Raw genomic sequence first — 72089 nt, forward strand, 5'->3', positions numbered from 1 at the left:
CTAAACAACTAAGTGCCATCTATGTTAATACCCGCGCCATCCAAAAACACTCAGTAGAGATATGGAGCCTTTTAGATCTAGTAGCCACGGACATTTATTTTGTCACGGAGACCTGGCTACATGAACATGCCTCACCTAATGTGCACATCACCTTTCCTTCTCAATATAAGGTAATTCTAATAGATAGGAAAGAGACAAGAGGTGGTGGTTTACTAATTGCCTCCACCCAGGACTTGAATATTACTGCCTTAGAAATTCTGACCCTAAGCCACCTAGAAATATGTATCTTTTAGATAAATGGCCTTTTCAACAGTTCCTGGAGAGGGGCTTTAATTTATCGACCCCACGACCCAAAGGAGATTTCTCTGATAAGCTATTAGAGATCATTGCACCAAATGTATTGGCCTCAGATAACTTCCTCCTAATCGGAGACTTCAACTACCATGCGGAAATGTTATCTAACCCAGATACCGACCAGCTGATTTAAAAAATGAATGCCCTTGGTCTCGCCCAGTTGGTCGTAGGCTCCACGCACAGTGCCGGTCACAACCTTGACCTTCTTTTTACTAATTCGCCTGGGATTATAGCAGAACCCCCAGTTCCATTTTATGGACTGATCACTATTTACTCAAATTTGCTATTCCCATTAATGTGACCAAAAATGATCGTGAAAACTACTCAATACTGTGAAGGCCATGGCACAAAGTTACCCTGCCTGTTTTCTCAAATTATCTCTGCCTAGACCATCTAGACTTAGAGGTGAGCGTAGATCAAGAGGCATATAACTTTGACAAAGTCATCTCGACTGCACTAGACAAAATTTCCCCTTTCAGTCATGTTAAAATCAAGACCAGAACCGCCCTTTGGTTTACAGACCAATTAAGAATAACAAAGTTCTTGTATAGAACCGCGGAGCGAAAATGGCGCAAAAGTAAAAATCTGGCCGACCGTGAAATATATAAAAAAGTACATCACGGCTACATGACTGAAATCAAGTTGGCAACAAAATCATTCCTTATAAACCGGATAAACAAGGCAGAAATATCTCTGCCTAGACCATCTAGACTTCGAGGTGAGCGTAAATCAAGCAGCATATAACTTTGACAAAGTCATCTCGACTGCACTAGACAAAATTGCCCCTCTCAGTCATGTTAAAATCAAGACCAGAACCACCTCTTGGTTTACAGACCAATTAAGAATAACAAAGTTCTCGTGTAGAACCGCGGAGCGAAAATGGCGCAAAAGTAAAATTCTGGCCGACCTTGAAATATAAAAAAAAGTAAAATCAAGTTGGCAACAAAATCATTCCTTATAAACTGGATAATCAAGGCAGAAAATTCCTCTAAGGAACTTTATCGAATTTTGAAGGAATTTACAACTCCTAGCAATCAGCTGTCAATCCCTAATTCTCAAGATTGGACCGACTCCCTCTCTAATTTTTTTAATGAAAAAATTACAGCCATTCATCACTCTTTCTCATCACAACATAATGACATTCATTCCAAAGATGTGCCTTACATGTCCTCTGACTCCCCACATTTTTTGAATGAATTTGTCAAATGTGGCACTTGGGGCTAGATGTAGGTAATTCTCATTTACCGACTCTAGAATACCGAATTTTACCGATTCGATATTCTAGATTCGGTAAATGAGATGCAGTTAAAAATTCGGTATTTTTTACCGATTCTGTAGGATACCGATTCGGTAATTGTCATTGATTCCTATGGGCTTTGAGGCCCATAGGAGTCAATGTTAATTACCGAATCGGTAAATATTGATTCGGTAAAAATACTGAATTCGCAAGGGGGACAGGGTGTCACTTGGACACCCTGTTGCACCCCTGATTCTGGCTTGTGTGCCAGGTGTACATGCACAGATGTGCATGTGCACAGGAATTCGTTATTTACCACCAAATAGTATTTGGTGGTAAATAACGAATCGGTAAGGGCCTGTGGCACTGATTACAGTGCCACCTATATGTAGATTTTCAGGTTCGGTAAATATACAGATTCGGTATTTTACCGAATCGTTAAATTTACAGATTCGGTAAATATACCGATTTGTTACATTTTCAGGCTCCTACATCTCCATCTGCAAATACCGGTCGGTAACGTCCGAATGCGGCCGTTACCGACCGGTATTTGCCGTCCTACATCTGGCCCTAAGTCAGTTACAACTGTCATGCAGAAGATAATTTCTGGCGCTCCCACTGACCCTGTACCTCCAAAACTCTTCTCCACTATTGCCCCAGTATTATTAGAAAGCTTAATTGGTCTATGTAATAAATCGCACTCAGAAGCGGACTTCCCTACAATGTGGAAAGCAGCCAGAGTGAGACCGATTTTAAAGAAACCTACTGCCGATCCAAAACTTCTTCTAAACTACCGTCCAATTTCCCTACTCCCTTACTTCAGGAAAATGTTAGAATCCCTCATCAACCAACATCACGTTGACCACCTTGAGAGCCATGGACTTTTAGACCCCTTACAGTCCGGTTTCAGGGCGGCGCACAGTATAGAGACAGCATTGGTCGAGGTTACTGATAACATCAGACTGGCCTTAGATAAACATCAGTCAGTCATCCTCATCCTGCTCGACCAGTCCGCCCCCTTTGAAAAATCTCACATAATATTTTAGAACATTGGCTCTGGGAGATAGGTGTCAGAGGAAATGCTCTCAAATGGTACAAAAGCTACCTATCTGAATGTGTAACAACTGGCCAGATGGGAAATAGCATTTCATGTGAGATACCTGTAGAGATGGGAGTGCCACAGGGCTCTAACCTGAGAGTGACACTTTTTAACCTGTACATTACTCCACTGGCTAAGGTGGATACTACTGAAATTAAGCAGCGTTTCAAAACTTGTACGTCTCTTGTTGACAGGTGGATGAGATCTAACCACCTCCAAATTAATGGTGGCAAGTCAGATATCATGCTTTTTGGCAAGGGTCTGGAACATTGGGCACATGACTGGTGGCCACCCAACCTTGGCCGCTGCCCAACCCCCAAGGAAATGGTTTGTAACCTTGGTTTCTACGTGGACTATCAATTGTCCATGAAAAGACAAATAAATCATGTCATTGGCACCTGCTTCGGTGTAATGTGCAGTTTGCGGACGGTTTTCAAATGGATTCCTAGTAAGGCAAGGAAACCATTAATCCAGGGATTAATTAGAAATAGAATGGACTACGGCAACGCCCTATTGCTCTCAATAAATGAAAACCTTCTAAACAGACTTCAAGTTTTGCAGAACACTGCTGCAAGGCTGGTCCTAGATCTTCCGTACAGATCTTCCTCTGCCCCCTGCTCTACACTGGCTCCAAGTGAGAAAACGAACTCTCTTTAAAACCCTTTGTCTGACACATAAGCAGATGTATGGAAATGGTCCGAGATACTGGTAAAAAAAGATATGTTAGTACCAGCCACGTAGGGCGCTCAGATCCAGTAATGAATCACTGCTTACTCCCCTCAGAATTCATACTGCAAGAAAAGGTGGTAGTTCCTTCTCCTTTCTTGCACCAGCATCCTGGAATACAATGCCCACAAACTTACGTACCATCCCTGATCATAGTTGCTTTCGCAAGAAGTTGAAGTAACGTCTATTAAATAACTAAGCCAGCATTTCTATCAGAACCGTCTGCAAGCGCTATGAGACTTTATGAATGATATGTTGAGCTATACAAATGTCCCTGATTTGATTTGATTTGATTATGTTTTTTTTCTCACAATTCAGAGTCAAAAGTGAGAAATTGGATTGTTGGTTCAGGGAGGGAATTCTACTCAAGCAACAACCACAATCTTCATTAGGGTGAACCACAAAAGTTACTAAGCTATCCTGTACTTACCCTCTGGTAGCTTGGCACAAAAGCAGCTAGGCTTAACTTAGAGGCAATGTGTAAAGTATTTATGCATGTATTTATAACAGTAATATACTGAAAACATGGCATACAAAAAATCCCACACCAATTTAGACAAATAGAGTAACATGTAATAAATTATTTGACACCAAACATCACAAAATTCCAATCAGTAGAACCGTAGAAATGCAATTTTAAAGATTTCAGGTAAGAATAGTGCCTAAAATCATGAAGCGCCACTAGTGGCTGTCTGGTATTGTGAGACCAGGCGAAAGTCACAAGTTTAGACTTACCATGATGGAGGGCAGAGCAGATACAGGGAACGGGTTAGTCCTGCTGAAAAAGTTACCTTAAACAGTCTAGATCAAAGTGTTCCATTTGCAGTGGAGGAGACCAGAAACAGCAGGGAGAGGGTCCTGGATGGGCATCGCTGTAGCACGAAGGGCAAGCTGGGTACCGCAAACGTTGTTTGTAAAGTGTGAAGATCGGGACAGGTGTCGCCAACAGTCATTGCTGGAGCTTCTCATTAGAGGTCACCACGGACTACCAATCCTGTACCGAAGAGCATAGCTCACTTTGCGGTCTTCACTGTAGTGTGAAGAGTCAGGGTCACAGGAGTTTTGCACTGGTGGTCGGCACGTGCAGCAAGATTATGGAGCGAACGGGCCCATTCATAAAGACCCCAAAATTTCAGGATTACCCCCGTTCTGTAAAGATGCCACACCTTGGATCAGGAACTCACTCCATCAGAAGCCTGCAGGGCTCAGGCTGGTCCAGTAGTTGCAGATTCAGTACTGGATGTCAGCTGGTCAGCCACCATAAGGCCTTTGAAACTTATTGTGTCCCTGTAGCTAAGAACATGAGTTCGGTCAGTTTACTCTTCAGGGAATAAGGGTGCAGGTCCAGTCTTCCTTCTCAGACAGCTGTGCATGCATCAAGCAGTAGAGCTGTCCTTCTTCTGTTGTAGCCACAGGTCCAAGAGTGTACTGAAGAGGAGGTCTGATGGTCCCCTTTTTTATGTCTGATGCCCATTATGAACTGAGGGAATTTTACTCCTACAGAGGTGTCTGGACTTTCCTGCCTCCCTGCCCTGGTCCTACTCTGTCAAGGGGCACAATAGGCTAGTGTGAATTCTTTTGTGTGTGAGTTGGTCCAGTGCCTTTGAAGTGCAAGTGTTATTGGTGACAGCTCTGCCCCTCCCCATCAAGCCATGATGGCCCATCCTCCCAACATCCTGGCAGTCTGATGTGATGCTGTCTGTGAAGACACCATCACAATTATGCTAAGTCATGTGACTCAGAGACAGGCTGCAGGCACCAAATGATTCAGACAAGTAAGTGCCAATTTTCTGAAAGTGGCATTTTTAGAATTGTTTAAAAAAAATAAACTTCACCATTAAAGAGGGATTTAAATTACAATGTCTCTGACACTAAGGGGCCATTACGATGTTGATCGGAAAGCCTCCGACCACTAGTTGGAGGCTTTCTGACTGCGCTTGTAGGCTTTCGGACCGACTCGGTCTGTTTGCGGTCTGACCCACCGATTATGATGTCAGCGGCCAGTACGTTAACCGGCTGGTCATTCCGACTCTGTTCTGACTGGCTCTCGGAGTCTTCCTGTCTGTCAGAACCCCACCATAATCCTGCATGGTCTGTGTTTCCGGGATCCGGGATTATGATGAGGGTTTCTCACAGCCTTTCTGTTTCAGCCTTTCCGACACAGGAAGACTGTCGGAAAGCATCATTGGGGGCCCCCAGTAGGGCCCCCTGGCCTCCACTGTCTACGGTTGGCAGTTGATGGGCACTTATGCTACCCCCCTGCAAAACCCTGCACTGTGTGGGAGGCACGATGTGGTGCCTGCCACAGGGGTGAAGTCTTTTACACCCCACTATTTCTCTATAGGAGCCTGTGTTATGTCCGGTTTATGGCTGTAACACAAGCTCACATAGAGATCAGTGGGATTCCAACCGAACAGCGTTCAGTCACATCGTAATCAGGCGGTCGGAACTGCTGACCTCAAGTCGGTCCGTTCCTGACTCCGAGACAATGTTGGTAGGAGGCAACTGCGACCGGCATCGCAATAAGCCCCTAAATGTGCCCTTCCTACCCGTTACCACATACAAGTTATCACTTATTAAATGTAAAGTGGAATCCCAATGTTATCCTACGAAAGAGGTTGGCATTGCGGTAGTGAAAAACGAATTTAAGTTTTTCACTATCAGGCTTGTAAACCTTAAAAGTACATATCCAACTTTTTTAATACAGCACATCCTGCCCTATGAGCTGTTAGGGGCTACTCTAGGAGTGACTTGAATGTAATAAAAAGGATGCAATTTAATAATAGTAACACCAATTGCTTAGAGCACTTAAAATGGCATCAGTGCAGTCTGAAATGCTATATAGAAACAAGTTATGAACTGTTCTATATCTATTTATATTACTATTTATTTATTAAGCTATCTCAGAAGCCAATTAAGGACATATGGAGGTTTTGACCTCACAGGCTAGTTCATAGCGTAAATGAAGCACCCCCTCAAGTGAGAACTTGGACAAAGAAGTTTGTTTTCAGTTGTCTTTGGAAAGCTGTTTTTTTTGTCCTCCTCTCTGTTTTGCCAGAAGCTTAATATGGATTGTTATTATTTAATCTTATTTTTAATCAATAGCGTGATGTGGTTGTTTCATAGGATATGGATAAAATCCTTGTAACGGAAATGACAAGTGTGCACAATGATCTGCATAGATATCTACCTTTTCATAAACGTCCACGCCTCTTATTTTCTTTTTGTCTTCACCTGGAAAATATTTGTATACAGGTGTGAGAAAAGAACAGTAAATTTTCTAACTGCTAGTTCATCTTTATTCGAGCTACGTTCACTAACTGCCTCCAGACCACTCACGTGAAGTTCACAAAATGTTTTTAACATTTAAAAGGAGACACTAATTCACGGGATTTAGCTTGTAAGTATTCCAAGGGTGTTATTTAAGTTACATTTAAGTGTGATTGAAGGTTTGGCATGGCCAATACTGGGATAATGGAAACATTTGCAGAATAATGTTCAGAACATTATTATAAGGTTCTGAATTATTTCTATTTTGGCAAGAAACGATTTATTTAGTACAAATTACTTTGTTTAAATTACTAAATGATTGCCTGTAATAAGGATTATAATAAACAATGTTCCACAAAGTGGGAAATCAGATACTGAGGAGTAACCTGAACCTGAGTGTCTTCTCTGTTGTCCCTTAGGAAACGTTTTGGTACATGTAAATATATCTGTAAACTATTGTAAGAAAAATGTTTTTATGAGCTGGCAGGTGATAAAGGATCTAGAAAGCGGGAGACAATGCGAAAAATAGAAAATAATACGGAAAGAGCTTAAAAGCCACATATATATCAGGTATGCACCATCTACACATAGTGCAAACGCCTATTTGCGTATATGTGCAGATCTCCTGTATACAAAAAAATCATATTTAATATAATCTCTGTTAGGAGCTAGGTCTAAAAACTCAGTTGCAGCAATCTATGTGTGATCTCCTGGACACGGGTTTGAATCCCAGCTAATCCTCTCAGCCTTATACCCTTTTCAGGTTAATACAATGAGTATCATAGAGTTGGCTAACAATAAACACCTTGTATTCAGCATCAGGGCTCTCCTCTGGGTGTACCCGTGATTTACATACACATTTGGTATGTTATGTTATGTATTGAACTATCAAGCAAATCTAGAAAAGCAGTGGCAAGGCAAAAAGAAACCTGTATGGGACTTGTCTACTCCACACATTTACAAATGTGGATCAGAGGGTAGAAGGCACATTCTAGCCTCAACTCCATACAAAGGCTGTGGTGAGATGCTGGTGAATTGACTCTCCTCTCTGCACACTTGATAGTGAAAATAATCAAATCCATGTCATCTGCACCTTCAATATTGAGGGAGCTAAAAACAGGTACCTCTGTTTAGCTTTTGCCTTATGTTTAATAAGTGAACAATACTTGCACCACAGATTAATTCCAGCTGTTCAAAATATCAATGCAATGTGCCCGGGTTAGGTCCATGTAGTGAAGTTGCTCATTTCTTATATTGTCCTCAATACTATTGCTGCTGTGACCTTTTGCACATATTCGTCTGTGTGGCAATGTTGGATTTATTTCTCTGAAACTACTTCTGTTTACACATCTGGTTTCGTATAACAATATCATGATGCCTCAAACACCAACTGGAAGGCCTTTACGCACAAATGTACAAATGCCGTTCTATCTTCATCTACGGGCGACAGGGCTATCTACATATCCTATTATTGCTAATCTATACGTACATCGCAAGGGGACTTTTTATTATAAATAATTAGAATCTCATAGGATTGGCAAAGGAGGCACTTCAGCTGACACCGAGGGTCCCTGCATGCTGAGACTTCACCACACAATGGTCTGATACCTCTGTGAGGGGTGTCCAGTCCATGACCAAGACAGTGACCTACATTCTCTCACACCAGGTAATGTGGTTGGAAAGTCCCTTGGGGGATTATTGCCTTCACACCTACACACACTCTAGGTACACACAGAGTAGGCTTTGCACAGTAGGAGTACCCCTGATTATTACGTTGTTTTATATGCCTGCATATGTACACTGTTTCAGCACCATGGTATAACTTTATCTACTATTTACTCTTTTGCCGCTTGTAATCACTTTCATCTGCGAATTACGTTGGTTGAATAACTATATTGAAAACGTCCCAGGGTGTATTCTCTGTATACTTCTCTGAGAACAAAAGAGCATGCGTGACTGAGCGAGGAAGTCTGATCTGTTACCTACATCCCTAAGGGGTCAGGGTTGTCATGTTCGGTGGTTGCCGGAAACTACTCACTCCCTGGTTGGATTAGGGGGCCTAACGTTGGCAATACGAGCTAGCTGGTCTCTAGGCCAGCATATGCTGATGGTCTCACTCCTCTTCTCTGACAGCCTGAGTCACGCTGGACTCACACTGTCGGAGAAGAGGAGTGAGACCATTGTGTCTCTACCTTCCACCCACCGCCGTTTCCATTGTGGAGTAAGCAATCGAGACCGAGGACCCAAGCGGTGACCCAACCCAAGGAGCAACGTACTCCTTTATCCAAGCCCCTACATTAAGGAAGACTTGTGGCCTCACGGCCTTACAACCGGACCGTCAAGGCACCTCTTACTCTGGGCACGGCAACACCCCTTATGCCCAACAGCGCCTGACCAAGCCACCCCCGGAAATTGGCAGGCGTTCGTATTGCAAACAGGCAGTGATTAAAACAGTCCTGATGATGATCCCGGTTCATTAGGAGCCTTGGGATCGAAACGTTGACGCTTGAAAACAGTGTTGCATGAAATTTATTTTGCATATTAATCTGTACACACTGTATGTCGAGACTTGCTGTGATTGATTATTAATTCGCAAGCGACAATTGGCTCCAAAACTCTTCTTGCCTGTTAAACTTTTTTCCTGACTCACTTTCTTTTCTTAACCTATGGTTTTTCCAATTTTTGGGATAGGTACAGGATTGTGCCCTATCTAAATGCTTATATGTGACCCTCTTTAGGTCAATCTAATTCATGTTAAATCTAAATTAAATATTCCTCGCCCGGCTGGGCATGGAAGCTGAACTATAGTACTTATTGTGGTCTATAGGTTTATTTGTTTGTCGATTGCAATTCCTGAGGACCCTTGTTCTCTCTAATAGGCATATTACCCATGGTCCAAAGATTTCCTCTGGGTTTCCTTGTTTATGTTAAAAAGCAGGCCCACTAGTAGCATTTGAGTTACAGGCCCTGGCACACTTTAGTGCACTTTACCAGAAACTTACTAGTAAATCATATATGCCAATCAGGGAGAACCAGTTGTAACAACAATTTACACAGAGAGCATATGCACTTTAGCACTGATTAGTAGTGGTAAAGTGCCCAGAGTCCTATAGCCAACAACCACAGGTCAGGAAAAAATAGGAGGAAGAAGCTAAAGGTTTGGGGGATAACCCTGCAAAAAGGGCCAAGTCCAGCAACTATCAAATTAAGAATTCATTTGACATCCCCCAAAAGCTACAGTCCTGCCCGTACTACCTGGACCTGGTAGTCCTCTCTGGAAACACATGACTACGGTCATGTACAACACAACCGACTGAACTCCCTGGCCTTGAATCACTTTGTCACTGCTACAAGAAGCATTGATGGTAGAGTTATCAAATTGGTGGATGTGGGAACAGTCCATGTTACTAGTCCCCTCCTTTTAAATATCATTTTAGCAAGTGACTGAAGACCTCATGTACTAAGGCCACGTCACAAATAAAGGATGGGCAGGAAAACTAATAGAGCTAGCCTAAGCCAGAGTTGACCTGTCATCTTGCTCTTACAGTACATGCTGAAGCCAAACCATGAAAGTTTTGAGTTGTATCTCCTGCAAGAAAAATAATGTAAATATATGAAAATATCACTTCAAAATTAAAAAAAAGTTTTTTTCTTTAACAAGCAGAAGCTGTTCCTCTTTGTACATCAGATTAAATAACTGCCTAGGAGACATTTATTTACAGTGATAGTTTTTAGAAACATTCACGGCTCGCCCCCCAACGAAAATACTAATAGTGAAGTGAGAGGCAAATCAGCAGTCATGTAAATCCTACACGTGACCTAAATTCTTTTAATAGATAGAGCAACGGTACAGTCTCTGAAATCAAGCATAAAAGGCACATCCTGAACTCAAGTATTTAGAAATGCGCTCACATGTTGTAATAAAGAAAAGGGAGGCTCTGAAATATATGTGCCTATGATCACACAATTTGGACAATTAGAGACATATTGAGTCCCAGTTATCCGATTCCACATTTTTAAATGTATCCACCAGATGGCTATCTCTGTCTCTCTCTACATTTATATCAAACTAGCAGCCCGTCCCGACGTTATCCGGGTATGAATTGCTGCCGGCCAGTAGTATATTGTTTTGTAGGATTTCGTTTTGATAGCATTTCTTATCTGTGACAGGCCTGTGAAACGCTCCGATTCACAATGCACTGCTGATGCACTTAAGAGTGCGCGTTCAGTATTGTGTGAACTCGAGTTTCCCTACTTTATTTTTCCTTGCAATATATATATATATATATAATAATATATAATAATATATATATAATAATATATAATATAATAATATATATATAATAATATAGCCCAAACTCGACAACATGGAATATATATATTGCAATATATATATATATATATATATATATATATATATATATATATATATATATATATATATATATATATATATATATATATATATAATAATGTATAATATAATATAATAATATATATATAATAATATAGTGCAAACCCGACAACATGGAATGAGCACAATTTACATTACAGAAGAACACATTCATTTTTGGTAGGCACGGGGAGACAAAGCGATTTGCCTGGAATCACAGGATGTTGAGCTGTTGCCGAGATTCGAAAGTAGATCCCCAGCTCTAAAGTTCGCAATTCCAGTACTTGTGGCGGGAGGTGTGGCTAAAAGTGTATGTCGGTGCTGGCCATCAATGAGAGAGACCTGTGCATTTTTGAAATGGGTGGTGAAAAAATATGAGTATGTTGTTGGAGATGTGGCCGCAGTGCCACCAATGTACTTACCGGGGGAGGGTACACACCCATTATTCCGCAACTTTCTTTCCGTATACCATCACTCCTCATACTTTCATTACGAAAGTACCATGATTCCGCAATGCCATTATAACACATGGCATTACATTTTATATGCTTTTACCCCGCATACATTTACAACAAAATTCGTTGTAAATGCATGAATGGTAAAAGCATGATTTTTTTTAAATGTTTGGATAAGGTAAGTATGGGTATAGGGGTATATGTTTTGGGGTACTGAGGAATATCTTTCGAGGTGTTTGGGTATTTTAAGGGTTCAGATATCGTTTTGGGTTATGGGGTACAGGGGTAGTTTTAGGGTTTATTTATTTATTTATTTATTGTATTTATAGAGCGCGACACTCATCCCATGGGATATCAAGGCGCTATAAGAAAAGGGGACTACTGAAACTGTGCGAAGGGAGTTCGTTTTTGGGGAAGAGGTGGGTTTTTAATTTTTGGCGGAATTGAAGGTAGTTTGTGGTGTGTCTAAGATCCATAGGTAACTCGTTCCATCTTTTAGCCGCCAGGTGTGAGAAGGCGCGTCCACCTGTCCTTGCCCTATAAATGCGCTTGGGTTTCGCCAGGGCTGAATTGTTGGATCTTAGATTCCTGTTGGGGATATAGAATTCGATTTTTCCTTGCAGGATGGTAGGGCCTGTTTTGTGGAGGGCTTTGTGCGCATGACAGGGCAGTTTGAAGGTGGCTCTCTGACGCATTGGTAGCCAGTGAAGTTTTTTTAGGCACGCGGATGCCGAATCTCGTTTGCCTTTGTTGCAGACCAGTTTGGCTGCCTGGTTTTGTAGGACCTGTAGGCGGGAGAACAGTAGCTCGTTCATCCCTTCAAATAAGGCATTGCCGTAATCCAGGCGGCTAACCAGGAGGGCCTGGGTGATTGTGCGGCGACAGTCCAGCGGTATCCAAGAGAAAACTTTGGCCAGGAGTTTGAGGATTGCAAATCCTTTGTCCCAGAGTATGCGTACGTGGTCCTTCATGGACAGTGCGTCGTCCATCATGATGCCAAGGTTTAGGGATAGATATGGGTTTTGGGGTACAGGGGTATTTTTAGGGTTCAGGGCTAGGTTTGGGTTTTGGGGTATAGGGGTATTTTTAGGGTTCAGGGGTAGGTTTGGGTTTTGGGGTACAGGGGTATTTAAAGGGTTCAGGGCTAGGTTTGAGTTTGGGGTACAGGGGTATTTTTAGGGTTCAAGGCTAGGTTTGGGTTTTGGGGTACAGGGGTATTTTAGGGTTCAGGGTTAGGTTTGGGTTTTGGGATACAGGGTTATTTTTAGGGTTCAAGGCTAGGTTTAGGTTTTGGGGTACAGGGGTACATTTAGGGGTAGGTTTGGGTTTCGGGGTACAGGGGTGTTTTAAGGGTTCAGGGCTAGGTTTGGGTTTTGGGTTACAGGTTTATTTTAGGGTTCAGTGGTAGGTTTGGGATTTGGGGTACAGTGGTATTTTTAGGGTTCAGGGCTAGGTTTGGGTTTTGGGGTACAGGTGTATTTTTAGGGTTCAGGTGTAGGTTTTGGTTTTGAGGTACAGGGGTATTTATAGGGTTCAGGGCTAGGTTTGGGTTTTGAGGGTCAGGGGTATATTTAGGGTTTAGGGATAGGTTTAGGTTTTGGGATATTGATAGGGTTAAGATGGGTTAGTGTGTAAGGGTGTTGGGGTATTTTAAGGAGTAAGGGCGGGTTATGATTATGGGGTGCAGGGGTATTTAAAGGGGGTCAGGTAGGATTAGCACACAATATGAGACATGGCATGAAGGGCAGAACGTACCACACGCCCCCAGCGTTTGTCACGCCCCCAGCACACGCCCACAGCACAATGCAGACACGCCCACAAGTGACTACTTGCTGGCACGGTTCTTTTACCTTTTAAATGTATATGGTGGGCGTCTGCATAGCCTATGTCCTTCTGCTGCAACTGCCGTTTCCAACGCTGTATTGGGTGTTGTGATTGGTGCTGTGGTTCCTGAGATTACCCGCTTCAACGGTTTGGGCTCTCTCTTTATTATATTAGTATAGATGTCACTATATTGTCTTTCATTCACAGAAGACGAGAAAAACGATGGAGAGATAGCAGATCTGACTCCAGGCCCCCAGGCACAACTACCACGCCAAAAAAGCATTTATTTGGGGGTGTCACAACACAAACACCCCCTCTGAAATTTCATCCCTGGCAAGATGGCACAGATGCAAATATGGTCATGGACCTTTATCCTTAGTTTGCACAGTCAAGTACTGTACCATTCCTCCCTCAGTTCTTGGTAGTTGGTTCTAAATAGTTTGCTTACATTTCTGTATACAGCAGAACAGACAACTTATATATGACATCCCTCATGATCAGAAGGTGCACTTTTAGATATTGTACACGGTAGTGGCTGGCAGGGAAGGAGAGTGGAGGAGTGCGGGGTAGAGGGGAGGGTCAAAATAAAAAAAACACTTACCTCCTCGCCGTGTCTTGATTCGCCAGTTGTCTCTCCTCCGCAATCCCTCGCTGTCTCTCTGTGGCTGGAACTAAGAAGCACACAGGCACCATCTCATCTCCTAAGCCAATCCCAACACTGCAATGCAGCATTGTCATTGGTCTGAGCACCGTGGCTCGGCACTCAGACGGGGAATGGGAATCTGGGCATGTTCCTCACCAGGCTGTGTATTGCAGCCTGGTGAGGAACATGCAAAGTATGCAGGACTGTTTTGGCCAAGGAGTCATGCGCACTTCGGAGTGCAGCAACCACTCCACCTCCTGGATACACGGCGGTGGAGCCTACCCCGCCCAACCTGGCTGACACTAAAAATAAAATGATAATAATAGAAATAATTTCTGTAAATTATCATTTTATTTTTCCTTTTGCACTGCTCCAAGAGCAGCGGGAAGGCAGTTCTCTGCCTTAGCGGATGAGCCGCCACTGATTGTACAGAGTGTAGTGGCAACAGTTTGTCTACAATGCATTATGGTAAATGCAATTATAATAGAGCAAGTGGGTGGTTCATGCATTGGGAAAAATACATCAGTAGTCAGAGGCTGGTACTTGAAGCTGAAACAAATACTGTGAATGCCTCTCACACCAGCGTCTGATATTGCAAGTGTCTGAATGACATTAAAACATAAAGACATACTGAACATTTTTTATGCATTTTAAGCTGGCTGCAATGATCTATTATGTGAAGTCTTCTTTTAAATTGAAATTAAGGTTGTTATTAGCAGCGGATGCAGAAATTGAATGAAAAGTTAATGAGTTAAAGTTTCAGCGTAGGCAATTGATGAAAGACATTGGGATAAAGCAAGATTTCATTACTGAAATGACTAAACAATGAGTGGGATTAATGAAAAGATTCTTGGTATAAATAGCGATCTTCAGAACAAAATTGTTAAAAGATTAATTAACAACGCCCAAAAACTGAAATATAAGGAGAAACTGAAGGAGTGACTGTATTTTTTTTTTCTTAACTAGGAGAGATTTTGAGCTGTATTTAAGGCCTGGCCAAAAATAGAGGCTGCGGCCAGCACCATTGGCTCTATTCAACAAAACATTTTCGATTAAACTAAATAGTTGTCAAGTTTAAAATCCTTTAAAGTTGTCATAATGCAGCCCCCAAAAGCAGGCGTTTGTTTTTGAGCGGTGTTGTTGTTTGTTTTTTTCTACCCGCTACTACCATTATGTGCATGGCAGCCACAGTCAGGACAGGTTGCCATGGCAATCAGTTTGAACGCTATGTCTGCCTGCCTGTCTAGCACCAGTGTTTTGGACCAGACAGTCGGGCAGAAATACAGTGCTTCGTGGCCCCTATATCAATCCAGGGAAGCAAGATGTTGGAAAACAGGACATCCATCCACATTCAACGGATGTCCATCTTCTAAACGAAGCAATTAGTATTAAATGATTGTGTGAGTGCTTGGATGTGAGTGAGTGAGCCAAAATGCAAGTGCATGAGTTAGTGAATTAGTGTTTGTAGTTCACTATCTGAACATAAATACCTGTAAGCGATAAAGCTGGTGCACTAGCACCTCTCCCACACTGTGTGCTGTCCACTCCAACCTCTTCTCCACCACCTCCTATATGCGAATGGAGGGTTTCAGGTCACAACATGTCCTGTCCATTGGACATCCTGTGGCAGGAAACCCTCCCTTGCTGCAGGCCAGGCTACTTTCATTTTGCTCACCATTGTCAAGCGGAGGTTTCCTGACTACACCTGACTTCATGGGCCTAGGAGAAAACTTTGCTGACCTAATAGGAATGGCTAAAGATTCAAAATATGATGCTTATAGTCCACATTTGCCCCAGAGAGAAAGATCAGTCAGAAAGTAAAATTAAATTCAGGTCAGCAAGCTGCATGCCCCCTACTGAAGTGCTGTGGAATTTACGGTGACCATGACACAAGCCTAGGTGATTGAAAGTACAACACTGAATGCTGATTGGCAGAGGTGTTTGGTGGGAGCATTTGAATAAAGGCAGTGCAGAGGGGGCAATTGTCTGGCTGAAATTGGATCAATAGTGGGTGAAGCTGCAGTGAGGTAGTAGTGAGCCTGTATGCAGGCAGCTCTAAGGAGTGGATACAGATGTCTCTAATGTGGTGTAGTGGAAGGAGCTCTGTGCTGGCTTGGTACATTCCTGGAGATGACAAGGAAATGCTGCTATTGAGGGCCAATGTGGGAAATTCTATGGAAGCACAATGAAGTCATGAGGGATGCAAATAAAAAAAGCCATATTAACAAGGTAACGGTGCAGCGCAGCGTTGTTTAAAATTTGGCAGTGTTGTGCTGCTCCATTTCCAAAATGCAGGATGAGCTGTATTTACAGGGATACAGTGTTAAGCCACTTTTATGATTTGGCACGAATTATGCAAATCTGACAGGCTGTAGCCCTGCCTCCTCCACATATTCCATAATTTGGGCATTTACCACCTTCTCAGCCACTTTAGACATAAAAGGCAGGAGAGAGATGGGCCGCAGATTTTCTAACACCTCAAAACTCATATGAGGTTTCTTCCGAAGGGGGAGCACCACTGCCTGTTTCCATCCCCTAGGTAACATGCCAGTCTTAAAAGAGACATCCAGGACATGCCTTATGTAGGGTTCCAGGACCTCCAGGCTGTCCCCCAAACGTTTAGGGGACACCGGATCAAGAGGGGAGCCAGATTTTACAGAAAGACATATCCTGATTAGCTCTTCAGGAGGGGGGGTGATGAAATTTGTAAGAGGCCCCAGGCTCTCCGTGCCCCCTGATGTTACATCAAGCTCTACCCCTGTAGAAGGAGGGTTCGGGAAGGTCGAGTAGATCTTTGCAACCTTAATAGAGAAGTAGTCGGCGATACGATCGCATGATTCCACCGAACAGTTCTCCGGGTCTGCAGATGATTCTATAGTTGTCAAGGACTTATAAATGCAGAAGAGCTCCTTAGCCGAGTTCTTTGCCCCTAGGATTTTTCCTGCATAAAAGGCCTTCGATTTCTTAATCAGCCTGTGATGTATCCGCCTCTTTTCTAAAAACAGTTCCCTCGCCTGACTGTCATACGCTACCCTCCATGATCTTTCCACCCGTTTATATTCCGCCTTGGTCAGCCGCAGCTCTCCATTAAACCATGGGGCTGTTCTCTTCTTGCGGCCACCCGCAGATGACCGGCTGAGTGGCGCAGTGTGATCTAGCGCCTCTGTAATGCGCCTATTCAGGTCAGCCGATTCTATGTCCTCTCCACCTGGCAGGCCTCCGCGTGTCAGCGCTTCATTAAATTCCCCTAAGGAGAATTTAGCCCACTTCCTCCTCGGATAATTCAGGGGTGCCTGAATATGTTTTATAAAAAACAACAAAGGGCTGGCTCTAATCAGTAAGGCTGAGCCTGACACTAAACCAACAAAATGAAAATGCCAGTACTGATATGCATAATAACACAACAACTAATGACTACCACAGATCTGAACAGACGATCAGAAGAGGGGAATGACTAATTAATAGTATTTTTTTCAAGATATTTACAACATTTATCTTCACTTTTAGTTTTTTTTATATATATACAAGAGAGTTTACAAAAGGACATATAGGACAAAAAAATATGTATAGGATTACCTTACAAACATTCATTCAAAATTCAGGCATATCACAAGCAACCACAATTATACGACACTTTCGGGAAAAAAGGGAGGGGAAAGATTCGTGAGAGCATTAAGAACAAAATTGAATACCAGAATCTACAAATATTTACAAAACCATTTGAATTGACTGTTTTGTATGTACATTCTTATATTTACAAACACATTCCGAACTTTCATGAAGATCTTATATAGTAATGTACAGTGATGTGCACTGGGCTCAATCAATCAGATGCCCAGGAGTTAATGTAGATTGGTAAAGTAAGGCCTTACTTTACCAATCTACATTAACTCCTGGGCACAAATGACAGTTTGTAAGGTAATCCTATACATATTTTTTTGTCCTATATGTCCTTTTGTAAACTCTCTTGTATATATATAAAAAACTAAAAGTGAAGATAAATGTTGTAAATATCTTGAATAAAATACTATTAATTAGTCATTCCCCTCTTCTGATCGTCTGTTCAGATCTGTGGTAGTCATTAGTTGTTGTGTTATTATGCATATCAGTACTGGCATTTTCATTTTGTTGGTTTTGAATATGTTTTATGGCCTTAGTGCTGTTTATGGAAAATACCACCAGGAAGTGGTCTGTCCAGGGGATCGGCTCAGCTGCGGAGACTTCGACCCCTCCCCAGTTTGCAAAAATCGGGTCCAAAAGATGGCCTTGACGATGAGTGGGGCTTGAGATCTTCAGTTCTAACTGAAGGGCTTGAATGTCTCTGCAGAACTCCTCCACTCCTTTATCCCCTGGGCTATTCAGGTGTAGGTTTAAGCCTCCCAGTAATAAGAATTTGTCCCTTCGTAACGCTGCCTCCGTCACGTTATCTAGCAGACTCTCCCTAAACTTGGTACAAGGCCCCGGAGGTCTATATATAAGGAAGCCTTTGATCGTCATTCCCCCATTGATTTTTATGGTGAAGGCTCCAGCCTCGCTATCTGCGACTGGGGCCATCTCCATTAGACATCCAAGATGTTTTTTAAAAATAATCGCAATCCCCCCTCCTCTCCCCACTGGCCTGTCCTGCCTAACCATTGAGTAGTTTTCCGGCATAGCCTCAATAATATCCGAATCAGAGAACTGGTCCAGCCACGTTTCCATAAGAAACAGCAGGTCAAACTGTCTTTCCGTGAGTTGATCGAATATATCAAGCCTGTGCTTCCGCAGTGACCTCACATTAAGTAGGCCACACGCTAGCGCAGTTTGCTCACCAGTAGCCTGCAATGCAGTGACGAAGCGGAACCGACAATGTGCACATTCCGCATCCTCAGCTGTCATACTATGTCTGCACGAGTAAGTGGTCTCCAGACGCAGGCTGAGGAGCAGCTCCCTGTCCCAATAGATTTTGCCGTCTGGAGCAGGGGTTGTCGCCCTAGCCCGCGCTCGGCCGCGGACGGGCGCAGACGGGCTCGACTTTGGCGACACTTCGGCGCACCTAGGTCGCGCCCGCTGCGCTCGTCCGCTGTGCTTCCGAGGGGACATCCGCCTTTGGTAGCCCTCAGCCCGTCTGCCTCCCAGCCACTAGACCGCTAACCGGCCCCCTCGCGCACCGGAAGTGACTGTCTCTCACCTCCACGCCCTCCTCTCAACGGTGCTAGCCACCCTGTCGGAACGAGGCGTGAAGGAAGGAAAGACAAGACAGCCGCCCCGTATGCGTCCTAAGGTAAGTCTGGGGAGTGCGGGGGGGGATGGGAAGCCTCAGCCGCTATTAACTTGGCACCACCAGAGTCTAAATTAAAATACAATGCCAAACTTAAAAGTCAACAGATTTCGAAATTCAAATGCACACATATCTATATATATCTATATATATACATATATATATATATACATAATTATTGCCAAGTGATGATCAAGTACAACAAAAAAAACAATTAACAAGGTATTTGACCAATATTTTATTGAACCTTAAATATGTGTTTGTAAATGTGATTAACAATATACAAATCGTTAGATGGTTTTTTAAAAGAATGGTTGTACAAGATAGTTTTAACTAGTTTATTTATGGTATGGCTGAACAAATGTTGAATGCAATGAACATTGTTCCAAAAGTGTAACAACAAAGTATGTCTTCCAGGTTCATTACAAAGATGCAACATGAGATGAGTTAATCAGGGAGCACTGTCACTTTAAATATTGCAATGTTTTACCTTGCCACTGTCTTGTGATCAAGGCTCAAGCTAGTCGAATTGCGAAATGGCGACACGGGACGTGCAATAAAATTCTTTGCGCACCATTCCTTGGGTCTGTGTCCGTCAATAGAGGCAAGCCTGTGAAAAAACGGAAGATTGCGATACATATATATATATATATATATATATATATATATATATATATATATATCCACGCTCCCTGTCCCACTGGGAATCAAGGCACTCGCAGGCGGGTGCGGTATGCGGTAATAGTTGCCCGCAATAACACTACGCTCGGCTTCAGAACTTGTTTTTTTCCAAAGAACCGCACTCGTGGAACCAAAGTTTTGCAGTGCTCACACCATCAAAGATTTATTCACAAAGTTTAACAGACGCGTTTCAGCATCAAGCCTTCATCAGTGTCCTGAGTGCGGTTCTTTGGAAAAAAACAAGTTCTGAAGCCGAGCGTAATATATATATATAGTTTGCTGGCCAACCTCAGGAGCACGCTGGACAACAGCTGCTGCTACCCGCAGTCCGTGAAGTCACGGGGATGCTGGATCACTGTATCTCTACGTCACGGGCCGGTCTGGAACTGTTCAGGGGGTTGAGGCGTAGGGGACCCGAGGTAACCCTTTGCAGCTTAATTCTGGGACTTTGGCGGCACATACACAGCCTTCTCCCCCTTTCTGGCCTCACAGGGCGCACTGAAGCGCTACTCCGCTCTTTTGGACTGCAGCTGCACTGCATGCTGGAAGACTGAGTTCGTCCAGCATTGATCAACAGCTGCAACTACTAAAGGCGGGGCCGGAAACACTCCAATTACCCTTGGAACTCCGCAATTTGAAAGAGGGAGCTGAAGTAATCCCATGCAGCAAAGGCATCTGAGGAAGGCAAAAATGAAAATGCCGAAATGCATTATGCTTCAACCTGCGTGAAAATAAAGGCTTACCTTGCATCCCCACTGTGTCCTTCGGTCCTTTCATCTGGAGGGGCTCTTCTCTGCATATATATATATATATATATATATATACATTACAACCACAGACCTGATATTGCCGAACGCCAAATCATCTTTACTTTCAGGAAAGCGAAACCAGGAAACGGACCACCGCACAGCAGATATAGTATTAAGCGCTTTATTCTTCCACCATAGCAGACATGATGGTCATAGAGGTGGACAACAGACTATGGAATGTTGTGAGTATGTAAATAATAACTCATCAAAACTAGTTGTAAAATCATATTGTGGATAAATGTTGTCGCATCAATTCAAAGTAATCCATTGTTGGAGTAAATAACACGAATGACCTTTCTTTTTTTTTTAGTTCAGTAAGACTTTATTGAAATTTTAAGAACGATGAAGCACATAAATACATACAAAAAAGTGAAGAAGGATTTCATTAAAATACAAAGAAGCGAAAAAGACTAATCATAAAATATACAGTCATCAATAAAATACATCGCAAGAAAAAATTAGACATTCTAAGGAGAAAAAAGGAGGGGAAGGGCGCAGGGAAAGGGGAAGGGGAAGGGAAATATACAATTCATAGCATAAATACTTATACAAGTGGAGTTACCAATACAATACAGTAGTAAGGAAGAACAACAATAGTTATAACTGTACATATGAATCTATAGGAGACCAGAAAGATTGAAAAGTAGAAGAATTATGATGAACGCCTTGTAGTGACAATTGAGCACCTCTTCTTGTAAAGATAATCCAAGACCACCAAGCATGGACTGAAAGGGAAGTAACATCCTTCCAACAAAATGTGATGGATTTCAATGCAGCCGATACCAAAAAGTTAAATAGTTTAGCTTCATTATCTTCAAGGGGTACACTCAACACAACAGATTTGCATATGATTAAAGTATAAGAGGGTGAATCTGAAATAGGTAGAATTTTCTGTATTACAGTCCATACTTCAGACCAAAATTTCAAAATAAGCGGACATTCAAATAACATATGACGTAAGGAACCAGGCTGCAAATTGCAATGCCAGCATACATTAGATGGTAATAAATGAGCTTTAAATAAACGCAGTGGTGTCCATAAGGAAGTAAATAAAATATAAGCATTCGTTTGATAAATTGAAACTGGTAAGCAACCAGAAATAGAAAGAGTCCATATTAATGACCAGGAATCACTTGGCAAAGATAAAGATAGCTCATTGTTCCAAAAGGTAGAGATTGTATCAATATTGGAACCTAAGGATACAGTGAGCTTCTTATAAAATACAGACACCGCTTTAGGGGATAAAGACACAGTATTAACATATAGCATAAAATCAGCTGTCATTTTAGAAGGAATGCCATGTGGGAAAGAATCTAAAATAGAATTACAAAGGAATTGATATTTAGACAGATCAGTTAAAGGCAGATTAAATTTTGATTGGAGTTGAATAAATGGAATAAACGCTTCATCCATGAAAACATCTCCAAGATAAAAAATACCTTTAGCAATCCATGAAGACCAAAACGAAATATTCTTATTTAATTTTAACAAGGCACTATGCCATAAGGACAAATGTACCGTTGAAAGTAGAGGGGATTCAAAATTGGAGTCCAAATCGTTAAAAATTAATCTTGATGATTTAATTATGGAGGACGAGTGTACAATTTTAGATACGGGAGACATGGTTAATAGGGATAATAAAGGAAAAGGTTTAACGAGGGAAGTCTCTATATGATACCAAATAGGGGGAGTAAGCATAGGAGATATATTAAACCATAACGAACTCTGTTTAAGGATAAATGCCTTATGATATAGAAGAAAGTCAGGTAGGGCAAAACCAATATTACATTTGGGAATTTTTAATTTTTTATAAGCTATACAGGGAGGCTTGTTATTCCATAAAAATTTTGATAAAAGTTTGTCAACATCTTTATAAAATTTGAGTGGAAATTGAGTTGGGATCATTGCAAGGGAATAGAATATTTTAGGTGCAATAGTCATTTTAATAGATTCCATTCTCCCCCACCAGGAAAGATGAAGGGAGGACCATTTGGAAGTTTTTTGTTTGATATGTTCTAGAATGAAATCAGAATTTAATTTTAGGGTAGCATGAAGGGATGATGAAAATAAAATACCAAGGTATTTCAATTTATTCTTTTGCCAAACTATATCTGGTGAGGGTAGCATATCAGGAGTACACAACATATTGAGTGGAAAAAATTCAGTTTTAGTAACATTTAACTTATAACCTGACACAATAGAGTATTTAGAAATAATATCAAGCAGAAAAGGAACAGAGGAATCAGGATTGCTAATAAATAATAACACATCATCAGCATATGCTAGAGTTTTAACAGTAATATCACAGACAGTAATCCCTTGAATGTTTTCGCATTTACGAATGTAATTAAGAAATGGTTCTATACCAAGTAAAAACAAAAGAGGGGAAAGGGGACAACCCTGTCGAGTGCCTCTGAAAAGAGAAAATTGGTTAGAAATCTGACCATTAATAAATAGTCGAGCAGTGGGAGCATAGTATAAAGCAGAAATCATACGAATAAAGGAAGGCCCAAAATTAAAGGATAACAAAGTTTTAAATAAAAATTGCCAATGGATTTTGTCAAAAGCTTTTTCAGCATCTAATGCCATAACACCAGCAGGGTTAAGGATAGAGGAGCTTTGCTCAATAACATGTAATAACGTTCTCGTATTATTAGCAGAATATCGATTTTTCATAAAACCAGATTGATCAGGGTGAATAATTGAATGAAGGATAGGGGCTAACCTGGAAGCGAGAATTTTAGCATATAGTTTACAATCTTGATTGATTAAGGAAATGGGACGGTAATTAGCAACAAGGGTAGGGTCCTTATCAGGTTTGGGAAGTACAACAATTAAGGCTTCAGAAAAAGAACCTGAAATAGTACCTGATGAGGAAAAATGAGAAAAAATCTGATTCAAAAAAGGTAAAAGGTGATGTTGGAACTCTTTATAAAATTCTGCGGGGATACCATCAGGACCAGGGGATTTTTTCTTCGGAAGCAATTTAATGGCTGAAAGAATTTCCTCATTAGTAATGGGTAAATCTAATTTAATTTTGTCAGAGGCAGAAATGTGAGGTAAATCAGAGTGTTGTAAAAAGGAATCAATTAAAGAAACATCACAATAATCAGGTTTGTTATATAAAGTAGAATAAAAATTCAAAAACTCATTGACGATCTCATTATGAGAAAAAGCAATTTTACCTTGAGGACATTTGATAGATGTAATCTGAGTTTTATCTCGTTTAATACGCAAATAATTAGCCAGAAGTCTACCAGACCTATTGGTATTAAAACGAAATTTGGCATTGGATTTAGAGAGTTGTATTCCAGCTCTAGTACTGAGGATTGCATTGAATTCATACCACAGCTTTTGCAATTTTACTTTATATTGGGGATCACTAGATGAAACAAATAAACGTTCAAAATTAGCAATTTGTTTTTCTAGAGATTTGATATGTGAATTAAACTTCTTATTTTCATGAGCCATAATAGAAATAGTGGTACCCCTAATATAAGCTTTAAATGCATCCCAGCGAGTGGTAATGGAGGTAGACCCTTCTGAATTAAAAGTAAAATATTCTTGAATAGCCTGGAGTAACTTAGGCTTATGAGTATCGTTAAGGACAATGTCAGAATTCATGCGCCATCTTGACTGCTTAGAAAATGAAGATGATACATTTAATACAAAGGAAATCATAGCATGATCTGAAATGTCGATGGTACCAATGATAGGATCATTAGCAAATTGAATAAGGGAAGGGGAAAGGAAAAAATAGTCTATTCTGGAATGGGAATTGTGTGGGTTGGAGAAAAAAGAAAACTCTTTACCAGTTGGATAGTATAATCGCCAAATGTCAGCTATTTTAGTAGTTTGAAGAAAGGTCTTAAAGGCATGAAAAGTCTTGGACGGTCGAAATCGAGATGTAGACAATCTATCTAACAAGGGGTCCACAAAAATATTTAAATCACCACCAAAAATCAATGGAGCATTTCCCAACTTTAAAACTTCTGACGTAACAGTTGTCCAAAAAACAGGATCCTCTGACGTAGGACCATAAACATTCATCAAATAGAAAATAGAATCATGAATTATAACTTTAGCTATAATATATCTTCCATCAGAGTCGGAGATCTTATGCAAGACCTGACAATGTAACCTTTTGGCAAAGAAAATAGCGACCCCATTTTTTTTACCTGCAGCAGGTGAAGAAACAATAGAATCCACCACTTTAACTTAAAACTTTATCATCAATATGAGTCTCTTGGACAAAACAGCCTTAGAATTACCTAAATAATCTAAAATTTTTAAACGTTTCACTGGATGTCGTAAACCTTTCACATTAAGAGAAACAATTTTTATATTATGAATGTTAGCCATTAGGATATAAGAGAAGAAAAAGACAGGAATAGGAACAAGAAGAAGGTAGGATAAGACAGATTAATAGAGTAACTCTGATCGAAAGATAGGAAAGGGAGAAACAAAAAAGAGAGAGTAAGGTACGAACATGCCACATAAATAAAGACAAGGAAACGCACACCCGTTCACCAAGCATGGCCAATTACCGTTGGAGCCCATGAAGAAATTTAGTAATAGACCTGTCACAAGAAACCAGCGATATGAAGTCAAGAATTAGGGTCTTGTGGAGCCTGTTGTTCAAGGAAAAGACGAAGATCTTCAGGATGTTGAAAAGATTTAGAGACATTGTCCTTCCAGATTCGCATTGTAGAAGGATCAAATAGTCCATACTTGAAGCCAAGACTCCTCAGATGCGGACGAAGAGATGAAAATTCTTTACGAATAGCCACTGTTTCTTTCGCAAAATCCTGATAGATGAAGATTTTGGTTCCATTCACCACTAAAGATGGTATTTCACGAACAGCTTTCCGAATAAGGACCAGGTGATGATGGCGCAGGACCTTAATTATCATCTGCCTTGGCTTAGAATGACAAGGATTACGATGTGACGGAACTCTATGAGCTTTATCAATTTCAAATTTTTCTGCAAACTTAATATTCAGGAGACCAGGCAAAAGAGATTCAAGATAAAGGCGACAATTGGTCCCTTCAATTTCTTCAGGCAAATTAAAGATGCGCAGATTGTATTGCCTATTGCGATTTTCTAAGTCCAACAGCTGAGTATGCATTGGCATAATTCTAGTCATTAAAGGTGTAAAAGCATCCAATTTATTCTTATTATCTTGGATTTTAATGGTATTGTCTGACACCTTCATGGACATAGAAGCCATATCTTTACGAACATTTTTAACCTCTGAAGCAATGGAGTCAGTATTCAAACGCAAGGCTTTAATTTCCTCCAAAATCAAAGACAAAGAAGGCTCTGAGGATTCCACCACTTTGGATTTTGTGGGAGGAGGAGAAACCTGCTGCTTCCTTTTATTAGCGGAAGGATTTTTTGAATCCATTTTGAGGTGAAAAAATATGACTTAATATGAAGAAAAATAGAGTGAGACAAATAACCTCAAAATATGAGGAAAAGTATTGTAAATAAAGACAATTGCTTAAATAACACTGATAAATCCCAGGTGCAGCAGCTAAACAGGACTGTAGGCGGAGCTAGGCCCAAGCCAGCCTCTTTCTTAAATGACACTCCGCCCCCAGGCTCACATTCTCGGCAGTACCTCGATGGAGAGCATGGAGCAGAAGTCTGTGAGGTGAAGAAAAATAACTCCGTCGTCCAAAACGCTCAAAAACGGACTCACAGGTAGGTGGAAGGTTCATGAGGCAAGCGCCGGTATTTTCGCTGGGTTTTTTGCCGGTATATCGTCGTTAATTAGGGCTGAAAGCTCCGGGAATCACGGAGCTCCGGTGGCGGCAGCCATCTTAGGTAACGCGCTCGCGCGTCTCCCACACGAATGACCTTTCAATGGATACATTTATACATAAAATAATGGGCAAGTGCCCTTAATGTATCTAACCACTGAAACATCAATATTCTACTCAAAAATAGAACAACAACATATATTGATAGATCTGATCATATTGCAAAAGTGCTGTGTGCTCATAGCAGTTTAATAAATTAAATTAAATTGATTAAAAAAAACATGAGTGCTGAAATGATCTAACATAAAAGCAACTCCATCATTAAATTCACGAATAGCTTGCCATTATTTTTGACATTTTTTTATACATACTTATTCACTGTGTAAAAACATGACGTTGTAGTGACAGACCACACTGATTCCACAGATATTGCACAGGATAAAGTGCTCAGTGCCAACTTAGTGCATAGCCAGCAAACAATAAATGAATAAAGTGCTTGTATTTCAATAGAATCAAGATCATCAGTGTTATTAAATTCATATCTACTTGTTAAATCAGTACAAGTGCGATTAATTGACATGTTTCAAGTAAGCAATAGAGTTGAACAAAGCCAATAATTTCATAGGATAACGGTTTATATCATGTACAAATTGCAGTCAACGGCCCTTCCACTCCACAGACACCAGTAAAAAAAACTGTAAAACCAACAACTACTAAAACCGGTTAAAATCCAGTTTAAGTAAAGCTAAAAAAAATGCTTAAAAACCATCTACAGAAAATTGAATCCCCAATCCATAAAACTCATCATCATAAGACATATCATTCATCAAGAGCATAGAAGCAGGTATAGAGAGTCCCAAGATCATTAAAAGTTCATAAGAAGTTGTATAGATCTTCCCCTGTGTTCAAACCATTTGGCATTTTAGTATCTAGCTGAACAATATACTGACTCTCCAGTTGTCTTAACTTCCTCTCTCTGTTGCCCCCTCTAATAGACTTGGGCACGGCATCAATCACAAAATAATTCAAATCATTGAGATTATTTTGATGTACTAATTTGAAATGTCGTGCCACCGGGTAACTAGAGTCGGAATTACCAATTGCACGTAGGTGCTGCAAAATGCGATTGAATACCTAGAGTTTTGTGCTGCCTACATATTTTAACTGACAGGTACACTCTAAAATGTAGACAGCATAGTCAGTTTTGCATGTGAAAAATCCTTTGATTTTACACATATCAGGGGAAAAGACATCCACAAATTCGGTTTTATTAACACCAAATGTACATGCCCTGCAGGAGCTACATTTAAAGAATCCAGTCCTATTTGACAACCAATTATCTTCATCCCGCACTTCTGGACTAGATTTAACCAAGGCATCCCTCATAGAGGGAGCCCGTCTAAATGTAATGGCTGGTGAGACTCCTAATTAAGGTGCTACTGTAATGTCAGATTTAAGAATAGGCCAGTTTTTATTGATAATACGTCTGACCAATCTATGGTGACAACTATAGGTCATTATTAATCTGACTGGTGCTTTTTCTACAGTAGGCTCACTCTGTGTGGTTGACGGACTTACTCTGTCTTCACTAGAAGCCACTGCTGCGCTATGCTGGTTGTGTATTTTGGATAAAGCTGTTTTTAAATCTGCCATTTTATAGCCTCTCAGTGGATTGCGGGTGCGTGAGTTATACAGAGGACTTTCAATGGTTTTGTATGCATGAAATGTCCTGCTAACTATAACACCCCTGAAACCTATGTTTTTTTCAGTGAATTTCCAAGGTTTTTTAAATGGTAATTCCTAACTATAACTTGTCTGAAACTTATGGTTTTTTCATTGAATTTCAAAGGTTTTTTAAATGCTAATTCCTAAATATAACATGTCGGAAACCTATGGTTTTTTCAGTGAATTTCAAACGTTTTTTAAATGACAATTTTTAAATGTATCAATTGTTATTTTTTTAAACCGATTTACTAAATTTTTTTAAACAATTTATTTTTAGATATTTTATTTTTTAAATTACATTATATTTACATTATACATTACATTACAAAATATACTTTCTCAAAATGAATTACTTTAGTTTGAATACTTTGCAAATATGCAATATACTTTTAAGTACAGTAGTTACAGTTGTTGTAATGCGCAACACAATTTCAGCCACAATGCAAGATTGAGGTCAATGTGAATTTCTAGTTAAATGCAATTAGTTACTTTTTGGATTATTTTTCTAACTACAGGACTGGATCCTAGATTCAGTCGTGGGACATCTCCAGTAAGCTGAGTGAATGCGTTTTGGCTACAGTAGTGATTTTTAAGGAATATTATTGTATTTTAAAAGTTGACACTTCGAAACTTTTTCACATAGAGTCACCAATGTTATCCTATGGGAAGAAATTTACTTATCAGGTAAGTAGTGTTAACGTTACTTTTTCATATTCAGTGGTAGATCCTGGATCCAGCACAGGTGCATCTCCTGTAAACAGTCAAAAGAATACGTTTAAGTCATACAGGCAATTTTTAAGAAATATTTTTAGTCTGTGAAAACTTTTCTGGTGAAAACCACACAATGGATTCTTATGGAAGGAAATAGAAGTTACTGGTAAGTACGGTTAGAATTACTTTTCAGGATCAGTACTGGGCTCAAAGAAGTAGCACTGAGGCCACTCCTGATAACAGATGAGTAAATCGGAATTCGTAGTTCTGCTGATTTTTTAGGAATTTTTTAAAGTTAAAAAACTCCACACTTAGAAGAATTTCCAAGTGAATCAAGTCAATGTTAGCCCATGGAAGGAAATTCAAGTAACTGGTAAGTAAGCTTAGAATAACTTTTCAGGAACAGTGCTCGGCTAAAAGATGCAGCACGGGGTTCTCTCCTGATAACAGGTGAGTAAATCGGAATTCGCAGTTCGGCTGATTTTAGAGGAATATTTGTAAGTTTAAAAAATCAACACTTAGAAACTTTTCTGCTAAAAACAACACAATGGATTCCTATGCAAGGAAATACAAGTTACTGGTAAGTACACTTGGAACTACTTATCAGGGTCACTGCTGGGCTAAAAGATGCAGCACTGGGTTATCTCCTGATAACAGGTGAGTAAATCGGAATTTGTAGTTCGGCTGATTTTAGACTAATATTTGTAAAATGGTGAAGGAAGGCTGCGGGGCCTGAGGTGAAATGTTTGCAAACACGCCCTGTGGCATGTTTTAAGTTGCGAGATTAAGTCCCCTTGAATCCTGAGGTCCCCTGGGGGCCATGCCCCTTTTTACAACACTCTGGAACACAGCTCTGTGATGCTTACTGGAGGTACCGGGTACACTAGTTGGCCCCTAGGGGACCTCAGGATTGAAGATGAACTAATTCCCCAACTTAAAACGCGCCACAGGGCGGGTTTGCACATATATCACCTTAAGCCCCGCCCTCTACCTTCACCACCGTGCAAACAGACCCCGTGGCATGTTTTAAGTTGGGGGATTAAGTCCCCTTGAATACTGAGGTCCCCTGGTGGCCAACTAGCACACCAGGTACTTCCAGTATGCGCCAGGGTGCTGCATTGCAGAGAGGTGTTCAGAGGCCATGCCCCTTTTTACAACACTCTGCAACGCAGCTCCGTGGCGCTTAGTGGAGGTACCAGGTGGGCTAGTTGGCCCCAGGGGACCTCCGGATTGAAGAGAAATTAATTACCCAACTTAAAACGCGACACAGGGCATGTTTGTACATATATCACCTCAGGCCCCGGCCCCTACCTTCACTACTGTGCAAACGCGCCCAGTGGCGCGTTTTAGGCTGGGGGATTAAGTCCCCCTGAATCCTGAGGTCCCATGGCGGCCAACTAGCCCACCAGGTATCTCCAGTATGCATTGTAGAGAGGTGTTCAGAGGCCATGCCCCTTTTTACAACACTCTGCAACGCAGCTCCGTGGCGCGTTTTAAGTTGGGGGACAGGAAATACATCACTGGAAGTATTAGGCAGCCATTTTGAATTCATCATGGTCCATCCACAATCAGTAATCAAATCTACTGCGATCCTGTTGTTCTGTTATAGTAAAAAGTGAAAAGACAGTGCAGGTGTGAATCATGAATATGTATCTAAAGGGGGAACAGATCATTTCATGACATTTCTGCACAGGCAGGGGGGGGCTGACACAATATCAGACCCCAGTTTCATTTTCTCAAACTTTGCATATGGGACATGTAGTCCATATTGAGTGCTCAGTATCAGAGTTGTGTGATGTGTTACGAAACATAGGTGTGGAGCAGTGTGGATATGTCACAGACACATGGGGCAGTTTTACGAGCCCTGTATGCCACATTTGCGCCACAAAAGTGACGCAGCGCAAAGCCAACGCCATGCTGTGGGTTATTTTCAACGTGACACATCTGGGAAATGTGTCATGTTGTAAGGACCTGCGCCACAGTTGAGCGTTCCTATGAAGGGGGGGGTGGGGGGTTCTAGCACAGGAACGCCTCCTAAAATTGAGAGAGTGAAATCTAAAAGATTTCACTCAGTCACTTTAATGGCCATGCTGCGTCAGAACCCTGCGCCTGCTTGTTGTAGGCATAATGATTGATGCAGCATGTTAGGCATAAGGTCACCGCTTGCCTTGCTGGAGCTGTGTTGCGCTTGCAACGCAACTCCAGCAGTGCATCACCTTTATGGCAGCTTATGGGTCACGCTTCTGTCTATACTTGCCCCATGGTACGCGGCATTGTAAATGCAACGCATCCATGATGGCGCTAGGGGTGTCTGCTGTGAAGCACAATAACTGGGGCATCCCTGCTGATATGCAGGGATGCAAATGCAAAAACAACAATTGATGGACAGAATGCAGAACAATGTCATATATTCACCCCAGTACAGAGACCTGGGCCTACATCCAAAGTTTTTTTGCACTCCACACCACCCCAGTTCAGACATGGCCATATGCAAATCAGCCTTGACCCTGTGCCTCATGGGAACAGTCCAGCCCGAACTGCCAAGCCATGTCTTTCCTGGACCGGAATCAAGCATCCTAGGACCGTCTTCAGCCAGGATGGCTTGACTCCAGCGCTATCCACACGCTATCCAGCGCCAGCAGGAGCCCCTGCGCCCTGACTTTCCGCCGTTATTCAAGAGGTGCAACCTGGCACCTAGCGGATTTGTTACTTAACCAAAAGCCTCCAGTGTGATCCGGAACTGACTTATATTGATATCAGGAATTGATCCTTTTGAGGAAGGCCCAAGGCCAATTAACGATACAGTGGCTGCCAGCGCTCGTTACGGATCTACTGGGCCGTAATATAAGCGTTCCATTACCGTTGTACCTAGCTCATCCTTCAAACTAATGCGATATAGGCAAAACATGTGATTAAGCTTAAGACAACAATGACTTATCCCTTGTCCTGAAGATGATGCTTTATATTGTTGTGAATAGCATCGAAACGTCGTCGACACTAAAAACACCATATGCAATATGATTTTATAATATTGTAATGATCAATGGTGTGAAAATAGATATTTAAGTCTGTCATAGTGATTACAAACAAACAGAAACATCTTATACCCTGCCTTTGGCCATTCTGTTTTTCGTTGGCTTGTTTTGTGTTCTGTGGGTCACGGCTGTGCCCACTTATTATTTAATGTTTTGAATCACAATCAACTGAACTTATATAAAAATGTATTCTTGTCCGGCTGGACAAAAGACATTCGATCTATTTAAGCGTATGATTATTGTGCTTGTACATTTTTCCTTCCAAAATAGGGACCACTGTTCACTAAAACATGTTACTGCCCAAGGTCCCTATGGCATACCTTCTGGGTTTCCCTTGTTTTGTAAAATAGTACATGTGAAAAACATGACAACGAGCTGATCACGGACTTGCACACCCTGCCGTTGGTCATGTGCAATGGCCCGGTTTTCCAGATTGAGAGCTAGCCAAGGTTACAGAGGCATGTGTAAGCCATGCGTTAAAGCAATGTTGTGCAAAACACAACAGGCTAATATAATCTTGCACACGACCTCTGGGGAGTACTGCAGCACACCCACTGTATGGTGGAGACATCTGAATCGCGACCTCAACAGCCCAAAAGTACGCTCTATGATGGCTCGAGTTCGTATGTGTGCCCTATAGTACCTACGTTGAGGTACAGAGTTTGCATGCCTGTAAAGGGTGAGGAGATGTGGGGAGAGTGCATAGCCAGTGTCTCCTGAGGAGGGAAGAAAGGGCAGTTGTTAACATTTCCGTTTTTCACTTGCACAGAGCATGATCTATACGTTCGTACATGCAGTGTCAGTTGGGCCATGATTCTCATTGTACAATGGTTAATTTTGGGGGGTATTCAGACATTTTAATGGTACATATCACAAATTTTTAGTGCTTGGTACTTACCCAGAAGCCACATGTTGCCAAATTCTCCTGCAGCCATACGCCAGGCAAGAGGTGACATGGGGAATATAAATCTGTCATACGTACTGCCTGGGAACACTGCATGCACATCGATGAACGTCCCACTGGCATCACAGACTGCTTGCACATTGATAGAATACCATCTGTGTCTGTTGCAGAAGATGTGTGCAATGTGGCGGGGTGGCTGAAGGGCCACATGGGTGCAGTAAATTGCACCCAGCACACGTGGGAATTGTGCAAGGAGATAAAAATCTCTTGTTGCCGTTTGTCTCATGGCCACTGTATGTGGCATTTGTATGTAGTTGGAGGATCTAGCAGTGATGCATTCCAGTACCTGATGCAGGCACCGCAACTGGCTCGCCTGGAAAATGCCCCTGAGGTCACTGGGGACCCTTTGGAAAGACCCAGTGTCAAAGAAGTGGAGAGCAGAAAGGATCTTGAGATATGCTGGTATTGCATGTGGTACAAAAGGGGGTGGTGATGGACGGAGCATCTGAACCAATCAAACACTCACACCCAGTCAAAAGATCTGGGTTTAATCCATCACCGTTCTTTAGTCCACTCTGCCACCCCAGTTCAGACATGGCCATATGCAAATCAGTCTGACCCTCTGCCTCATGGGAACAGTCCAGCCGGAACTGCCAAGCCATGCCTTCCCTGGACCGGATTTAAGCTTCCTAGGACCGGTTTCTGGCATATAGCCGTCTTCAGCCAGGCTTGCTTGAATCCAGTGGCAAAGTGAGCAAGGGACTCACGTCTGAGCATACCCTGCCAACTTTTGGCGAACAAAGCGGTACAAAAGGGCAGCAGGTCACAGAATCAAGTTCCTGCTCCCATTCACAGACCATATCCAAGATGACTTCCGGTGGGAAACGGTTCCTGGCCTTACATCTTGACTGGTCATTCCAAATAGGTTGATCCTCTGCCTGAAAATCCTCTCTGCTCTCCTCCTCCTCCTCAAGTAGTTTTGCCGCATGGCAAAGGGGAGTGCTACGAACACATTCAGTGACATCCTGAAAGGGTTTGTTTGTGTCTGCTATGCATTTATCCATGTTGGTGGGCTGGGATTGGCTGCAGCGTGTCCGCTGATCAATGATGGGGGATGGTAGGTACTTGAACAGGTGTTTACCCATGGCTAACATGACCAACTGCCAAAATTTGTATCTTACGGCCAGGACTCGGAATTTCTGGCCAGGAATCGTAAATTACGGAAAAATTTCAGAAATTGCGTGCCGGAATCATAAATTCCGCTGGGGAGCCGTAAATTCCGGCCTGGCGGCTGAAATTCAGGCCCGGTGGCGGACGTAAAGTTAGTAGTCGTATGTTTATTCTGTGAATACCAAAAGTAGTACGAATTCTGTAAATACCAAAATAGTAGTAAGTTTAGGATTGAGTCTTAAGTTCATTCTGTGAATCCGGCCCTATAACATGTGTGAAACCTATGGGTTTTTCAGTGAATTTCCAAGGTTTTTTTAAATGCTAATTCCTAACTATAACGTGGCTCAAACCTATGGTTTTTTCAGTGAATTTCTAAGGTTTTTTCAATGCTAATTCCTAACTATAACGTCGCTAAAACCTATGGTTTTTTCATTGAATTTCAAAGGTTTTGCAAATGATAATTTTTAAATGTATTAATTGTGATATTTTTTTATACTGATTTACTACATTGTTTTAAACTATTTATTTTTAGATATTTTATGTTTTAAATTACATTACATATTTTTAATATACATTGAAAAAAAATGGTTTTAAAAATATTGAAATTGTAATATTTTTATTTTATTTTATATATTTTTAAATTTTTATATATTTTATATATCAGGCAATGATATCCTATAGAAGGATGCCAGGATATCCTATAGAAGGATGCCAAGGAGATCTATCTAACTGAGAGGCGCGCCTATCATGGGCTAATTAGGAAGTCCAAAGCGGCACACTATGCCATTAGGATTATGGAAGCTGGGAATTCCACGAAGGAACTGTTTTTGCTATTTATTTATTTATTTATTTATTTATTTATTTATTTATTTATTTATTTATTTTCGGTTCTTATATAGCGCAGGAATTCGATCTCCGAGGAGATATCTCTGCGCTTTGTTTTTTCCGAAAGCAGGACTATGCGTCTAAATAGGAGGAAAATTAAACAAAACAGGTTTGTGCCCTAAATTATTTCATATAACCAGTGAAGAATTATTAAAAATTGTAAAGAGAGATGAGTTCATGTTCGGTTCATTAGTTTTGAGTTCAAAGGTGGCAATGTAGTTCCTCATCCGGGTTGTGCCCATGAGGATTAAGGGTACGAAAACTCATTATATGTTTTGATTCTTTCTGCCTCATTATTTTTTCACGATCCCCTCCTCGTTGATTTATTCCAACACTTTCGATTCCATAAAATTTTAGTTCTTTCCAATTTCCTTTATGTTCTCTCTCCATGTGTTTAGCCATGGCATTACTTCTGTCATTGTTGATTGTTGCACGTACATGTTCCAAAGTGCGTATCTTGAGTTCTTTTTTGGTGCTACCAATATATTCCAATGAACACGGGCATTCTAAAACATAGATAACAAATTGCGTTTTACAGTTGATCAGTTGGTTAATTGTCCAAGTCTTGTTATTTGCCATGGTTACTTCCTTGATATTTTTGGCGATACAACAAACTTTACATCCAGAGCACTTGTAGAAACCTTTGGGTTTATACCAAGCCTCTGGTTTCTTCTGATCCTGAAAATGACTGACGATTAACTTGTCTTTTAAGTTCTTAGCCCTTCGATACGTTATATTTGGATGATCTCCCACAATTTCAGCTGTTTTAGGATCCATGTGCAAAATATGCCAATTTTTCTTTAGAATTCTTGTTATAGCTTTATTTGCTGTGGAGTGAGTTGTTATGAATCGGATTTTTTGATCATCATTTTCTTGGTTGGATTTCTCTTTCAGCAAATCAGTTCTTTTGATGCTGGAGGATCGTTTCAATGCAGTTTGAATTACGGCTGGATGGTATTTACGTTTTTCAAATCTTTTACTGGCCAATCTTTTATTATTATTCCAATTCTCTTCCTTTGAGCATATTCTTTTAATTCTTAGGAATTCACCATATGGAATATTATGGATAAGACTAGATTGGTGAAAGCTTTGAGCATGAAGTACTGCGTTTGTCGCAGTGCTCTTAGTGTATATGTTGTCTGTATTGTATTGTCTTGAATGAAAATCTCTGTGTCCAAAAAGATCACTTTTGATTCACTTATTGTATATGTGAATTTTAAACCGAAGTTGGAATTGTTGAGTATTTCAAAATATCTTGCAAATTCTTCCTCTGTGCCATCCCAAATCAGTAGCAAGTCGTCTATGTATCTCAACCAAGCTATGGTTTTCGATACCGCTACATCATTCTCACATCTCCATGCCCATGTTCCCTCCCAATGTCCCATTGTAAGGCAGGCATAGGATGGACTAAAAGAAAAGCCCATCGCTGTGCCTTTTTGATTGTCGATATATCTCATTTCCGAACATAAATACATTTTGTTCCAAGCACATCGAAATCATTTTGAGAAGCATGTTGTTGTGCTCGGCAAACTGGATGTTTTTGTCCATCAAAAAGGTTTTACAAGCTTCTAAGCCAATTTCATTGCGAATATTGGAGTACAAAGATATGACATCCATTGCCACAAGTTTATAGGGGGTATCTTCCAGTCTTCTCAACAGATCCCCCGTATCTTTCACATATGATGTTAAACCCCTTTACATAGGGTAATAAGAAGCGATCCAGGTAGTTAGTAAAAGGTTCCAACAATGCCCCTTTAGCCGAGATTATTGGCCTCCCTGGTGGTTTCGTGGGATGTTTGTGTATCTTGGGAAGGAAATATATGGTTGCCATTTTGGGATGGGATGTTTGAAGATATTTATATTCATCACCGACCAATAAGTTTTTTTTTAACCAGTTGTCCAATTTACGGTCTAATTTTTTCTTTTTGCTTGGGTAAAGGATTTATTTTCAACTTCTCATAATATTCCTTATTGCGCAGTTGGGAATGTGCCTCACGCATGTATGTTTCTTTGTCCTGGATAATTACATTCCCGCCCTTGTCGGCTATTTTGATCTCAATAGTGTCGTCTTTCTGTAATTTGTTAATAACTTGACGCTCTTCCCTCGAGAGATTGTCTTTCAGATGAGGGATTTTAAGTTGGTAAAGGTCTTTCACTACACATTCAATTGAACAATAAGTTTGAATGATGATAACGACCCATTATCCCACTGGAGGGTTCTAATTTTGTATTTACCATGTCATAATTAATGGTATAGTGTTGAAAACATAAGATAATCTCATGGTTCAAATAATTGGACAAAACTACATGTCCCAGAATTCCTGTGCCGTTAACAGGAAGTGAAGTGTCGACATAGAGGATGTTTTCTTTATTTAAACTTTGTAAAAAAACGTAGTGATGGTTTCCTGTGAGCAAGGTCTCCGTAGAGACCGAAACGCGTAAGGTGTTGCTGGCTTGCTGAAGAAATGAAATAAATCTAAAACTGATCTACTAACATTGGTGTATGGCTGTAATTGCAGAAAATATCCGGGAGTGCATGGAGACTCAACTCCCTTAACGGGGAAACTGGATTTGGATATATATATATATATTTATATATTTATATATATTTATTTGTGTGTTGGACCCGGCCCTTTTGGCAGGTTCACCCCGAGACTTTCTGCTTTTTCCTAGCCTGTTTCTGTGACCTGGTGTTGGTGATTTTAGGCCTCTGTGCACTTTTTCACTGTGGTACAGTGTAAAGTGCTTGAGCTCTCTGTGAATGTATAGTAAGTGGCCTGCCCTCCAATAGGAAGGAATGGGGAATATGTATGCCCATGGTAGTTCCTGATGTGTAGGGAGTGCAGGGTCGAGTTTGGTATGTGCGAACTCGAGAGATTGAATGCTGCGTAATGGTATATGTGGCATGAGTGTGTCTAGTGTAGAAGTGCCACTTCTAGAAGTTGGCATATTTGTGTAATTTGTGTCTGGCGTGTGATTGGCTGAGGCTGACTGGTGAGCCTGGCTCCAAGAGTCTGGGAGGGTCCGCCCCGGTGGTGAATGGAGTGTTTAGCATGCTGATGTGAGGGGAGGAGTGAGCCTGGGCCTGCTTGTGGATTGATTGTCTGGTTTGAGGGTCCTGAATGAGGCTGGGTTTTCCCCACACAATGCTGGCTCCACCCCCTGGGGTGCGTCTGATGTCCCTAGCCTGGCCAGTAAAAGGAATTCCCTATAACCAGTTCTAGCTGGTTCTCACACTGCCTGCACCCTTTAGACAAAGGATTTTGGGTATAAAAAGGGTGCTGTAACACTCTAAAAATGTTCTTGTTTCTGACTTGAATCCTACAAGAGGCGTGCTGCTGCTTGGGCCCATGGGAATCCCTGGGCCCTGCCCAGCCCCTGGATACCCGATGGACTTGTCCTGGGAAAGTCCTGCATTCCTTGAAGGGACTTTGTTGCTGGACTTTTTGTGCCTTCAGTGATGGGAGCGCTTTACTTTCACTGTTAAGCGCTGGGAGCGCTTTATCCCTGCTCTAAGCGCCTGGAAGCGCTTTTATTTTCACTGGGACCTTGTTGGTTCTCTAGCGCTTGGTAGCGCTTTTATTCCCCGTTTATTTATTTATTTTATAAATTCGGGTGCTACCCCGTGTATGGCACCTCAGCGAGTGCCTACCTCGCTGGTACGTTTATTTTGTAAACTGAGGGTGCCCACCACTCACTGTACAAAGATCGCCGCCGCCGCCGCCCGCCTGGTTGTGGGCGGGGCCTGCGACGGAAGTGGAAGTGCGGCCGGGAAGGGGAGAGGAAGCGTGGTCTGCTGCAGGGCCCCCGTGTGCTGAGGGAGCCCCGGGAGAAGAAGGGAGAGGCGTCATCTCGAGCAGGGCTCCTGTGTGTCATTAAGGAGCCCTGCGTGTGCGAGCACTGCAGCGGGAAGAGCGGAGGGGGCGCGAGGCACATTGCCGGTGCCTGCCCCCACCGCGAACACAGAAGGTGTCCTGCTGTCTGCCCGGAGGAGCCCCGCCAAAGAAGAAGCAGCCCGGTGAGTGAACGGGCTGGGGGGGGGCTCCGTAGGGGCGTGTGATGGCACCAGTTCACTACCCAGGATGTTCGGGGTAGTTAGGGTGGCCCCGAATGGCAGTGGGCCGCCCCACCATTCTTCCCGAGCCCAGACGGCTCCAACGAGGGGGCAAGTTGTTTTTCGAGCCCCGAGGGGCTCAGGGACATACTTCAGGTGGTAGAGCCCATGAAGCTCTAAAGAGGGGCCATATTTGTTTTAAAGAGCCTGAGTGGCTCAAGAGAATGTTCACCTTAAGGAGTTAGATGGCTCCCTCACCCCATGATGTCTTAAGAGCCTGTGTAGCTCCAGCATTTGGCCGAAGTATTTGTTTAAGAGCCTGTGTGGCTCCAACGTTTGGCTATGTGTATGGTCAGAGCCTGTGTGGCTCCAACGATCTGCGCAGTGTTGCCCAGAGCCTGTGTGGCTCCAGTGGGGGTGCAGTTTGCGCCTAAGGGCCAGTGAGGGCCCTGTCGCAGTTTTGATGATTCCCAGCTGCCCAGCAATTAGTGGGCAGCTGCACCATTTAGGTCTTGTGATGTCCTCAGGTGCCCAGCAAGTAGTGGGCACCTGCAACGTTTAGGTTTTGTGCCAGTGGCGCACCCCTGACTGTCGCTGCATGGCAGCGCGCCCTGACATTTTGGACAACAGGGCTCTTTAGTCCCTTTATTAGATGGGGGCTGGTATGTGATTTTATTTAGGCGCAATATGATTATCTATTTGATGGTAATTGCCTAATGTAAGTTTTGCGCAATGTGATGTGGTGCTAGGAAATGTAATTTATTTAATATGATTACGCACCTTGTCTTACACCTCTGAATGTTTTTAGGCATCGTGTGTTTTCTCTGGTACCTCTGAATGTGTTTTGATGCATCATGTGTAATGTGTTCTTGCTTATACCCCTAATTGTATTGTGATACTTAGGTGGTTGTTCTTTCTAGTACAGGTGGTCCTAGTGAGGTCCTGGTTCCCTGCGTGACATTCTCCTAAGGTGTTTATGGTTGCGTATGTGGTACTTACCTGTTCCCAGTAGTTACTGGATGTGATTTATAACTGTTATCTTGTGCTATACTTATTCTATTTCTAAAAGTGTTGATTCTGACAGTGGCCCATGTGGCCCTGTCCTGTACATAATCCCTTGTGAATACTGCCCGTGCCAGTTGGCACCATGTATATTGTGTGATACTATCTGATGTGTTTTTACAATACAAAAGTTATTTTATAATAACCTTGTGTGGAGTTCCTTTTGTGGTGTGCCTAGGATGTTTTTGCTGTTGTGTGCTGGCGCAAATGCTTTACACATTGCCTCCGAGTTTAGCCTTACTGCTCGTGCCAAGCTACCAGGGGGTGAGCAGGGGTTATCTTGCGTGTGACTCCCTTGCCCTGACTAGAATGGTGGTTTCTGCCTGGCTTTGGCGTCAGCCTTAGCCTACCAGAAATAGCCAGTTCTAACAATATATATATATCTCACAATCTTCCGCTCTTCACAGGCTTGCCTCTATTAACGGACACAGACCCAAGAAATGGTGCGCAAGATTTTTATTGCTTGTCACCTGTCGCCATTATGCGTTGCCAGTAGGTAGTTATAGTTAGGACCTAGTTTTGATAGAAAAAGCATTTTTTCTTTTGACAATATCTTTAGTGCCGTTTGACGAATCTTCGCAAAGGTTTCAAAAATGATTGGGTGCTCTGGTCAGCTCCTGTCTTGAATGTTTTGGGGTGATTCATGAAGCGGGGCTGATAACAATGGGGGTCCCAAAATGTGTTTTCTCCATGTTCATTTCCATGGGAAACTTTTGTCGCAGCTCTTACTAGCGATAACAGGAGGGCTAGTTCGCCCACAGGAACTCTTAGAAGGCTAGGGGACTTCATCCCCCACCCTAGCGTGCACCAAGAGGTGCGTTTGCAAAGTGGTGGAAAAAGAGTGTGTGCCTGTGTTCACGTCTCAGCAATCCCACCATCTGAGGCTTATTTGGGGTGTCAGGTAGTCTTGTAGATCTCTAAGGAACGTAATCATCAAAGGGGAATGGATCACTTGTCCTGCTCAACCTTAGGTATGCACGTGATGGGTATGATGGTATCTGAAGCGGTATATCTTTGTTCTCCGCTTATGGATCACGTGTGTGCATAATCATTAGGTCTATTTTTGGTTATGCAGCCTCCACCAGGAGGTTCTTACCCATGGTTGACGCAGTAGTGAGCCAGTGATAAGGGTTCTGTTAAAAAGACACAAAAGCCAGGAGTTCTGGTTCTTTATTGTACCTGGTTCTGGGTCTGGTAAACTCTATGGGAGTGCATCACTTGGACTGAGTTACGAGTACTAGATGCACGCAGAGTGATAAAAAAGAAGGGAATTGTGGGGGGTGTTCTTAAAAAAAGGTCGACATGTTTCTGCCTCTGTCTGCCTGGGTTTAGGACTTATGGGCATTCATCAGGACCAGTGGTGGGTAAACGTGAGGAAGTAAAATTAGGTGCTCAAAAGTGAAAGAAAAAGGTTTTGACGTGTTCCTCTGGACTGGAGGTCTTATGGTACCTGTAAAGAGTAAACACAAGGTTTGCGGCATACATACAGGGAGGGGGTAAGGAGGGACACACATACCAAGCAGAACGTTGCTGCATATATCTATCCATTGACAGATTCATAAACAACTAAAAAATGGCAATACTTTAAAAACCGGTTAACAATCATGGCAATGTCAACTCTCTCTTTTTCTCTCCAAACTCATGCAACGGGTATTTAGCGTGCTAATCGACAGTGGGTTCATCTTATTCAGTGTCGACTATGAACGCTGGTCTTGTCTATGGCTATTATCGAGTAGTGATTGTGTTAAGCCATACGTGGGTGCTGGTGTTCAGCGGTCGCACTCGAACTTAGTGAGTGATTACAAGTGTTCAGGAACTGTTACCTCGCGCATTTGGTTAACACGCTCCTGTCGGATCGTAGAGTTCTTGGAAGGGGCTATGGGGTAGAGATATGGGATGGTTAGGATGGGTGGTTCGGAATACTTGCGGTTTTCCGGCGGCGCGTTCTTTGGTCTCGCTACCTGTTGCACCCAATCCTTAGCTTGCTTTGTGAGTGCGCTGCTCTGCTCTTACTGATCCGGAAACAGTTTGTGGTGTTTCCGGGTCGTTTTTATCAGGCGGGGATGTCGCTGTTAGTAACTTTCTATTGGTCAGCTCTAGTTGTCATAGTAACAGGTGAGATGCTTACCATGTTTTGTGGAGTCTGGGATATCCGGGTAAAAAGTATGGGAGGCGTGATTAGTTGTTTATTTCTTGGCCAGGGTCAGCCAGGGTATATTGTCATTCAGCTCTTCGCTGTCAGTTTTGAGCCTATGCACCCACCTTTGTTCTTTTTCAAAAAAAATTCTTTTGCCATTATGATCTTTGTTCGGCAAAGTTTCAAGGATGACCCATTGTAGATCAAGTACGGTGTGACCCTTCTCTAGATAGTGGGTGGCCATCTTTTTAGTGCTCTTTTTACATTTCACATTGCTCCTGTGTTCGCAGAGTCTTTGTTTAGCTTTCCTACAGGTCATTCCAATGTATTTGAGGTTGCATGGACATGTGATCATGTACACCACGTGTGTGGTGTTACAGTTTGTGTGGCTATTCAGGGTCCATTTGAAGTTAGGAAGGAGTTGTAGTTCTTTGGTTGGTTTAGTAAGACTACAAATGGAGCAGGAGCCACAAGGGCAATGTCCCTGTACTTGTGGGTTTCCCCACAGATTGGTATGTTCTCTCTGTGTTTTTGGTGGTGGTCTCGTGTGGACCAAGATATCTTTCAGATTTCTGCTTCTTTTGTTTGCAAATCTAGGTTTTTGCCAAGTGAGGTTGCCTGATGTCAGTATGCGCCAGTTTTTGTTAACAATTTTTTTAATGTTATTGGTCATAGGACTATATGTGGTCACACATGTAAGGACATCATCGGGTGGACTTTTTGGTGCGCATTCAAGGAGTGTGTCTCTATTCTGGTTTAGCAATGTAAATGCAGTCAATGAAAGAATTCAATTCACGCATCATCTCAACCACACCAACATAGCTTTCCTGGATGTAAATATCACCTTGAAGGATCACAAACTCGAAACATCCATATACATCAAATCCACAGACCGACACTTGATCACTCTCTGGTTTTTGGGTTCACGCTTTTACTTCTTATACACGCGTTTTTGATATATGAATTTCACATCACGATCTTCAGTTTTTTTCAAGTAGCCTCAAGTTCTAAGTGGGGTGTTTGACTCACTATAACTTTCCCAATTATTTATCGACCTCACCTATTTTTGGCTTCACCTACTTTTCGCATTTTCACCTGCATGTTGGCATACCCCTTCATTTAGTATCTGTTTCCAGCTTTGATCTTATCAGTTTGCTTATTTTCTATCACACTCGGCCCCTGACTGATGTAACCCCTATTTACTTGTTTTCAGCATTTATCCCCTGACGAAGAGCCACCGGCTCGAAATGCATTGGGGATTTGAATTATGCAAATGATGCCACTTATTGGAATCTTTGGACACTATTACGTGACAAAACATTTGCTTCGTTTTTATTTATATGAAGATTATTTGGATTACAATTTGCGACTATACATCCTACTATTCGAATGTGATAAAGTGAATAAAACTTTGGATCATCATACTTGTTGAGTACCTTTTTGCTCATCCAGCATACAGGAGTGCTCAGGTTAACCACCTTGTGCCCACAAGGTTCTGCACATAGTCATCAGTGATGTCAATGACCATGTCATGAGTAATGTAATATGTGATGCCATCAGCAGTGCATTGCGGGGGCGCGAGTTATAGTTAGCTCAGCTAAATATATTGGCTTAATTTCTTTGGTTTTGTACAAGTGAAAGGGCTATCTAACTATAAAGTTCCTGTAACCATTGATTTTGTTCATGAATTTCAAAGGTTTTTTAAATGCTAATTCCTAACTATAACGTCCCTGTAACCTTTGGTTTTTTCAATGAATTTCTAAGTTTTTTTTTAATTAGCAGTCTTATTTGCAAAGTGGTAGAGAAAGAGGGGTGGGCTTTCAACCAGCTCTCAGGAATTCCGCTGCGTAGTGCAAACAGGATGTACTAGGAGTGCTGCCTGGCCCCCAAGGTCCATCTGGAGCCAAGGGAACTTTATCTCCCAACTAGTAGTGCACCAGAAGTCACATTTGAAAAGTAGTGGAGACAGGTGGTGTGGCCTCTGACAACTTTTCAGCAATCCTGCTTTGTTGGACCTACTGGAGGTAAAAGAAGGGGTAGTTGGTCCCCAAAGATGTCCTTGTGGTCCAACTACCCCTCCTATTACCACTAGTAAGTCACACACAGCAAGATTGCTGAGTTCTGATAGCAGGTCATGCTCCCTTTCTCCACCACTCTGCAAACACGCCTCCTGGCGCACTGCTGCTTGGGGGATGAAGTCCACTTTAGTCCTGAGGTCCTCAGGATGCAAGGGGTCCTCATCCCACCACCAGCAGTGCGCCAAGAGGTGCATTTGCAGAGTAGTGTAAAAGGGGGAATAGCCATCGACTACCTCTCAGCAATCCCACTGTGTGGGGCTTACTGGAGAAACCAGGCAGGCTAGTTGGCCCCTAAGGACTCTCAGCAGTGAAGGGAACTTCATCCCCCAAACAAGAGCGCACCAGGAGGCGCATTTGCAGAGCAGTGGAGAAAAGGGTGGAGCCTCCGGTGAGTTGTCAGCTTCAATTTATTTTTTTACATTTAGGGAGGGGGCTATGTGGCCACCCTTCCCTTGGGGCTTTTGGCCCTAGGCATCCAATCCCAGGGGTGTGACACATTTTTAAAAATGTAAATAAAAAGGGCGAGCGCCCCCTGAGGCCAATTTCTGCCCTGTGGACTCTATCCCCGGGCCCAGGCCTTATCCTTTCTTTTTTAAATAAAATTAAAATGGGTAGGGGGGGCTCCAAGGCCCCCTTTCCCAGGCTGATATTGCTCTGGGACCCTATGCCCCTTGGCATGACCAGATCATTGAGACCGCGGGGGAGCCTCAAGGCCCCCATGGACTAGCCAGCTTCCTGCCTCTTGCGGAAGCAATCATTGCTTTTGGACAGAGGGAGCTACGTGGAATATATATATATCATATCAGACAAGTCAAAGGTTGACAAGGAAATTTCCAGAGAGAGTTTCTACAAAAAATTGGTTTGCAGGAGAATTTTGCAAGTTGTTCTTGGATAAACTATTCTTGAGAGACACTTGGCCTTGTTGAGAAACTGAGTACATTAAAAACTGCGGGAAGTTCAAAATGTATAACATATTTAACCAATATGATACAGGCTACCAGAGGCTGCTCACCATTTCAACAGAGCGATTCAGTGGCTCTGTTAGCAGTCTGCAGGCATTCAGCTGAAAATCTAACTAGCACTCTCCTGCAGTGCCATCTCAAGGACTTTTAGGACCACAGGCAAAACGTTTTTTAGACCACCTGTGCTTAATTTTTAAAAGAAAAAGAGTGTAATGTCTAAAACTCTGCACATAATCCTGCTGCCGGAGTAATTAAAGGTTGGTGCACTGAAAACCACAGCTGGTAGTCTTAAATTTGCCTCATGCCTCTTTAATCCACTACCAGACACTCCCTATCAATATATTCTGCTCTTGCAAGTTCCTGCTTTGTCACTTTATAACGGTTTTCCCATCTTTTCTTCCTCTGTCTTTCCACTTTGTTTGTTTTTCCTTCTTACTCTTGGTGAATATCTGAAGCAGAGGAATAAGTGCTGTTCCTCAAGTATAAGTGCTGCTAGCCCCCAGTGGCAACCACTTGCTTAAATTAAACACTGAGTCTCCCACTTCAGGGCAATGCCTAGCTTAGCACCCATTTTCCGCTACTACTTTAAGGTGTACTGATGCAAGAAAATATTGAATTATATGTTACACTTTCAGAAATGGGACATGGAAAAATAGGTGAAAGCCTGGCTGCCTGGTGACCATCAGCAAAGTAGTACACCAGAAGAATGCTCAAATCACTATTGATGAAGCTATTTCTTGTTGCACTTAAATTGCGGAACATTTTTATTTACAAATGAATTCCACTTCACAACTTGCATTCTCTTTCAACAATAGAAATACATGCACTCCTACAATGATTTTCAACGTTTCATGTGATAATTTTCTCCTTAATTTTCTTCTCTTGCATTGTCTATCCTCTCTTCTGTCTTGTGTACAAGGCTTGACAGTGACCTCCAACTATGCTTCGTATGAGAACTTGGATGTGTGGAAATTAGAAAAATTAATGTACATGAGCGGCGTTCATTTGCCTTTTTCCATTCCCCTCCCTGTAGGCACCATGAATACCGTGAAACATTGACCGCATCATTCCGCCAGTAAAAGCCCTTGCCCATATGTACATGACAGCCATTTTAGGCACCATGGCCTTTTGCCCGCTCGTTGGAATCCCCGGCTTCCCTCCTGCGCGACCCTGCTCTGAAAAGTAACCCTCCTGCTTGACCCATGCACCCCCCCCATTTTCCTCTCGAAGAAGCATCCTTCGCCTCAGCTGACATAACCCCCCAACTGTATCTGACTGCCCCCGTTCTCTCATGTACGGGTCATAAGACCTCTCTCTCTGTGACTCTGTCCCTGTGCGCACCCTGGCTCCCCCCTCCTCCCTCACATAGGCAAGTCATAAACCTTCCTCTTCTGCAAGACTCTGTCCTTGGGAGTCACGCTCGCGCCTGACCAAACACCTCCTTTCCTTTTATGAATACCCCTCTGTTGGTAAACTCTCCCTCTGCGCCTGATTGTCCACGCGGCATGAATACCTCTCCTTTGATGACCCCTTCCACTGAGTCCGATTGTCCACACAGGTCCTAGGCCATCGCCTAAGCCGGGAGATACAGTTTACTGCCCCCTATTGTATGGAGTCGCTCCTCTTCAAAGGGCCCACTATTGATCCTGGCCTCCCCACCCCCTGGGATACGATCAGGTGCACACATCCTAAGAATCGGCGGAACACTCAGCTGCGTGATAGCCCCCTCCTCTTATCAGCAGGTTGAGGACCTCTATTGTGGATGTATGTGGGGGTGGGATTGACACGAGGATTACGGGGATGTCTTTTCCTTGTTTCACAATGTCGTTATTGTAATAAGGAATGTTTTGTAAGGTATAAAAGGCGATGTCTCAGAGAACTTGTTAGAGCACCTCCCGATGACACCTTGTTTCGTGTCTGAAATGACAGGCTCTCCTCATGAGTAATAAACTCTGTTCATGTGTTCCTGCTCCCAGCGCCCGTCTCTTTATTTGGTAACTATTCAGAATGGGAACTAAGAGGCGTCTTGCGCCAGCAGCCTGGGCATCGGTAGTAAATTGGGCTGACTTTTCCACAATTGGCGCCCCAAACGCGGGGCCCATCAGCGACATAAGGTCCAGTAAGAGAGGTCCAGACGATGGGGTGAACATCTAAACGATCGGAGTATACCTGCCTTGAGAGGACCCTTGTCCGGCTGCTGATTGAATGAACTTCACCGATTCCGAACGGACCTCTCTCGAGTGACCTACTGTCCTGACTGGGATCCCACAGGACTGCTGCGGTAAAATCATGGAGTAAGAGAACGATCGGGCGCTGGAAGGAGGAAGGCGAAGAACTGCCCACACGGTCCGGTCCGGGTAAGGTCGCGTAAATGCGACAAATTGTGAAATGATTGTTTGATTTGGATAATACTAGTATTACTCTTTTGTTGATTCCTCTGGAGATTCACCGTCTGCAAATGGAGAAACAACAGGCTCTCCCTTTGCAAGCAGTGAAGGATAGGTAACGCAGACTTTTGTCCCCGTTGTAATCCGTCGTGCCTATCTTCCTCCCCCACTGTTTCCCGAACTGTTGTTCGTGGATTATTGTCTGGAGATTCTCTGTCTGCAAACAGGGAAGAACAAGATCTCTCTTTGCAGGTAGCGAAAAGGTAGGTAACGCAAACCTTTAACACGTCGTACCTACTTATTCTCCCCACTGATTGTTTGATTGACCGAACATTGATTGTTCGAGATTGGTTCTTTTGAGGTATTCACCGCCTGCAAACAACGAAGAATAGAAATATTCTGTCTAGTCTTTGCCCGCCGTGATAAGATAGGTAGTGCAGACTTTTGTCCCCGTTGTAATCCGTCATGCCTATCTTCTCCCCACTGATTGGTAGCCTGTTTAGCCCGGACCGCTTATTAGAGATGATTCATCCAGCCCCACTGGAGAGCACACCTAATAAGGACATGTTCATTAAGTGTGGACTAGTCGCTATAGCTTATAATAGGTTATGGCATAAAAAAAATACAAGAAAAAGAGTCGAGCAAAATCAGTAGGCCACTGATGAGTTATCAACTTCGCTAAAAATAAAACAAGAAACGTTAGAAATAACTTGCAATAAGAAACATAAAAATGGCGAGGGAAGACAAGCTTGACGGCAAGACAGCCACGAGGTAGCTAGGCTCCGCTGCCTATTCCTGCTCCAAACATGTCTGCCTCATTGCCCACCACGCCCAAATAACGGTAACATGAAATAGATACAAATAAATAAACACCTACCCCCATTCCGGAAGCTCCCGAAGTGCAACAGGTCTGCGGTTACGCCCATCCGGAAGGCGAGGCCTCAGCGCGTGCAGAGCAGGGCCTGGCTGGCCGCCATCGGAAGGGGAGGCTGTGGGGCGGACGGCCCGAGGATCGTAGTGGTCTTCCCTTTTCCCCTCTTCTGCTGCCCTGCAGGCCACGGGGGGGGGATGTCTTGCCTCTGCCTCCGACCCCCCCCCCTCTCTTGCCTGATCCGACCATCATCAAAGACCGAAGCCAAGGCGAGGTCGGCAGCGCTTCTTTCAGCTATAATGGCTGCGACAACATTTCTTTCTTTTCAATTATGGCTTGGACAACCCTTGAGAGTTGCAGGTAGTCCCGCCACAAAAGGGGGGGGGGAATGTCTTGCTGCCTCCGACCCCCCCCCCATCTTCATTGCCCGCAAGGCCATACCAAAGCGCTGGAGCCGAAGAACGGCGCGGGGTCGCTGGAAGGGGGAGGCGGCGCGAACGAGCCTCCCCCACCTCCCTCCAGGTGGAGGCTTCCAGCGACACCCCAACGCTCCTGCTTGAAGAGGGTCCATATCAAAAAGCTGGTTTTCTTTGCCCGGGACGGGCACACGCTCTGTGCTCCTCAACCTTGAAGATTCTAAAAGAGCCGGGGGGGCCGACCTCTCCACGAGGTGCCCCCCGCCCCCGTCCTCTGATGGAGCCACGAGACGTCGGCGCACTCCTGCCGGTGCCTACCTCAGTTTGGAAATGACTAAAATGCAGCAAAGATACAGACTTGTTCAGTTCCGGTGGAACACCAGAATGACCCGGTAGGAAAGATTGTTGCCGCCCTCCCCACTTTTGACTGATGGTCCATATTGCTAGTCCGTTACCCCATTGCGAAAAACTTTTTGAACTGCCAAAAGAGGTTCTGGTCCAACCACGAGTCAGTGGAGGCATTCTGACTATACTGGGACCTGCCTGACCTCGCCCAAAATGGCGCCGATACAAAATGAGACTTTCAAACTCCTTGTTGCACCCTGATTGCTCAGCCTTGGTGCTCCAAGATATGTATGCAGTTTTTGGACAATGAAAGTAGATAAGATGGATATTGATTATGTGCTTGGAAAAGAAAGCAATATAAGATGGATATTGATTATGTGCTGGGACAGTGAACTGATTTAGGGTGGGTACTAATTATGTTTGGAAGCAATGACTTGGTATAAAATAAGCACTGATTGAGCATTTGGACAATGAATTGATAAACGTTAGGTTTTGAGTAAATAGTTGGACAATGAGATGATATTATTGAAAGATTGAATTCTTGGCACGCATTATACTCGCCCCTTAAGAAAGTCCGATACGATTTTATTGCACTGCTGCACTTTACGAAATGAATGGCCACCGACTTCGTTCCTCTTATGCACAGTCCCAGTCTGCTCCGTAGCCGGCCCACTGGGTTGTAGGCCTGTATTTGTGCGCCAACATTTTCATTAAAGGTTTTTTGAACACGCAAATATAATCATAGTGTTTGTATTGATAAGTTCCGAGATATATGGCTACTGTCACCGACATAAGTAAAATACATGCAGCATGATTAAGGTTGAAGGTTAAAAAGGCCCGATACTTAGCAGCTACATTATGTGTCACAGGCAGCCGGGAAAGTGTTTTAGACGCCCTTAAGCGATACCAAAGAAATGCCACTTGACCACCACCCTTGCACATGACCTAAAAGGCCACGATCAAGTGATTCATGTAGATACGCAGACCATCGACGATTATCTATCTAACATTACTGGTCCCTCTGGGCTTAAACGCCGAGATGGTAGAGAATGCACCCCGTGGAGATAGGTAGAGTATGTGGTAGGTAAAAAAAATGTCGGACTATTGCGCGCTGATGTGTTTTGAATGCTGCCCCCACCCCCTTCTTTCTCCTCCCTTCTGCAGGTCACGTCGGAACATCGGTTGAAGTATGGAAGAGCGATGGTCGAACGACCGACAGAAGGAGAAAAAGGGGATCTGAGCATAGTACTTATGCTAACGAAGCCTTGAAAGGCGTAGACTTAGATATGACTGTGCCTCCTTAGAAAGTAGCAACTGGGAGGATGGACTGACATAGAAACTTGACGGGTTAGTACTGTATGACAGAATTTGACTCGAACCAGCACGCCAGATAGTGCAACTATAACGTTTTACTAGATAGGGAAAGGACAAGGAAAAGTTCCGGGGTAAGGTTTACCTAGGCACCACCCGTCTGGAAAAGTAGGAATGATGTTGATGTTCAAAAATGTACCACCTCCTTCTCACACTTTTATAGATATAGCTAAGCTGTCCGACTGTTCTCCCGATTAATGCCCTCCGTTGCCTCAGCCTGGAGAACCTTTCCGCCAAAGGGAGAAAAGGAAAAATGACTCAAAGATCCCACCGTGAGTAGTAGCCCAACCAGGGTAATTCCTGACCAACTGACCGAGGTGTAAGTATTAGCAACCGAGAACATTCGCAAAGATAGCAAACGAGAGGAAAAGGAGGAAAGGTAAAAAGAGCTCAGCACGTAGATAAATAGGATACTAAAGATGCGCAGCATGCAGAAAGATCTTTTTGGCCAATAACTGTTTTATGTTTTGTCATGAACCATTTTTTGTATGAAATACATGTACTGTCTTTCTTTGAATGAGTTTGTGTGTATGTAATGTATGGGTTTATGTCTCCCCTCTGTTCGCGTCTCTGTGTTACCTGACCCCTGCTGTTCTGTGTTGTGAGCGCACTAAATGACCCATTACTGTACACGTCTCTCTCTCTCTCTCTCTCTCTCTCTCTCCCTCTCTATCTCCCTCTCTATCTCCCTATCTCTCTCTCTCTCTCTCTCTCTCTCTCTACATGTCATACGTGTACCGAATGGCTCGTTTAGGTTGCAGACGACTCTCACTCTCTATGAGAGTCCCCCTGTTCCATCTTCCTTTTTGTGGTAAAATTGTGCCCCTCTGGCACCAGTCTGATTGGATACTTATTGAACACGAAGGTGTTCAGCGAAATTGACAGAAACTAAAACGATTGTAACTTGCCATATTGCTACCTCTCCTTTCTGCAAAATGAATGAACTCGAATTGGCTAAGAAAGAAAGGACAGGTAAGACGACTAAGGTCCCCTAATCTGGCCTTTTATAGGGGGAACTACATGTCAATGGCTCCTATTCTTCAGTTCGTTAGAAATACAATCCCCTATGCCCAGATTGATCCCCAATGTCCAGGTTGCCCCAACCTTATGTACTCAAGCGAGAATGTTCAAAGCGTCCCCGCTTCTCCCATTGACCCCTGCTCCATATCAGCTACGCCCGAGGTATAACTGATGGCCTTGATTAACTGTCGCTCCTCGATGAAAGTCCGTTTACCCCCCCCCCCTCTCCCGATGATAGCACCCCCGCCCTGTTTGAAAGGGTTAGCCAGCTCTGAAGGGAAATGTTAGACTGTTAAGGCTCGGGTTAGAAAGACAAATCTCCGCTGGAGGTTCCGAAATGTTGAATTTGATGAAATGCGCAGTTGATAGGAGTCTGATTTCTCTCCACTTGTGCCATGAATAGACGATGAATAAACTTGGCATGAACTCAGTAGGAATGCCGACATATACACTGCATGGTAATAAACTTCTGACTGTGACCGATGAACGTATCTCCCAAGTGCGTAGGATTGAAGGAGGTATTCACATGCATAAATGTCTTCTCCTGCCAGTTCTCTAAAGCTTGTTTTGTACCTATTCAAAGATATACGATCACCGGAGGAGAAGGGTCGGACGTGACGCACAGCCTGGCTGCAGATCCTGAGACACATGTGACCTCGACCAAAGATGGAGCTGCAGAGCAACAAGATACGGGACGAGACAGCAATCTCAGGCGTGGAAAATAAAAGGATGACGGGCTGTCCTGAAGCCCTCTGTTTTGCTAACCCACGTGTGCCTGAAGTCTTCGTCCCCCTTTTGGGGCCCGATTGATGGGCCTGCTTGCTCGTTTTCCTTCGCTCCCTTGGTCCCTTGATGTGTGCAGGAAAAGATTTGACCCCACTCCGCCCTCTCCTCTCCTCAACAACACTCCCTTCTCTCCGCATGGCTTTTTGGTCACCACGAAAGGAAAAGGAAAATGCAGGTGCCGAGCATAAGGCACCCCTAACAAGGACTAATTAGTAAAACAGGACTGTGGTCTAACAGCAGAGGACTGACCGCACTCTGCAACGCGTAAGGATAGATCCGAGCTGGACCTATAGCTCCACCGCCGGTGCTCAACAGCGCCAACGAAAGGATACGGACTAGAGCCTACCAGTGATGGCTCACTGCTAAAAAGACACTGTGACGAAGATATCATGTATTGGACTGAATTCCTCCCTCAACCACTTGGTATTGTTTTCAAAATGTTTGTCGGTCACCTTTAGAGCTGTACATTGATGAGAAAGTCAGAACCATTTATACTGTGTAGTACGCTGCACCCTAGGCTCATAGTAACCCAAAAAATTTAAATTTCTATATATTGCATTCTGCCAATCACATCGACTGCTCATGGTAATATGCAATCTGCTAGTATTGATAAGTTTTCATCAACCACATGTTTATATGTACACCCATCGATTAGGAAATGAACTTTCTTATGTAAAAAGCGGCGACTGTGGAAATTAGAAAAATTAATGTACATAAGCGGCGTTCATTTGCCTTTTTCCATTCCCCTCCCTGTAGGCACCATGAATACCGTGAAACATTGACCGCATCATTCCGCCAGTAAAAGCCCGTGCCCATATGTACATGACAGCCATTTTAGGCACCATGGCCTTTTGCCCGCTCGTTGGAATCCCCGGCTTCCCTCCTGCGCGACCCTGCTCTGAAAAGTAACCCTCCTGCTTGACCCATGCACCCCCCCCCATTTTCCTCTCGAAGAAGCATCCTTCGCCTCAGCTGACATAACCCCCCCAGCTGTATCTGACTGCCCCCGTTCTCTCATGTACGGGTCATAAGACCTCTCTCTCTGTGACTCTGTCCCTGTGCGCACCCTGGCTCCCCCCCTCCTCCCTCACATAGGCAAGTCATAAACCTTCCTCTTCTGCAAGACTCTGTCCTTGGGAGTCACGCTCGCGCCTGACCAAACACCTCCTTTCCTTTTATGAATACCCCTCTGTTGGTAAACTCTCCCTCTGCGCCTGATTGTCAACGCGGCATGAATACCTCTCCTTTGATGACCCCTTCCACCGAGTCCGATTGTCCACACAGGTCCGAGGCCATCGCCTAAGCCGGGAGATACAGTTTACTGCCCCATATTGTATGGAGTCGCTCCTCTTCAAAGGGCCCACTATTGATCCTGGCCTCCCCACCCCCTGGGATACGATCAGGCGCACACATCCTAAGAATCGGCGGAACACTCAGCTGCGTGATAGCCCCCTCCTCTTATCAGCAGGTTGAGGACCTCTATTGTGGATGTATGTGGGGGTGGGATTGACACGAGAATTACGGGGATGTCTTTTCCTTGTTTCACAATGTCGTTATTGTAATAAGGAATGTTTTGTAAGGTATAAAAGGCGATGTCTCAGAGAACTTGTTAGAGCACCTCCCGATGACACCTTGTTTCGTGTCTGAAATGACAGGCTCTCCTCATGAGTAATAAACTCTGTTCATGTGTTCCTGCTCCCAGTGCCCGTCTCTTTATTTGGTAACTATTCAGAATGGGAACTAAGAGGCGTCTTGCGCCAGCAGCCTGGGCATCGGTAGTAAATTGGGCTGACTTTTCCACAGATGGGGTAAAGTAAGAGAAAAACTAAGAGATAAAAAAGAAGGATATACCAAGATGGAGGTGCAGTAGGAGCAAATACAGTTGTGGTAAAAATAACAGCCTATATAGGGAGTCATATAGTCAGAAACAAGTATGAGATAGTCTTTAGGAATAATAGGGAGTGGTAGAAACAGGAAGAGGTAAATAGAGAAAGAGAACTAGAGATGTGGATAAGAGTGCAATTAAAAGGAAGGGTTAGCTACAGATAGGAATAAGAAAATATAGAGAGAACGAAAAGGGTGGGTTAAGGCAAGGAGCGTGGTGGATTGAGAGGATTGCTTCACAAGGTGAACTACAGAGACGCAGACATGTTGAGAGGTAAGGTAATGAGAGGAGTACAGAGAGATGCAGTGTAGCAAGAACAGTGTGATAAATACAGTGATCAAATACGAAGTTTAGAAAGATAGGCCAGGAAAAGCATTCAAGTGGGGGAGAAGGAGATGTAGAGGAATAGGGGTCAAGGGTAGAAAGAGAGATGACGTATAAAGAGATTAAGTTGAGAGACACAGCTGGAGAACAGTAACAGTGGTCTGGTTGATATAGAGATTGAACAGCAGAAGAGGTGATGTAGCGAAAGAGGTCAAAACAGAGGTATGGCAGAGAGATGTATATACAGAGATTTATAAAGATATAAGTGAGATACTGAGAGAGACGATGACACAGAGGTAAGGTAGCGAGATGTATAAAGAGAGATACTTATGATAGAGAGCATGAGATAAGTAGAGATGAGATGTGAGGTAGAGAGGCATGGCCATATGCAGAGGTTAGAAAAGAAAATGGCTGGTAGAGAGAGGGGTATATTTTGAGAGGTGTTGCAGACTTAAGTGAGGTAGAAAGAGTTGAGATGGAGAGAGAAAGAGAGGGGTGGTATGGAAAAGGCGAGATGAAGTAAGGAGCGAGGAAAAAGGCAGAAACCTTCTTCTTTAATCTCCTCCACCTGCCTCAGAGTGTAAGAGCTACGGTTTGACATGTCTGTAATGCACTTTGAAGCATGTGTGGTGAGCAGTCAAAATGATAACATGTCCATTGTCAAGAAACATGTCAGGAGGTGTGGAATATCACTTTTGGCTCAGCAGGAATGCAATACTACAAACCACTCACGCTGAGTCCAATTCAGAGAAAGAAAGGCTAGCAGTCCCCACTGACTGTTGGTGCTGTCTGGTGTGGGCTTCTAGTGTGTGGAGAATGCACACCATAATAGGGTCACAGTGACAAACTACACCTCCCGAGTAGTCCCTGAACCCTCATGGTGATTAGAGACAGAAGAAAAAAAAGAAATCTCCACATTGGGGAAGTTGTTCTGCAAAACAAACAAAAAAATGAAGAATGGGCCCTGATGATCTTTTGACCTGCCTTAAATTGTATACAAAATATTGAAGTCAAGAATGATTATGTGCAGCAATATTGACACCCCAACATTGGCTGCTACTTTATCATCAAGGTAAGTATATGTAGAAGAATATAGATATATTATTTTTACATCCACATCTACTTACCTTCATGATGAAGCAGTGATCAATATTGCGGAGTGGATATTGCTTCAGGTAGCTCAATATTCTGATTACAGCATAGCGAGTTACCACCCGGCATTTTCATTTGAAATGCTCATGCTGAGTTGGAGGAAGCAGCTTCAGTGAAGATTTGGAGGGCAGCTGCCTCCCTGGTAGTGTGGTGACCTGTCTCATAGGATCAAAATGACTCCATACATTTTTAGTGCTTCTATTTGTTCACATCACAATAAATGGTATCAAAGACAAATACTCTTGAACAGTACTGTACCGTGCCATGTATACCATGTCGACTTTTATTGGAGTTCTTTCAATAGTTCTTTTCTTTAATCCTTCTTGTTCTTGAAACAATACCTGTCCTACACTCATTGGTTACAGGTGACATTTTGGATCCTTCTCCACCAATGGGCTTTCTTCATCAGCGCTTTCAACTTAATCCATCAAAATGTGCTTCCTTAATTTCTATACTAAGATTAAGGGTTTGTCCCTCAGAAACGGCGGAATCATGGAAAATGTGTTGATAAAGATATCAATTACTAATATTTCTTATATTAAGTTTATCTTCCATTCTTCCTTATAAATAATTTTCAGATGGCAGCATCATCTGCTTCTACACGGCTTTTCAAATGTTTCACCAAATGTTTATTAGAGCCATTAAATCTCTCTGCCAACACAATAGTTATCCCCACATGGATCAAATGTTCCATAAACAGGAGGGCTTAAGGTCTCTCTAGAACAACTTATTGTGATTATCCTCTGTTTTCTCTCTCACAGAACAATTTAAATTTAGCCAAGTGTGCGTAAGTTGCATCCTTTGAGTTAGATTGAAGGGCATCGGACATCAGTGAATGTTTGGCATATGTGGGACCTTTAGAACTGTAGACATTAACTCTATGTAGGGTGAGACGTAAGGGTCTGACAAGTTATGTTATGTTATGTTATGTTATGTTATGTTATGTAATGTTATGTTATTAAATGAGTACAAGTAGAAGGCATGAGTTACCCAGGAGGGTATTCTGGTGCTGTCAGTACTCTGGTAAGTGTTGTGAAGTCACAGCTATTGAGCCTCAAAGTCCCCTCCCAGTGACATTTATAGTCAGGGACCTTTTGACTGCAGCAGGGCGTGGGTGTATATGTGACATGAGAAGTACTCATTGTACGCAAAACGTTTCTTTGAGGACCCTGACAGGTCCGGCTGAACTATTGAGTTCCACATATGCTTTCCTCATGGTACACACTCCGATTCAGAGTCAGTGAGGCTTTACTCTATCTAACAACAAGGTGATGGATAGAATGCTAAATTAATCTCAGCCACTAAGCCACAATCTAGTTCATAGTTTTCACCCACCATGCCACCTTAGTTTGGACCCAGCCATATGTAAATCAGTCTTGACTCTGATCCAGTAGAAGCAGTCCAGCCCAAACTTTCTGGCCATCCCTCCCTGAACCAGAATACAGGCAACCCAACTAGTTTTGCCCTGATTACGGCTCATCAATCAGGTATACCTTGGCTCCAGTGGCAAAGAGAGCAAAGGACCCACATCTGGGCATTCCCATCGCACTTAGGGTGTTAACTGCAATAACAGCAAGGTGATGGATGGTATGCTTGAATTAATATTAACCACTGAGCTACATCCCAGTCCATCGCTTTTCCCCTACCATTCCATCTCAGTTTGGATCCAGTCAAATGCGAATCAGTCTTGCCCCTATTCCTAATAGGAACAGTCCAGCCCAAGCTTCCTGGCCTGGGCCCCCTTGAACCAGAACACAAGCAACCCAAGATCGGTTTCACCCCAATTAGGGCTCATAAGTCAAGGATAGCTCGCTTACAGTGACACAGTGATCACAGGACCCACGTCTAAACAAGGATAGATTAGAATTCGAGAGGCACTATTCATTTTTTGGGCTGGATGACAGCAAAGCTGTCTGTGAGATTCTTTAAAATATGCCCTAGAGATGGCTTTGGCTGCTCCCACAGGAGTGGTTCCCATTTCTGAGGATTTCCTTGGCTAATTGGTGTATCCTTCCGCTTTCCAGAAAGAGCTTCAACCGGATTACACGTGGCACTACTTTACATCTAAAAAGGTCACTCAGTATATCACAGTGTACGTAACATCCAATTAGTTCTTCCCATGTTTTTTTAAGGAAGACAATAATGTTTGATATTTTTTTTCCAAAATTGGTAGGCAAACAGTACACTTTGTAATGCAATAAACACATTTTGTAGATGCAGCGCTTGTAAACTGCATTTCTGAATGCCAGTGCGTAGATGTGTTTATGCATAGGAATGTCAAAACCATAGCCAATACTTTCCCATATGCTTTTTTATTTAAAACTGTATTGTAAAGCTAGGGGCACAGAGTCGTCCTTACACAGCAGGGGGTTTAGGGCTGAGTAAGGAGGGGTTAATAGAGTGTGAGAATTAAGGACTTAAATGCTCCCACGCACAACTTCCGGTGGGGTATGACAGCTGGGCCCAAATTTGTGTATATTTCGGAGGTGGCGTGATTGAGGGATGCCCTTAGGTACCGTGACTGACTATCTCCTCGACTCCTTATCACATTCTGCATGCGCGACCCATATGGATTACACAGAAAGGTGCTACTTCCGTTGCCGTCTGCCTCCGCAGCATGATAGTTGCGCTCCTGTGGAATGTTAATGCGCCTAGGGTGCCGCCGACGTGTCAGGCCTAACTACGGCGCTAATAAGATAGAGAGGCGTCAAGCGCCAGCCGCTTCTCCGAGCCGAATATTTGGCTCACGACGTTTTACGTGGGACAGGGTTAGTTACAGATAACAAGGAGAGACAGGCTGGGAAAGCGCACCCATTGATCTAATCAGACCCAATTCCCGCCAAAACGCTGGAAATAAATATCTTTCGCCGCAGTTCATCTGCTTTACAACCTATTAAAAACGCATTTCAATATATTTCTGCCACGCGGGGCCTTGGATTGCCATCTGCCCAGCTGTCGGGCCCATCTTGAGACCATTACTGACTCAGGCGATATCTCAGCCTCAGCGCTTAGTTTTAAAAAAACGGCTCATACCCATACGGCGCCTTAATCTTTTGCTTCGGTAGGAGACAAGTTTGTGGCCGCACGTTTCATTATTTCTGGGCTTTGCGCAAAGGGAATTAGTCAATTTATCCTGGTTTTAATCTCGATATTATGTTTAGGAAAATACAAACAATCGAGGGGGGGGGAGGGGGGGGGGCATAGGACCTGCATTTTGTTGTACAATAGCGAGTGGAGATGCGGGCACATGGGTGGTGGGTGGGTGCAATGAAAAAAATACTCTTAAAAAAGTACAAGAAAAGAAAAGATATTCACCATGTTTCCACAGACACGTCATCCTCACTCCTCATTCTTCGCCTACTCACATCACATCCAGGGGCCTAGCAAACTCCATAACCAATCCCGGCACGTTTCAAAACAACTAAAAATACCAAATTTGGAGGAGACAGTTTATTAGAGAAGAATCTAATGGAAAAATCACACAAGGGAAAGGAGGTTGCTGCACATTATTGGAGTATCTTGGAAGAAAAAGAGGATGAGCTTAATCTTCCGAAAAAGCTATGGGGTGGAGAGGGTGAACCTCAAGCAGAAGGGAAATGGATTGAGTCCTTTACGCTTCTTTATAAGATTATAAAACCAGCCTGGCTGAGGCGCAATCAATTGTTTACATTACATCGGGCATACTATTCCCCCAAAAGACTTTCTAAGTTTCAACCGGGGAAATGCTGCAGTAAATGTTCCCTGCCAGCTGCCTCAGATCTACATATGTTCTGGGAATGCCCGAATGTTACTATTTTCTGGCAGGAAGTAAAGACATCGCTGGATTCAATCCTCAAAATCTCTGTCCCCCTCTCATGGTCCTTGGTAATATTTGGACTGAGTGACAATATCAAAGGATTAGAAAGAGAGTTCCTATACTACGCCATATTATTAGCTAGAAGACAAATATGTAAAAATTGGGTTAACATCAACCCACCAACTCATGCAGAGTGGTTGTCTTCACTTTACATCACATCAAAAACAGATTTGGCCAGAACATGTAGCCCCCGTACTGTGAGATTTTGGAACTTCTTAATTGAGTGGAGTCGGAACAGTTAGGACCCCGGGGTTTTTTTTTTTTTTTTTTTTCTTCTTCCCCGGGTCCAATGATTAAGCCTCTGTCTCCATGTCCAACGGGAGGCGCCCCATGCCATAGTTAAATTGGACGATCAGCCCATTTTGGGTGGATATTGGAGCTAGATCGTGTGGGGCTATATTTCTCAGCTTTGACACCAGACCGCCTTCCAGGGAAAATTGACGGTACCTTAAAAAGGCTACTGGGTCCCGCGGAGGAAGGCCCCTGGATCGATTAGGTGGCAAATGAGGACAAAAAAAAAAAAGGAAGAAAAAAGAAAAAAAAAAAAAAAAGAGAGAAAAAAAAAAAAAAAAAAAAAGAAATAAACATGGCCTTTCGCGAATATTATCTCCTTGGACACTCATGACGAGCTCAGCTCGTCATGGTGTACACCACCATACACTCATGACGAGCTGAGCTCGTCATGAACAATGGGAAAATCAAATGATCAGCAAGGGAGGAAAATAACGCTAGCATCGATGTGGTTAAGAAGCACTATACTGAGCCCCTGGGAGCTCAGTGAAGGAGCCCACATCAGCCTTCCTATGCGGGCTACCCTATTCCAAACTCATTCCAAACTCATGCGTGCGGCCCAGGAAGGCCTGTCCAGTCCCATTACCAAAGATGAAATTAAGGCAGCCATCCGTGAACTTCCACGTAATAAGGCTCTGCGTCTTTAGGGCCTTCTTGCAGAGTTTTTCGATACCTTCTCAGATAGAAAAATCCCTCACCTGGAACGCCTTTATCAAGCATCCCAAGATTCTGGTAATCTCCCTCTCTCCACCATGCAGGCCCTGGTCATCTCCCTCCCTAAACCGGGCAGAGCCTAAAGGGATATGTCAGGCTACCGCCCACTATTGCTCTTAGCCACAGAATACAAGATCCTAAGCAAGATCCTGGCCCACCGGCTACTTCCCTACCTGCCACAACTGATCCACACTGATCAGTGTGGCTTCGTCCCAGCCCGTAGTACCTCCCTGAACATCAGATGACTCCACCATGTTAAGGAAGCCACCCCTGACGACTAATTGGAAGTACATGATAATGGCTTTGGACAAGTTTGGCGTCCCACCATGATACAAGAGCTGGGTCAAGCTGCTATATAAGACTCCTATGGCACGAGTCTGCTCTGGTTCCCATATCTCACAACCCTATCCCATGGGCAGATGTACAGAGCAGGGCTGCCCTCTGCCACCAATGCTATTCGTGCTGGCACTAGAACCCCATGCAATCAGACTCCGGAAGGAAGCAGAAATAAAGGGGATCAGGCTAAGCAACTCAATGCACATATTGTCAGCATAGGCAGACAACCTTATTTTATACACTCATAATTTAACAGAGGGCATAGAGCCCATACCATGTGTTTTTAAACAATTTGAATGCATCTCGGGCCTAGCCATAAACAAAATGAAATCCCATTCTTCTTTCGTCTGGGAGAGTGCCCCCGAAACTGTTAAGTTTGGCCAGCTCGCCCTTGTGGTCGTCCCACACACTCAAATATCTGGGTATTCAAATATACAGTACTCCACAAAATTTAATAGAGGGCAATCTGATGAAAGCGGTCAGAGTGTTACCCACTCAGATATCCTTCTAGGTGTCGTTGCCTCTCTCGGTAATGAACAGAATAGCCATCTCTAAGATGGTTGTCCTCTCGCGCCTGCTGTACTTCTTCACAAATCTGCCAGTACTGTTTCCCGCCTCTATTTTGAACACACTGGATTCCTTCCTGTCAGATCTCTTCTGGGGAACAGGGTGCAGAAGGGTGGGATTGCTAAACTGCAGCTGAGGCCAGACGGAGGTGGCCTAGGAGTGCTGGATTTTCGTGCCTACTGTTTTGCAAGTCAGTTACAAGGGCCTTCTTACTGGCTTGTGGTCTGTAATTTGCACAGAGTTGGTTACACGCCACAATCCCAGAGTCGGGGCACCCTGCACACACTGCTATTACTGTGGATCAGGATACCCCCTGATTCCCCCTGTTGTTACGAATAGCGATTTCTTTTTGGAAAAAGGCCTTACAATACACCAAACAATGCCTACCCTATGCCCCTAACATTCCCCCACTTGGAATCCCCACCACAACATGGTTGATCACTGTACAAAGTATACTCTGTTGGTCTCAAGAGAGGGTCTCCACAGTGGGGGCGCTGTTTGCAGACGGCGCCCTGAAATAAAAAAAAAAAAATAATAAAAAAAAAAAACCAATCCCGGCACTGCTTTCATGCTGCTAACCAGTATGAGAGAAGCACCAGGATTAGGAGGAACTCCCGAGGACACTAAAGCCCTATGCTTTCTCTCAACCCTGCTGTACGTAGACTGGCTTAGGAGACAGGCTTTTAATTCACCTCTGTGCGAAGGTCTACACCTCTCTCATCTTTTACCATACGGTGTTGGGATGCCTGAATACATACATCTCCAGACACTTATGGTATACGTTTCAGTAGTAAATATGGGAGGGACATAGAGGATGGCTGGAAAATTGGTGATGTTTTATGAATAAATGGGAAGGGTTTAGAGAGGAGTGAGGAGGGGTGGAGGGAACAGTGCTTAGTTTATAAAAGAATCAGTGCAGGTTTCCGAAGTTCTGCCCAGAAGCCCGCGTCCAGTGTAATTAAATATCAACACACCCAACACCAAGGCTGCTGGTATTGAATCCCCCAAATGCCGCTATACTCCACCATCCAACACTCCCTGCCCCTTTATTCCACTCTTGTAGGTTCCTGCTTTCTTCCTAAATAAAGGTTTTTCCGTCTTTGTCTTCCTTCGTATTTCCAGTTTATTTTTCCCTCTTTTTATTTACTTTTTATTTTTTATTTTAGTATTTTTCTATAGCGCTGGCCAGACCCGAGGGTATCGGAGCACTTTACAGCATGATGTGGAGAAGTCAAATAAAGAGCAAAAGAGCAAAATACAAGCAAACATAAGTGTTCGGAGAGTACACATGAGTTGAGCAGCTGAGGTGCGACGTTGAAGTATAGGGATCAAGGGATCGGAGGTCGTCATTGAGGTAGAGCAGTCAGGGTGTATTCTTGTTGACGTGCCAAAGTTTTATCTCGAGAATTTCTCCTAGTGGTGGCGACCCCAGGCGATAGGATGGGGAGAGGGGATGAGATAGGTTGAGGGTGCGTGAAGTCCGGTGAATGTCAGGTTAGAGCTTGTGAGTCACATAATTGAGTTTGGGAAGGCACAGTAGAGGTAGAGGACTTTTAGGCGGGTTTTGAACTTTAGAAAGGAGCAGGTCGTTCTGATGTTCACAGGGATGGCGTTCCAGATTTTTGGAGCATTGCCTGCAAAAGAGTGGTCTGCGTTTTTTTTGCGTGTTTTCAGGGGGATGAGAAGGAGGGAGTTGGAACTCCTGAGACTTCTACACTGGCCGGCTCTCTTGAGTTTAGAAGCAAGATATTCCGTTTTTGCTGTGTGCAAGGCTCTGAATCTGGCCTGCATTTCCACTGGGAGCCATTTTAGATCTCTGAGTGCGGGAGATATGTGGTCGAATTTTTTTACTTCGGAGACCATTCTGGCCGCTGCATTGAGGGTGGTTTTTAGGGGTGCTAGGTGGGCGAGAGCTGTACCGGAGAGGATTGTGTTCCCATAGTCCAGTCTAGACAGCACCAGAGATTGGGTGGCTGGTTTGAGGCCCGTAGGTGGAATGTGTGGTTTTATTTTGTTGAGTAGCTTCAGATTGAGGAAGGCGCTCTTAGCGGAGTTCTTGATGTGGTTAGTCATGGATAATTTGTGGTCAAGGGTGATTCCCAGTGATTTTACAGAGTTTGTCAGGGTGAGATTCCCGTTGAGGGCATCGATAGCTTTCACCCAATCTGTCATTTGCGGGCTTTCTTCCTTGTTGGAGATGAGGAGGATCTCGGTTTTTCCTTGATTGAGTTTAAGGTGGTTCGATGATAAACACTCTTGGACTTCTTTGAGAGTATTGTTGAGTCTTATAATGTTGTTGAGGGAGGAGGATTCCAGGTATATCTGGATGTCATCTGAGTATAGATGGAAAGGCATGTTGGCTTTATTCAGAATGGTGGTGAGGGGTACCATGTATATGTTGAACAGTTGAGGGGAGAGAACGGATCCTTTGGGGGACGCCTCTGTTCACGGGGAGAAGTTCAGATGTAAAGGATTTGATTTTGACTCTCTGGGAGCAATTCTGGAAGAAGGAGGGGAACCAATGAAGAACCAGTTCGTCTGCACCTACCCGCTCTTTGAGAGCCTTGATGAGAAGACTATCATCTACTGTGTTGAAGGCTGCTGACAAGTCAAAGAGGATGAGCAGACAGCAATGGTCTGAATCAAGGGAGTTGCGGATGTCATCCACGATGTTAAGGATTGCGGTTTCGGTGCTACAGCCTTTTCTAAATCCTGATTGGTGCTGGTCTAGTAAATTGTTTGTGTCAATATGTTTGTTCAGTTGCCGGAGAACGCATTTTTCCAGAATTTTGGCCAGGAAGGGAAGATTGGAGACCGGTCTGAAGGTATTCAGGTCGTTAGTGTCTAGGCCTGGTTTCTTCAGGAGAGGTGTGACTTGTCTGACCTTGAGGCAATCAGGTATGGTGCCCGTTTTTAGGGAACTGTTTATGATTTTGCACCAGACTGGTGCAAGGGTGAGTTTCAGATCTTTGGTCATTTGGGAGGGTATGGGGTCCAAGTTGTGGGATGAGGGCTTTGCGGAGGAGATTAAGTTGAGGATCTCAGCTTCCGGGACAGGGTCGAAGGAAGACCAGGTAATAGCGGGTCGTCTACTAGAGGTTGTTTTGATTGCTGTGGTGAAGTTGTTGCCAGGAGGATGGGGGTCGATGTCGACGGAAAGTTCGATCTTGGAGATTTTTTCGTTAAAGAAGTTGGCGAAATTGGCGCATAAGGCTTTAGAGGACTAGACATGGGTAGTAGACGGCTTGGACATTTGTTTTTTGATGATGTCAAAGAGTTCTCTTGGTCCGTTTTCTTGCCTTGTCCAGCGCGGTACAGAAGAAATTGTACTTTTCGTTATTGATATGTTTTTTGTTCTTTCTTCTTGCTAATTTGAGCTCTTCACAATGGCTGGAGGAGGGGTACTTTCTCCAGAGCCGTTCTGTGGCTCTGAGTTGCCTTCTTCCCTCGTTGATGTCATTGTTGAAACAGGTTCTGGAGGGGATGCTCCTGGTTTTTTTCAATTTCAGGGGAGCAAGTTGGTCTAAGATGGAGGACATTTTGGTGTTATAGTTAATAGCGGGTCGTCTACTAGAGGTTGTTTTGATTGCTGTGGTGAAGTTGTTGCCAGGAGGATGGGGGTCGATGTCGACGGAAAGTTCGATCTTGGAGATTTTTTCGTTAAAGAAGTTGGCGAAATTGGCGCATAAGGCTTTAGAGGACTAGACATGGGTAGTAGACGGCTTGGACATTTGTTTTTTGATGATGTCAAAGAGTTCTCTTGGTCCGTTTTCTTGCCTTGTCCAGCGCGGTACAGAAGAAATTGTACTTTTCGTTATTGATATGTTTTTTGTTCTTTCTTCTTGCTAATTTGAGCTCTTCACAATGGCTGGAGGAGGGGTACTTTCTCCAGAGCCGTTCTGTGGCTCTGAGTTGCCTTCTTCCCTCGTTGATGTCATTGTTGAAACAGGTTCTGGAGGGGATGCTCCTGGTTTTTTTCAATTTCAGGGGAGCAAGTTGGTCTAAGATGGAGGACATTTTGGTGTTATAGTGTGATGTGAGTTCTGCAGTTGAAAGGCCGTCCGGGGAGATTGGCAGGAGGAAGGATATTCTTTCTTTTAAGTCAGCAGTGTTGATCTGCGATAGGTTCCTAGTCCAAGTAGGTGGGTCTTTGATGGAGGGTTGACACATGATCGGTTGAGAGAGGTGGAAAAGGATTAGGTGATGGTCTTACCAGCCGACTGGAAGGATGTGGTCTATAGTAATTGCGTCCTGTTGGGAAATTATGGCAACCAGGATTGCCCCTTTGTTGTGGGTTTCTTTTGAGCAGTGCTGGGTAAGTTTGTTGGAGTGTAATAGCTCATTCAGGACTTGTACTGGAGCACTATTCTCATTATTCCAGTGGAGGTTGAGATAGCCTAAAATGAGGTTGTTGGTGTTTCGGAGAGAGCAGTAGGCAATCAGGTCTGACAGGTGCTCCGTGAATGTGACGGTGTTGCCTGGGGGATGGTACAGGAGGTGGCACTGCAGTACATTGTTGTTGGCAGTTCTGATGTTGGCGGTTAGGCATTCAAAGGAGTTGTGGTTAAAGGTATCGATTTCTGAAACTGATAAGTTGTTGTTGTGGATAATTGCCAAGCCTCTCTCTTTTTGGTCTTTCCTATCTTTGTTGATGATAGAGAAGCCTGGGGGTACAAGAATATCCAGGATAGGAGGCAACGAGCCGTTTAGCCAGGTCTCAGTGATGAAAGCTATGTCTATGTCATGATTGAGTATGGTTTCTGCCAGCTCTGTGGCATGTTTCATGGCGGATCTGCAGTTTATAAGCATGCAGTTGGTATGGGATCTTTCTTCTTTGGGTTCAATAGGGATGTTGATGAGGAAGCCGGGGTCTAGGGGTTTTCAGAAAGGGTTGAACACTTCTGAAGTCGGTGATTACCTGAATTGTAGATTGCAAGACGCGAGGGATGGTGTATGACGAGGCCAGCTCGAGCGATTCCTCCGAGGACATGGCTTCCGCGGTTCTACTTGGTCTCGTGGCATGGGAAGCGGAGGGGCAGGTTGCCTGGCTAGGGGGCAGTGGCTTGGTAGACCTTGGGTGTGTCGGGGGTAGAGGTGGGGGTGGAGTGGGTGTTTAGGGGGTTGTGTAGCGTCGAAAGGTTGGATAGGATGAGATTCAGTCCCTGTTTATAATGGCGACTTGGATTTTGATACTTGTGAGGCGGCAATCCATCTCGTCTTGGGTGGGGGAGGGTTGCTTCTGAATGGGGTCACTTCGGCCGGTAGGGGCGTTGATGGTGTTGGGTCGTCTTTTGATGTTAATTACGTTATCTGTTAGGGTAATGGGGTGGGTCGCATGGTGCGGGGGGTCGAGATGTGGTCGTCGTTTAGTCTTGGAGGAGGGTAGAGGCCGGAGTTTGGGAGCCATGTGGGGTTTATTGCGGTCGTCTGGAGCTGATTGGAGGATGTTAAGCATATGGGGTAGTTCTGTAGGATGGACTAGATCAGGGGGCAGGGCCGTGTCCTTGGAGCTTCAGGGAGTAGGGGGGGTTCGGGTTGAGCGTAGATGGTTGTGGTTGCAGGGGCGGAATGGGGAGGGTGTTTGTACGTGGGACTGGTTGCCCGGGTGGATGGCGAGTGAAGGTAAGGGGGGTGATGCGAGGATGGTGTTGGTATGTAGAGAAGGGAAGAAGAGATCAAAGGCCTCAAGATTGTCATTGTTGGCTTGGATCAGGACGGTGCGGTTGGAGTAGATGGTCACGAGGTGGTCCCGTAGTGTGGCAGGTGAATTGGGGAGTAGATTGAGAATTTACAGCTATGGGTCGTCTTGCTGGTTTTGGCAATTTAGCATTTTGCTCTCAGGGTGGAGATCCAATAGCTGGGTCTAGCTGTGTGAAAGATGAGGTCCATTTTTACTTGACCTTTCGCGGAACAGTGATAAATGTTGGCAAAGAGGGATTCTGGCAATTGCCTGATCAGTTTGTGTTTGCGGGATTTTTTTGATTTAGGTGAAAGGTTGGAGGGGAGGGACATTGAGAAAGAGTTTGGGCCATGTTGTTTTATGTACGGTGAGGAGAGGGGATTGGAGGGGGTTGTCGTGGGTGCAGGCATTATAGTTGTGGTGTCAGTGAGGATGGATACTTTTGTGGTGGGTTCTTCTAATAACCTAGTGGATGGGGCAGGAGTGCTTCTGGGCGGGCTGTTAGGGGTGACCGGTCTCTCTATTTGTAGTAGGTTGGGGGGAAGTGAGACGCGGTCTAGGGGGTCAGGTGGAGATAGGGAATAGGGGAGCTTGGATCCGCTTAGACTCTGCAGGGGAGTGGCGTATTAGTGATGACCAGTGCATTTTGGGGTCGAGGTGCGCTTGCCCCCAGGACAACGGTTCGTCAGTGGGGCTGCGGAATCTCTGAGGGGGGAGGTAGTAACTGGGTCAAGTGCTAGCTATGACTTGGGGCTGCGGTCTCTCCGAAGACTGGGAGTAGTCACTGAGTATAGTGCTCGCAACGCAGCCAATTTGGGGTCAGGAGGAGAGAGATTTGGGGAATTGAAGAGTTCCAGTTCACCAAGAAAGCACCTAGGAGGGGGGCCCAAGGCAAGAGGACTTGCTAACTGTCTAATGCAGAAAAATAAGTGCCTATCCCCAGTGCTTTAAATGGGCTGGTACTCACCCATACTGTGTACCAGCACTTCTCCATGTTCTCCCATTGAGTACCGGGACTTCTCCTTGTGTTAAGAGAGTACCGGTACTCCTAGTGGCATGCTATGGTCATTCTCTGGGTTATGGGCGCGTGACAGTTAATGGCGAGTGTATTCTGGTGCTAGGTTGCGGCTGCAGCCCTACACTCAGAGCGGGCATTTGTTATGAAATTTGGCGCCCTTGCTAATTGAGACTGAAATAAGGCAGCAGGGGGTCATTTGTGAGTTGACTTGTCAGTCCCTGGATGAGCAGTGACTGCTCCCTTGAATCCAAACACCTCTGGACCTCCCCAGCTCGCCTAAATCACTGATAGCTTAGCTGCCTCACTGTGATGGATCTGTTGGTGTGTGCTAGCCGGGGTCAGATGGTGAAAAGAGCGCAAAGAAAGGGGCAATGAGGTATTAAAACATTGCCCAAAAGCCTAATCATAAAGGATTAAAACAACTCTAACCTGGCAAGTCAGACAGAGGCAGGGACATGAACAAGGCAGTTGCAAGATGACAGGTGGTCTGCTGCTGGTATTGCTTTTATGCGCACAGCTCCATGCGCCTCTCGTAATACGGGCGCCCTGGGCCTGGGCCCAACTCACGCACACTACAGGCCTGCCCTGCTCACACCCTGACAGCGCGACAGAACAGGAAGACATGTGTGGTTTTGCCATCTAGAGAGCTCGACATTGGAACTGTTGCGCTGTCAGTTATAGGGAAGGGTTGCCGCGCCATTGTCTGTCAGAGCGCCTCACGCCCTTCGGCCAAGTTCGGCTTGTGTGTGCAGGGCACATTGGTCCATTTTTGCAGTTATATGTAGCCCAAACTTGGCAGGAGGGCATTAAAGTGCTTTACATGAGAAGCACAAGTTCTACATGAACGCATACTTTTTGTTTTTATGGCGCAGGTGAAATCCCAGCATGGGCTCAACATCCTGTGATCCTGGGTGTTGGACTTGGACCTTGTGGCAGGTTCACCCCTAATCTTGTTGCTTTTAATCTATGATCTGTGTTAGTGATTTTTGGTCTCTGCTCGCTTTTTCCCTGTGTCCCAGAGTAAAGTGCGTGCATGTAGTTAGGCTGGCCTGCTCTCCCATAGGAATGCATGGGGAATGTGGGTGTCCCTGGTAGTTCCTGATGCGAGGGGAGTGCAGGCTCGAATTTGGTATGTGCGAACTCGTGGGAATGAGGTCGGCCCTGGGGAGCCTGGAGACCTCGCAAGAGCCTGGGCAGATTGGGGGATCCCACGCAAAAGTTGTCTGCCACAAGAGAGAGAAGGAGGGGGACTGCCCTTGGTCTGAAAACTTGCGGGCCGCCTCTATCTGCTGAAGCTGCAAAGTGTGCTAAGGGAGAGTGGAGGGAGAGGGCGCTTCCTGAGAGACAGCTGAGGAAGACCCCTGGTACACTAAAAGAGGAGATGGGGGTAACTCTGAAGGTGGGAGCGGCCTGCCAGTGGCGATGACAAATACACCATCTCAAAAATGGGAGCGGTAGAAACGGCCCTTTTCCTGAGGCATACCGGACCAGAGGCCATACTGCACTACAACTGGGGTGATCTGAGACCCCCCAGAGGTGACACACGAGGAGGGGAGCTTGAACATTGGGGTGGCGATAACCCTAGAGGCCTATCATTGACGGCCTGGGAAACAACCATAAGGAACGCCGACCTGCACCTGAACCGGACCAGGAGGTTGAGGCTGATCCTTTCCGACCAGCTGTAAACGAGCGCAAGGTTATAGCACTCTGAGGGGTAAAACTCAGAGTGGGGCTACCAGGAACCTTCCTTTGCGGAGCCCATTATGTCGAGTGGAGCATCCCAGGTCGCTACAGGGTCTTCCGGAGATGGGGAAATTAAAAGGGCCAAAGAGCGGATCGCAACAACCAACGGAAGATGAATCGCCTGATAGAGAAGACCAGGGAGTGGGCGAACCAGGGAGGGATCCCCAATTGCAGCAACAGCTAGACAAAATCCTATCAGCAATTTCAGACTCTCGCACAGCGCTCCAACAGGATATAGCGCAAGTGGCCACGGGATTGGGCTTGCTCTGTGCCGACCATGAAAAACTGACGGACAGAGTCACAGAAGTGGAGAGCACGCTCCAGACCATAACGCCGGCACAACAGAGCCTTAGAGCCACCCTGGACAACGTATTGGAATGGGTAGGGACCCTAGAAAAAAGAGCTGAGGATGCTGAAGGCCGCAATAGACGGAACAACATTAGGGTGGTAGGCCTACCGGAGAAAATTGAGGGATCGGATATGGTACACTACCTAGAAACCTGGCTCCAAACTGTGGTAGCACCGGAGGGTTTGTCAACGTTTTACACGCTGGAGCGGGCGCGCAGAGTACCGGCCCGTCCACCTCAACAGGGCCGGCACCCAAGACCGGTGGTGGCCCGATTGCTGCATTTCCGTGACCGGGACCTGCTCCTTTAGAAAGCGAGAGTGAACGGCCCCTTTCAGGTGGAGAATAGCAATGTTAACATTTTCCCTGACTACACGTACGAAACCCAGCGCTGTCGGACTTCCGTTTTAGCGATAAAGAGAGAGCTGCGTAATGAGGGTCTGCAGGACTCACTCTTATTCCCGGCCAAACTGAGGGTTATCGTTCACGGCAAGACCTGGTTCTTTGACACCCCGGATGATGCCAGTGCTTGGCTGGAAACATACAAGGCCGGTAAAGACGGTGGCGAACAAGAACTACGAACTGCCGCAGAAGGTTTGCCACAACAGAAATCAAGACGACTTCGAAACAAGCAGAGGGGGCTGAGAAGGCCATCCTCATTGCAGGCAGCGGCGGAGAGGCTGGGGGCATTGACAGCAGTGTCCACGCTATCGGCCGCACTGGAGAACCCATCTATGGATGGTATGGGGTCTGAGAGCGAGAACACTAGATCCGATTCAGAACATTCGGAATCGGACATTATACAGCTACCGAAAGTTACACCTGCGATTGGCAGAAGGTATGATAGATGAGGGATGGACAGAGGAGGGAAGATACTCAGCTGTGAACTTGGAACTGTGGACTTGGAACCATGAGAACTTCCAATGCTGGCTTAATGAAGGGGGATGATTGTTTGCTGAGCGTTGAGGGGCTGGGTGTGCGAACACAGGGGAGTATTTCACACTAGGGCTCGGGGAACGGAGTGATCTCTTGGAGCGTGTGTCCACCGAGCAGCTGCTGGCCGCCTCTCCTTGCCCTTAAGGCATGTCCGCAGTTGCCACTGACGGGCTTAGTGATATGTTGAATGTTGTGATAGTTTGGATGGGAACTAGATGTTTGTTGCTAGGTCCTGTTCTGGGGGATGGATAATGGGGGGTGTTTGAGTAAGGGGGTGGGAGGGTTTGTCACTGAAGCTGATACACGGAAGAGATGCAGAGAGATGCTAGGAGAATTGCGAGGGAAACTGTGGGACTATGGGTGATTTTATCAACTTGAGATGCATAACCTGGAATGTGCGGGGTCTACACACCATGACAAGAACACACAAAGTTCATGCCTATTTGGTTAGGAGGGGAGATATCGGATCATAACCCTTTAAGGATCACGATGCAATGGGTGCCAGGAGTCACATGCGTCCCCACTTGGAAATTACGCCTGAGACACTGGAAGACCCACTCTTTCAGGTCGCACTAGAAGAAGGGATTACCCAGTACTTTGCAGAGAACGCTAAGACGACCGAGACGCGGGCGTTAGAATGGGATGCCTTCAAAGTAGTTGTCAGGGGGTTCTGCATAGGGAAATATGCGGTAGTGAGGAAGACTCTGCTGAGAGATTTGGACAGGGCTGATAGTGCGCTTCGGGAGATAGAGCTCCTACGACCTGGCAGGCCGGAGCTACAAGAGCGAGTTGGAACGGCAAGAGA

Source organism: Lissotriton vulgaris, chromosome 3_1 (assembly GCF_964263255.1).
Source record: "Lissotriton vulgaris chromosome 3_1, aLisVul1.2, whole genome shotgun sequence".
In the NCBI taxonomy this organism is placed as follows: domain Eukaryota; kingdom Metazoa; phylum Chordata; class Amphibia; order Caudata; family Salamandridae; genus Lissotriton; species Lissotriton vulgaris.